Below are 55,850 nucleotides of genomic sequence, written 5' to 3' on the forward strand. Positions count from 1 at the left end.
CCCCTTTGGAAAATAGCCTCTTTCTCTCACATCTCCTGTTAAAATTAATTTAAAGTAGCAGTGAGCCTATCAGGCCAAGTTGTCCAGTTTCACATGAGAAATTTCTCATCGTTCCCCAGCACACAATCTTTCATGGCTTGTCTCCATGTCTGAATTAGACATGGCTCTGAGGTCACTGAACCTCAAATTGATGAAACCCCTTGAATTGGCTTGGACAAAGAGTCATCCTGTGTATTTGTTAAATAAAATTATCTAGTGTCTTTCAGATTCTTTTACAATGAACTAATTCCCTTGTTTCTTGGGAATTCTTTGATATTCCAAAAGCTTCTGGCACATTTTACATGAGACTTTTCTAGGTTCTTCTTCCTTAGAAACAGGAAGTTGACAAAAAGCTCCAAACATTTATTTTAGTTCCCAAAATTGGGATGGATGTCCAGAGGGTTCTAAAAATAGTAAACAGCCCTTCAACATTGAATTTTGTCTTTACCAAAATATTCAATCGATCTAAATTTAGTCTGAAATCTATCCAAGACCCACCTGGTTAGGTTTGGAGACATCTTGACACTCACTAATATTCTTGGGTCTGAAAATATTACACCCGGAAAATTGCTTTATTTCCATCCCGTGACAAAATAAATGGTTATAATAACAACAAACATCGTTGGCGAGGACAGCTTCTTTTCATTGAACCATTCATTCTATTCTCTCTTTCATAACAGGAATTGGTGTTTCTAATCTAGGGACCACATCTACCTTGTTGCCTGTTTCTTTTTTAATAATACACCAGGTGAAATCTTTATAAAATTAGTGTTTTAAAGTGAACTGTTTCAAAGTGAACAATACAGAGGCATTTGTTCTATTCACAGTGTTGTGCAACCAGCATCTCTATCTGGTTCCCAACATTTCCAGCATTCCAGAGGAAAACCCTGTGCACATTAAGCAATTTCTCCCCGTTCCCTCCTCCCCAACCCCCAGCCCCTGGCAACTACCCGCCTGTGTTCTGTCACTATGGATTTATCTATTTGGGATCTTTCATATAAATAAAACCGTACAATATGTAGATTTTTGTCTGGCCTCTTTCACTTAACATACTGGTTTGGAGGTTCATCCACAGTGTAGCGTATGAGAGTGCTTCATTCCTTTTTGTGGCTGGATAATTGTCTATTGTGTGTGCATATAACGATTTATTTATCCATTGATGGATATTTGGGCTATTATTACCTTTTAGCTATTATGAATAGTCCTGCTATAAACATGTTTGTACATGTACTTGGTCAAGTTCCTGTTTCAATTATTTGGAGTATAGACCTAAAAGTAAAAATTGCTGGGTCATATGGTAATTCTATGTTTAACTTTTTGAAGAACTGGTCAAACTGCCTTCCACAGTGGCTGTACCATTTTACATTCCTACTAGAAATGTATGAGGGTCCAATTTCTCCACATCCTTGCCAACACTTTTTTTTTTTTCCTTTAAAAAAATTATGGTTATATGAGGCACCTGGCTGGCTCAGTGGGTACAGCATGCAACTCCTGATCTCAGGGTTGTGGGTTCGAGCCCCACACTGGGTGTGGAGATTACTTAAAAATAAAATCTTCTAAAAATAATAAATAAAATTATTATTATAGCTATCCTAGTGTCATTGCCTGTTTTTTTTTAATAAAGTTTTATTGGAACATAGCCATGTCCATTCGTTTACATGTCTATGGTGCTATAATGGCAGAGACTGTGTAGACTATAAATCTGAGATATTTACCATGTGGCCCTTTAAGAAAAAGTTTGCTGGGGTACCTGCTTGGCTCAGTTGGTTAAGCGTCCGACTTCAGCTCAGGTCATGATCTCAGGTCGTGATCTTCATGAGTGCAAGCCCCACATCAAGATTTCTACTGTCAGCACAGAGCCCACTTCAGATCATCTTTCCCCACTCTCTCTCTGCCCCTCCCCCTCTCATTGCGCCCCCCCTTTTTCCCCTTCCCTTCCTCAAAATAAACTTAAAAAAAAATTGGCCCAACGCATTTAAGAAAAAAAAAAAAGGAAAAGGTCGCTGTACTCTATTTTGGAAGATTAGCCCTTTTTAATTTGTTATTTTACTTGACAGCTCCCCAAAATAAGACCAAATAATATTGTGAGCTTAAATGAATTATCTTATTTTTAGTCTTAAATTTCTTTATGTGTAAAAAGATACAGTAGGGCTTATCGATTTCTTTATGTGTAAAAAGATACAGTAGGGCTTTGGAACTTTATAATAATCTGAAAAACTATGATATTTCCAAGATGGCCAATTAGTTTGCAGTTTATACTTAATGTAGTCTGTAACTTCTTCGGCTTTTTCTGGCTTAAAGTAATGGATTCCTCCATAATTCTCTTTGATCTATTCATCATACAAGCATAGAACAGTAGCCAATTCCCAGCTCACGCTGTTCTTCCTCTGCACCAAGTTGCAATGATTTGGTAGGATTGTCTAGGAAGGTAAGAACAAAGGAGCAAGTGGGAATTCCTGGCTTCCCTAGAGAGGAGAAAAGAAACCCTGTCAAAACCAAATGGCATCATTAATGGTTCTTGAATACACAGCTGTGCCCAGTTTAAGACTAAGCAGACTTTCTGCTGCTCCTTAACCTGGGGTGGGGAACCAGGAAGGAAATGAAGAGAAAGAGATGGAGTGAGGGAGAGAGAGAGAGAACAGACTATTTCATGGTACGTCACTAGAGAAATGCTGACATTGGACAGCCTATCAGTAACCTGTTTATCCCCTTAGAAGGCTGTGAGGATGAGCCAGATACTTAGCAGGACCCTCGATCTGAATAGCTCTGCCAAGAGTTGGGTGTGGATGAGCCCCTAAAAATACTGTAGTCCAGCCCCTCACTTTGAGATGAAATGAAATGAAGCTGAAATGAAAGCCGAAAGGGGCTTTGAAATGAAGACAAGTGAGGTGCCTGGCCCATATTCACTGGGGGAATTGGCTGCAGATCATGAATAAGCCTGGATGCTCCCATCGGGGGAAAGGAGATACCAGCGCAGACAGCAAAGCAGATGTTTTGTAACTCATCGGATGAAATGTACATGTAGGGCAGTCAGGAAAGAAGGGGGATGTAAGTAAATGTCGCCTGCTGCGGTCAGGAAGGACACACCTGGTCCTTAGGGAGCTGGATGACATACCTGGGCATTTCTCAGCATCGTGTCTCAAAGATGGTTGGAATGGAGCCAGGCCATGAACAGAGAGCGCTGTGTTAGGCTTCACCCATCAACAAGCGGGGGTGTAATTGGTGAACAGACTATAAACACTGTGGAGAGGGCTCAGAGGGTGTGTGTCCATCCCTCCACACAAGGAACCCCGTGTTCTCCACCAAGCGCAGCCGGTGCCCCAGTTTGGCCTGGTCTGACTCAGTTGAACCAACTTCTGTCATCGGCAAGTCCTGTGCATGTATCCCCTGTGGTCCTGCCAGTGCCAGAGTCGAGGTGGCCGCTACTTGATATGAAGTCTTTTTATTATTGTGGAACACCTTCTAGTTCTGAAATTGCTCAAAGGTCATTTTCTCCCCAGCTCTACTGAAATATGATTGACAAGAATTGTATATACTTAGGTTGTATAACATGATTTTTTTTTAACTGTGTGTGATGTGGTTTAATAGGTGTGTCCATTGTGAAAGGATTATCACAGTGAAGTTACTGAGCACATCCACACCTCAAATAGTTACCCTTTTTTTTCCCCCCAAACTTCATTTTTTAAATCCAGGACCACCTGCTCCCTGAGTCTCCTTCTCGTTCCACCCTGCTTCCTCCCCACACTTTTACACAGGCTGTTTCCTCTGCTGGAAGGTACAGGTTCTAATTTCAGCCAACTTCTACAAATCTCTCAAGACTCAATTCGGATACCGCCTCCTCCAGGAAGTCTTCCCTGACCCCATCATTTTCCTATCTCGTTTTTACCATTGCATGGATCATACCCTAACATGCTTTCCCGTTTATCTGTCCTCCTTCTCAGTGAGTCTGCAAGTCTCTGGAGGACAGGTGCTGGCTCTTCTACTTCTGCCTGCCTTACATCTAGTTCCCTACCACTTGCAGCAGGCACTCAATGGCCAAAGGGATGAAGGGATGAATGATTCCAGCGGCCATCTCTCCCTCTGAGCACCCTCCCTGCTTAGGCTCTGAGACGGGCCTTCCCTTATGGGTGCTTTTGGGAAGAGAGCAGACTTTTGTCCCCATTACCCTGTTGGGTTGTGAGCCAAAGCTCACAATGTGTCCTAATGTGACCTTTCCTACCTCCATTAAATGGTCACCACCAGTGCAATCTCTCCACTAGAAACCTGAGTATGATTCTTGGCCTGAGTTTTCATACTCGCCTCAATAACTTCTCTTCAATTCTCCCTCTGTCACCCACAGCAGAGGAGACTGGGCCCTTAGAGACAAACTGGGGAGACAGCCTCCTGACTGCACCTCTTCCATAAATCTATCACCCACACTGCAGCATCTTGAACACAACTCCAGAGCCAATCCAGCCACACAGCTCCCCTCCTTAAAGTCTCCCTGGCTCCTGGGCCCTCGGGGTTGTCTGGACCCGAGTGGGGCACACAGGCCCTTCCACAGCTGCCGTCCTCCCCAGGCGCCCTATGCTATCTGCCCACCAGAAGTCCCCTGCTCCTTCCTGACCCTGGGCCTTGTATCTGTGGTTGTCTCTATTTTGCCCTTCCTTGAGTCCCTCAGACTTCTCCCCAGCTCAAAAATCGCCTTCTCTGTGGAGCTTTCTCTTGGAGACTGAGCCACCCCCCCTCTCCCTCCTACCTCCCACCAGTCTGGCCCCCCTGGGAGCACCTCCACGTGGCTGTATCCCAGTAGGATGGCCTTCTCCCCAGTTACATGTGAACTCCCCAAGGGAGGGCCTGTCTGCGCTTTTCTCACCTCCCTGACAGCTAACACACTGATTAGCAAGAGAATTGCCATTTACAAGAATGTCTAAGCCAACTGGGTCTTTTGGTCTTCATGAAGCAGGGAGGTTAAGGAGCAGAGGGGGCAGGATGTGCAGAGGGAGGGGCAGTCAGGCATGTGTTCTTGGCTGGGAGCCAAAGACAAACATACCCAATACCTGCCTTATACCAGCTGAGGGTCAGCTATGTATCTGCTAATTATGCATGCAAAACATCCTCATATCAGGCCCATCCAGTCCTGGCATTGGTCATGTTAGCCGAGAGGGCTGAGTGGGGTGAGCGGGAGGTTTGGATGATAGTAGCAGCTGGAGGGGAGGGGAGGGCAGCAGCTGGTGATGAAGGGGCACCCTGGCAGCACTTGGTGCTGGCCCTGCTCTGGTGCCCTGCAGCTGTCACCAAGCAGGAGACAACTGTCATTCTGGTGGATGTGTTAGTATCCCTTTCCTGGCTAACCTCTGGGGAGCATTATGGTGTAAAGGAAGGGACAGGATTCAGGACTGTGGAGACCTGGGCTCCAATCCCAGGTCAGCCACTGGTAGCTGTGTGATCTCAAGCAAGTTACTTTTTTTTTGTTTTAATATGAAATTTATTGTCAAATTGGTTTCCATACAACACCCAGTTCAAGCAAGTTACTTAACCTCTCTGATCTTCAGACTCCTCTTCTAAAAAATAGAAATTAAAAAAACAAAACAAAACACCTTACTTCTCAGGATTATTCATTCCTAGAGAAAATATTTTTTGAGTCCTCATGTGTATCATCTCTTATTTAGTGAATAGGAATACATAATTATTTAAATATTAGTTTCTTTCCTTTCTGCTATTTATTCCCTAGTCAAAGCCCACAATCCTTAGAGAAATCGCCTCCATTCTTTCTCTCCAGTGCACACAATATTTCCTCCAAGGTAAGATCATCTAATAGTAATAGTAACATTTAACATTTGTCAGGTACTTACTGCGTGCTGGGCACTATTTGACGTACTTTGATATATTTACTAATTTAATGCTCATAACACAGTGAGATTGGGGTTTTACAAGTAAGGGAAAGGAGGCATGGAGAGCTAAGGAATTTGTCAAGGTCACTCAGCTTTCAGATGATGAAGCTGGGATTTGAACCTGGGCACCCCAGTTCCAGCCCATAGTCTGAGCCAGTGTGTTAGAGATCACACAGTTCAGCCCCTCTGGATGATACCGTGTCTGCATAGCCGTCTCTCTCCCCAGTCCCTCCTCTTCTCTGCTCAGCTGAAGAAAGTGAAGGTCACTTTGATCTTTGTGCAGGATTTGGTGACATGCTTAAAGTTATACAACTACTTGTGTCATTTGTCCTGAGTCCCATTCCTGTGTCCTTCCCATGACATTAGGCAACACTACACAATCTATGTGAAGGCAAATGGCTGAAATTAATTACTGTTTTGAGGAAATCATTTATGACTTTATCCTGCTAGTTGTAACAATCATTCAAAGGTATCAGATCTGATGGTAAAAAAATATATGTATTTCCATCAGATACCATGATGTTTGTTTTCATTAAGACCAATCTGAAATGCATTCTTTGTTTTTGCTGGTGTTTCAGTTTCTATCCCCATAAATATTTGTGCTGTTGTCTTAGTTTCAGTTAGTTTTTGCTGTTTTCCTTGGACTGGGTTTTTCTGAAGGGATGGGGGTGCAGTATTTACAGTCATCTTCAAAACTTTGTATCCCCACAGCACGGTAGCCATAGCTCAGAGATGACATCGATGTACAGTCAAAACAAGCCTGGGGGGCTTCGTGAGCTCAGCAGTGCTGTGTCTCAGCAGCGGGGTGACCCTGAATCTCAAGACACCCGGAGGCAGCCTCACCAAGGAATACTGAAAACAAGCCCTCCGTGGAATCTTTGTGAACTTTGCTCCTGAGCTGCCTGAGGTCATCATAATCCAAAACCTAAGTCTAGGAGAGAATGCTTTCTTGTGTCAAAGGGGTCCACAACCCAGGAGATAAGAGGCGGTAGGCGGCATGGAGAAATTGGGGCATGTGTTTGCAGAGGGTGGTGTGGGCGATGAGACATTGTAGGAAGAAAACTACCTGCAGATAAAAGAATTTCCCAGCTCACTGTGTGAGTGGACAAATTCCCCTGAGTTTTGATTTCCTCATCTGTAAAATGGGAATAGTACTTGTCTTGCTTATTCCCCAGGGACCAAATGAGGAAATTAAGTAAATAAGATCAATTTGAAACCTGTAAAGTGCTCTAGAAATGTGATGAATTATATTATTGCTATTCTGTAATGTTTAGTTAAGGTTTTTTAAAAATATTTTTATTTATTTTTGAGACAGAGAGAGAAAGACAGAGCACGAGTGGGGGAGGGGTAGAAACAGACAGAGACACAGAATCCGAAGCAGGCTCTGTCAGCACAGAGCCTGATGGGGCTCGAACCCACGGACCATGAGATCATGACCTGAACCGAAGTCAGGCGCTTAACTGACTGAACCACCCAGGTGCCCCTCTGTAATGTTTATAACAAAAGAAGTGGAATTTCCCCCAGAACAACATATATAATATAAAACAGTGATTTCCACTAAAACGCACCAGAGAAGCAATGATACAATTCATTATGACAAAACATCTATTGCATTTTTAAACCCAGCAAAAGAGAGCTTTGCCAACATACTAACAAAACAACAAAACACGGCAAGCTAGCGCTTGTTTTGTCAGTATGTTTGCCATGGAACTTCCCATGGGCACCAGCCCTAAGTGTTGCAGACACACGGAGGAGGGTGAGGCCAGTGAAGTGTGCACCCTGGAAGAGCCAAGTTCTCTATGTCACAAGGGGGGACCAGGCATAGTCACTGGGGCTTTCACCCTAGGGTAAGGGGAGCTCAATGCCAAGGCAAATGTTAAAGCCTTCTATGGACTAAATTTTCTCCCCCAGATGTATATGTTGAAGACCCAACCTGCCATGTGGCAGTATTTGGAAATAAGGCCTTTGGGAGGTAATTAAGGTTAAATGAGGACATAGGGATGGAGTCCTAATCCACTAGGACTGGCGGCTTTATAAAAGGAGAGCGCTTCCTCTCCTGCCCCTCCCCCTCCCTCAGAGGAAAGGCCACTTGAGGACAAAGCAGCCATCTGCAAACAGGGAAGAGAGCTGTCACTAGAAACCGAACCCTGCTGGAACTTTGATCTGGACTTCCAGCCCCCAGAACTGTAAGAAAATAAATCTCACCCGGTCTGTGATGTTCTGTTATGGCAGCCCCAGAAGACTAAGGCACTGACAGTGTCTTCATTTTTGTTTTATAACTCAAAAGAAAATCAAGTTTTCTTTCAAATATATTAATCTCGGTGTGCCTGGGTGGCTCAGTTGGTTAAGTGTCCGACTCTTGATTCTGGCTTAGGTCACAATCTCATGGTCATGAGATTGAGCCCCGAGTTGGTCTTCACACTGAGCATGGAGCCTGCTTGGGATTCTTTCTCTCTCTCTCTCTCTCTCTCTCTCTCTCAGTCTCTCCCCTCCCCACCCCCACCACTCATACTATCTTTCCCTCTCAAAATAAACTTTAAAACATATATATATTAATCTCTGCAACTTCTACCTATACACCCAATAAAAACAAGAAAGTTACAATTCCAATGGAAAAGTCTTGGGGCACCAGGGTGTCTCAGTTGGCGAAGGCTCCAACTTCAGCTTAGGTCATGATCTCACAGTCCGTAGGTTTGAGGCCCGCGTTGGGCTCTATGCTCTGGATTCTGTGTCTCCCTCTCTCTCTGCCCCTCCCCCACTCGCACTTTGTCTCTGTCTCTCTCTCTGAAAAATAAAGTAAACATTAAAAAAATTAAAAAAAAAGAAAAGAAAAGAAAAGAAAAGTCTTACTGGGTACCCTTTCGTCTCAGGGAGGTCGCCTAGAGAAAAAGTGGATTTCATTGTAGTCTGTCTGCCCATTCTCCTCGGAATCAATCTGCTCTTTCAAAAGTTCACAAAATCAGGGGGCGCCTGGGTGGCTCACTCAGTTGGTTAAGTGTCTGACTTCTGCTCAGGTCATGATCTCACGGTTCTCAAGTTCGAGCCCTGCGTCAGGCTCTGTGCTGACAGCTCAGAGCCTGGAGCCTACTTCGGATTCTGTGTCTCCCTGTCTCTCTGCCTCTTCTCTGCTCATGCTGTCTGTCTGTCTCTCTCTATCTCTCAAAAACAAGTAAACATTTAAAAATTTTTAAAATAAAAGTTCACATAATCAGGAAATGCCAAGGTTGCAGAGGATCTCAAGTGTTACTGGTCGCGTCGTACACGAAAGTTTCCATTTTATTCCCAGAGTGAACAGACTGAAAACTCGCACATTGGATTTCGACCACTTCAGGTCATATCCTGGCTCTCTATCCCAGTCTTCTCATCTATAAATGGGAATAATAGAATAATAGTATCATCTACCTCGGGCCAGCTGTAGAGAAGAAATGAAATACGTAGCCCAGAGTAGTGTCCGGCACCCCATACGTGCCCAGTTAACGTTAACTACTACGATCAGTCTTAGAACAGTCAGACAGAGAATACGAAATACTCCGCAACGGAGCTAAGGCTACAGACCTCCCATTGGCGAGTCAGCGTGTCCTCTACGCCTGCCAATTAGTTATCTATGGATCTGTCAAGCCAATTAACTGAGTATCATAATAAGCGGAGGAAAATATTAGAAGGACAATAGAATTAATTAAATGAAATCCAATTCAGGAAATCCTTTCGCTCAAGACAAGTGAAGCCATTGTCTACATGACACAGAAAGGTACTCTTTGTACAGATGGCTCACTGCTCCACACGATGAGCCTGGCACCCCTGCTCGATTAGCGTGCAAAGGGATGTCAACAGAGAGGCTTACACAGCGCAGACCCCTTCCCAACATGGAGAATGGGTGGCCCTGGAGGACGCATAGGGCACCTTAAGTCATAGGACAAAAATACGGCCCAGCTTCCTGCAGCAAACATCTGCATGAATTTTTTTTTTTTTAATTTTTTTTTTTTTTTCAACGTTTATTTATTTTTGGGACAGAGAGAGACAGAGCATGAACGGGGGAGGGGCAGAGAGAGAGGGAGACACAGAATCGGAAACAGGCTCCAGGCTCTGAGCCATCAGCCCAGAGCCCGACGCGGGGCTCGAACTCACGGACCGCGAGATCGTGACCTGGCTGAAGTCGGACGCTTAACCAACTGCGCCACCCAGGCGCCCCTTAAGACAAAATTTAATACCTTGAAGAACTTTCAGGCATGCCATATTCTGTCTCTGGCTGTGCCTCCAGTTCCGCGGGGACTGCGAACTCTGCTCAGCCAGGGAGCTCTGGGGCAGGGGGAAGAGCCCCAGACTTGGATGAAGCTTCGTGCCTGCTACTTGTACCTGGGCTATCCCAGCAGCCTCCCAGCTGCTTTCTTCTTTCCCACAGAGTGATCTTTGTCACACTGGACAGGCTCAGCCCATCCTCCCTGAGGAAACACCGTCCACACCTCCCTCTGGCCAGTGGAATGAAGTCCGTGTTTGTTTAACTTGGCACAAGCCCTCACAGCCTAACTCCCCACAACCCTTAATTTAATTTAATTTAATTTAATTTAATTTAATTTAATTTAATTTAACTTTAAGCTTATTTATTTTGAGAGAGAGCAAGAGAGAGAATCCCAAGTAGGTTCCTCAGTGTCAGCACAGAGCCCAACGTGGGGCTCGAACTCACGAACCGTGAAATCCTGACCTGAGCCCGAAATCAAGAGTGGGATGCTTAACTAACTGAGCCACCCAGGCGCCCCTCCCCACAGCCTTTTAAGCCTTTGCTATCCCTTGCTGATATCCTGTGGCTGCCCTCACACCTCTCTCCCTCCACACCTCAGCCCCCTGTTCTCTATCAGTCTTTCCCTCTCCTTCCTGGGCTGTCCCACCGGCAAAACCTTGGCTGTCTGAGATTGCATTCGAAATCCCTCCAGTGGAAAGCTCTCCAGCCCCTTACCCCCAAAGGCCTGGTGCCCAGAACCCAAAGCTGAATACCATCAGCACTTCACTACCAGTATTCACTGGCTGTTCAAATTAGTATGTAACTGGTTGTCCGTAGGCGCTGACTACAATTTTGTTCCCATTCGCTTTTCTAGTTTGCAGAGAAAGTTTCCGGACGAAGTTCGAACTGCTCTTTTGAAATGAAATCTCAGCAGATTTCATCTCCAAACAGAATTAAAACAGGAAGTGAAATTCTAAAGCGTGCTCCACTGTGACAAAAGTTACATTATGAAACCCAAGTGTCCTCATCTGTTAGGTGGCTCCAGTGTCCTCAGGGGCAGAAGGACTTTCCGGGGCTCCCACAGTTGAGATTCCCCGGAAATTCACTGAAAGAGGTTCTCACTGCGTTTACTTCGCTCCAAAACGTGTGAGGGTTTTGAATGCCAAGAAAGCCCCTGTGACTCTAAGTCAGATCCTGGGAAGAAGGAGCTGCAGGGAGCCAGGCTGGAAGCCAGCAGCAGCTTAGAAGACACAAAAGTGTTTCCTTTATTTAACAAAAAAATAAATAAAAAACCTTTCGTGGAGGAAGTTTTGTGTCCCCAGGCAAGTTCCGACTTCACTAAGCCAGCTGAGCTAAGCTCTGCCAGCCTCTTCCAGAATGAGGGAGAAGAGAGGTGCCTGTGGTGCACACCAGGGCCGAGTGAACCAACAGTGAATTCTGCTCCTTTTATAAATAACAAACCAAGCGCTCCTCACTCTTATCCCAAAGAATCCATCAAAACCAACCTTGCTGTGAGGACATCACCAGTTCTCAAATGCCTCTGGTTTTGTCTGATCGTGTTCATGTCTTTATTTTCTTGTTGTTTTGTTCTTCCCACAATGGGAAGTAAACAAGCATCAATAAACAAATGAACAAAGAAAAAGAAAGCAACGGCCATGCTGGGAACACAGGCGTGTGCCCCAGCCGGCAAGCAGGGAAAGGCGGAGACTGACTGAGGGAGGATGCTTTCTTCCGAGTATGCTAATATTTTGTGCCGCCCCAATCTCCGCAACAGCCCCTTCATTTTATTGTTATTGTTTGTTTTGTCATCCATCCATTCATCTAACAATTATTGAGCTTTATTGCATTGAGAGTCACCCATTAACACAACATTAGTGGTTCTTAAACTGTCGTTCTTCAGTCACCCCGTGACTTACTAAAATGCAGACACGGGACCAGAATCCCTGACTTGTGTAGCAAGGGGTGGGGTGCTGGAAATTGCATTTCTTAAAAATTTCCAGGGGCTGCAAATGTTACTAACCCTAGGAGCACAGTCTGAGAAGCCCTGCATGAATACATTCGCCACCAAATCCCTAAAAGGCCCAGAACTTAGTTGATGCTCAGTAATTACCCACTAAACTGAATTGAAGCCACTTTGAAACAATCCTGGATTCTCTGACATAACAGACCGGTTTGTGCAAATACTTACACATTTTCCCTGCTGAGGCAGACACAACTGTGCAAGAACAACTTTACAGAGCACGGTGCCCTCATTTGTACACCAAATATTAGGTTGGGAACCGAGTAATTTGCAGCTGACTTAGTAGTGAGTTGACATGGTTGTAGACATCCTGGGAATTATTAAGAAAAACAGGAAAATTACTTTACCATTTTTAGCACCTGCCCCTGCAGGCCCTTCCTTCTTTTCCTTCACTCTTCCTCCTCATCCCCCTTCTCCATCCTCCCCACTTCCACCTTCCCCCCTCCTCACCTTCCCCTTTTCATCTTTCTCCCTTCTCTACCCTACCCTCTTCTCCACTCTCCCCCCTTCTGCATCCTGCTTCCTTTTCTCCACCCTCCTCCCCTTCTCCGTCTTCCCCCGTTCTCCATCCTCTCTCACTTTTCCACCCTGCCGCCTTCTCCACCCTCCCCCCTGCTCCTCCATCTCTACAAGGCTATCAGTGAATACTTGTACAAATACTTTGAGTTCTTTGGAAGAGAGAAACTGTATTGTTGCCAAATGAAATAAATAATTTCTCTCTGTTCTTCTTTAAGAAGGTACACAGGGCAATATTACCAACCAAAAAAAGAACCCCCAAAACATGTCTTCTTTATACTATCTTGTACCAAACTTTAGGGTAAACAGCCTCATTTTTTTTATGACCTTGAAGTCTGTAGTCAAAGGTGATTTGTGGATTGGGTGTACCAGTTGGCTATTTTATGTAATACCTTTAAATTTATAATGATGGCTTGTTTTTTATAGTGCCATATCAAATATCCTCCTGGGTTCTTGAGTTTCTCTCACTATTATCAAATTATTTTGTTGCTACTCACCAAGCGGCAAACCTGAAGAACCATAAATTGTGTGGGCTTATAATTCAGCTTTTGTCCCCTCTTGGCTATCTTGCAGAAAGAGAAAGTAACTTTATAATTCTTAAAATTTAAAAAATACGCATCAGCTAAAAAGTTATTTGTATCTCAGATTACCATTCCAGGTAAAAATTTAATGTGCATTTCAAATGCAGTGTGTCTTTCATCCATCAGTGTGGTTCTTTTTTTAGTGTTTTCATAACTTTTTAAAAAATGTTTTATTTATTTTTGAGAGAGAGACAGAAAGAGCACATGCACATGAGCAGGAGAAGGATAGGGAGAGGGGGACAGAGGATCCAAAGTGGGCTCTGTGTCGACAGCAGAGAGCCTGATGCAAAGCTCAAACCCACAAACTGTGAGATTACAATCTAAGCTGAAGTTGAATGTTTAACCGACTGAGCCACCCAGGCGCCCCTGTTTTGGTAACTTTTGCAAAGCTTTCTTTTTATTAATTTTTAGAAGATGAACACTATATATAAACATGTTGGGGGATGGGAGCTGTAAAAGCACCTAATGAAATGTCTAATAGCAAATTTTTATACCTCTGTATGAGAATCACAAATAACATTTTAAACTACAGGAGCTCTAAATTTTAACCTTATCTTTGGCTATGTATATAAGGAGAGGTTGACACTATAAATTGACCCTGTTCTGCCTCTCGTTAAACAGCACAAATAATCTAGGGGATGACCATCAACCCCTGAGAGGCTTAGTGGAAAAGATGCAGGCTTCCTCTGCTTCCCAATACATAAATAACATCTGAACCCAAATCAGAATGGCGCATATGAAAGCCACAGATGTTATCAGCTCTAGGGTCCCTACAGACTTGCATGATAGTGGTGAATGAGAGAAGATTCTAGAAAATTATACAATATCCCAAGCATCTCTGTTGTTTTTAAGGATAAATGCTAAAAGGAGATGATAGTTGTATAGATGATAGATATATAGCATCTATCATTTATTCAGCCCTTATCGAATGATAGGTGCTGGGCCAGTTGCTAAATCTTTTTTTTTTTAATGGACATATAATTCACATACCATAAAATTGACCCTCTAAAATTGTACAATTCAGTGGGCTTTAGTATATTCACAAGGTTGTGTGACCATCACCATTATCTAATTCCAGAATATTTTCATCACCCCCACTAGATAAAAGTATTATAAAGTCAATTTTCTGTGCAACAAGATAAAGATAATTTTGGTTTCTTAGCAGTGGTTTAAGAATTCCTTACAGGAAGAAGCTTGCTTTTGCTGAGAAGATGCTTTGATAAGGCCAAGCCCAGAGCAAGGGGAGTGTGACTGCATGGCAGAAGAAGGACTCACTTTGGCCTCCTGAGAGGAGGTTGCTGCAAGGGACCATACTGGAGGAGAGGTTTCATTTTATTCACTGATGTATCCCAAGTGTCTGGAACAGTGCCTGTCACATAGCATGTGCTCATTACATGTATGTTGACTGGTTTAATTCTGCTTTTATTAGATATCAGGCTCTATTTATATCCATATGTATGAAATCACATGTTATTTTATTTTATCTTGTTTTATTTTTAATATATATTTTTTAAGTAATCTCTACACCCAACGTGGGGCTTGAACTCACAACTCTAGATCAAGAGTCGCATCCTCCACCAACTGGGGCAGCCAGGTACCCCTAGATCACGTTTTCAAATCACCTTGTTCAAACCTTCGGAATCTTTGTTGATGTTTTGTCACCCGGATCTATCAGTTTCTGAAAGAATGACTTTTACATCTTCCATTCTGATCAAGGCATTTGTCAATTTCCCCATGTGATTCTGATCCTTTTTACTTCATCAATTTAAAGGCTGTGTTGCTAGGTACATCTGTCAGGATTCTACACTGCAAACAAAATTGACTTTGGCCCATTTAAGCAGAAAAAGTACCTCCCAGAATTATTGGAAAACCTAAAACAACTGGGCTCAGTGCTACCCAGCCAGGAGCTGCATGGCAAGCCACGGAAGAAGCCACATGAGGAAGTTGCAGATATCACGCTATCTCTGCAAAGCTACACATGCTGTTCCCCAATGCCTTGGGCAGCTCCCAGCAACTGGAATGTGAGCAGCAGAGCCAAAATGCTGCCACAGGAACTCAGTCTTGCTGGAGACCCCAGCCTGCTGGACAAATTCTGTAGTTTCTGCTCTCTTGTGTCACTAGCTCCTAAATGGAGGGAGGCAAATGTTTGTCCATCGGCAGAGCCTTGGTCTCATGACTTGCCTTGGAGGACAAGACACTGGCAAAATGACAGTAGGGTATTTTGAGCTTCTATAGGGGGAGGTAGAGAATCCTTCAAAATGAGAAGTGGGTGAGGATGCTTGGCAGGATAAATGTCTATTTCACATACATATGCATTCCTGGTTATTATATCTTCTTGATGTGTTTGGTCCTTGACTTACACATTTTGCTGTGGGATCCTGAGCTGTGTTTTCTCATGTGCCCTGCAGGGCTAATATTGGTCAGGGTAAAGATTAGAGCTGGCCTTCACAGAATTGGACAGGAATTCCTATCCTGAAGTCTTTCTCTCCCCCACCTGGATCCCCACTACATCTTGCTTTGTTTCAAGCCCAGTATGGCAGGAGGAAAGGCTTTCCTTTAGGGAAGAAGGAAACCTGCTTTTTTCTCTTCCTTCTAGACTTCCCACACCTGGCTGCTGGCAGGCAAATCCAGTCCACCTCCTAGAGGACAAACACTCCTGACAAAGATTGTGCCAGCTCTTGCTAGAGTCAGTGTTCCTAAAAGGGAAGGAATCTACCTAGAGTTCACTCCCTGGGTTCCTTAGGAGCCAAAACTTGGCCTGGGGGGAGCGGGAAGTCCATTTCTGAGAGAAATGAACAGAAAAGGGGAAAGGGGACTTTGGTTTAGCTTTGGGGCTGAAATCTACTTATACCAAGTATAATCCAGGTACATAGACAAAAAACTATCACCTACTTAAGACATATAACAATTTAGAGGAAAATGCAGCAAACACTGTATATCCAGTTTCTGAAGCCTGAGAAATAAAGCAGTCACAACAGAGATCCTTTGTAGCCCTCCTGGATTCCACCTGCATCCTACCCCAGAAGTTACTACTATATTACACACATTTTTTTTTATCATTTCCATATGTGTTTTGGTATGGACAATAACATACATATGCATTGTTCTGCAACATGTTCTTCCACCCAATGTTATGTTTGGGGGATTTATCCATGTTCACACATGTAGCTCTGATTCTTTCATTTTAATGGCTATATAGCACTCCATTGTATAGACATATCACAATTTTTAAAATTCTGTTGATGGCCACTTCAATGGTTTCTAATATTTTGCTATTATAGGCCATGCTGTCAAAAGAGTCTTGTTGTTTTTTTTTTAATTTATTTATTTGTTTTGAGAGACAGAGAAAGAGAGAGAGAGTACGAACAAGTGGGAGAGGGGCAGAGAGAGAGAATCCCAATCAGGCTCAGCGCTGTCAGCACAGAGCCTGATGTGGGGCTCGAACTGTGAGATCGTGACCAGAGCTGAAATCAAGAGTCAGACGTTTAACCAACTGAGCCACCCAGGTGCCCCAAAATGTTTCTATTTCCTTGCGCACATGTAGAAGAAAATCCCAGGAAATAAATTACTTGGTTTGAGGACATACACATCTTTAATTTTACTAGCAATAACCCAGTTGCTTTCGTGGTTGTACCAATTCACACTTTCATGGTATTTTTTTTCCATGGCACTGTGTGGTCCCTAACATTTGTAATTGTCAGTCTGCTTTATTTTGTTCCAATCTAGCAAATGTGAAGTGTTATGTCACTGTGGTTTAATTTGCATTTTTCTCACTACTGGTGAGGTTGAGCATATTTGTCACTCTGTTTCTCTTTGTTTCTCTTTCCTGAATTGCCTGTTCATAACATTTGCCCATTTTCTACTGGTATTTTTACGTTTTTTCATTGATTTGTAGAAATTCTTTATATATTTTGGAGAATCTTTTGTTAATTATACGCATCACAAAAAGCTTCTCTTACTCTGGCTTATGTTTTCACTTAATTTATAATGTCTTTTGATAGACCAAAGTTTGTTTTTTTTTTTAAATATAGTCAAATATTTAGGACATTTGGAATAAACATGAAGGATTGCTGGGTGTTCTCCAGAGAAAATTATGCATTGTTTAGAGCACATTTTTCCAGGTTATTGGATTTTAGCTGCTCACTGTTTTGAGCTATTTTACAAATTTTATATTGCAAATACTGATAGCTATGTAAAATAATTCTTGTCTCTGGACATGAAAATAAAATTCTGTCTGGTGGCAGTTTGACTCAGTCTGCCCATACTCCTTAATCCCCTTCCCCAAACCTGCCTGTGGAAATTTATTTCAACATGCCTTTATTCCCTATAAATTTGTGGTTCTCTGCTTTCTCATTTTAACAGTTGTAATGTCTGCCTGGTTCCCTCATTAATAATGAAGTAAATAAAATCTTTTTTTTAAGGTTTTATTCTTTTCAAACAACCTCTCCACCCAACATGGGGCTCAAACTCACAACCTGGAGATCAAGAGTTACATGCTCCACCGACTGAGCCAGCCAGGCTCACTGTAAATAAAATCTTTAATATGTGTTAATTTTATGTCTATATGATTTTACCTTTTCTGAAAATTTCCTTTAACAAACATATTAATCTTTTCCTTTGCTTTGTGTTTTTGAGTCTTAAGAAATTACTCCCTCACCCAGGCTTATAAAGATATTCTCACCTATACTCTTTAGGCTATTAAAGTTTTACTCTTGTGGCACCAGGGTGGCTCAGTCAGTTAAACTCTGACCTTGGCTCAGGTCATGATCTCACAGTTGGTGGGTTTGAGCCCCACGTCGGACTCTATGCTGACAGCTTGGAGCCTGGAGCCTGCTTCAGATTCTGTGTCTCCCTCTCTCTACCCCTCCCCTGCTCATGCTGTCTCTCAAAAATAAATAAACATTAAAGTTTTATTCTTCATGTTTATGCTCTCTGCAAAAGTTTTTTGCTTATGATGTAGGATGGTGATATGATTAATTCTTTTTCCCTATGGAGAGCCAATTTTCCCAGCACCATTTACTAAACTGTCCACCTTTCCCCCACTAATTGGTAATTCTATCTCGTTTGTGTATAAAGACTCCTTTATGCATAAGTCTGTTTTGGGGTCCCTGTTCTGTTCTTGTAGTGTGCTTTTTCCATTTCTGCACCAGTGTCACACTTCCATAATTCCTGCAATATTGTAAGAAGTCCTAATATCTCCTGCCATTTTCTTTGTGTTTAAAATTACCATGGTTGGGGTACCTGGGTGGATCAGTCAGTTGAGCGTTGACTCTTGATTTTGACTCAGTTCATGATCTCACCGTTTGTGAGTTAAAGTCCACGTTGGGCTCTATGTTGACAGCGTGGAGACTGCTTGGGATTCTTTCTCTCTCTCCCTCTCTCTGCCTCTCCCCCATGTTCTCTCTCCCTCTCTAAATAAATAGATAGAGAGATAGATAGATCTAAATAAAATAAAATGAAATAAAATTACTGTGGTTGCTATTAGCTCTTTACTTATCTGTATTAATTTTAGAATCAGCTTACAGAGATCCACAAAATATCAATCAGGATTTTTCATCTAAATTCTATTGGATTGGGGCACCTGGGTGGCTCAGTTGGTTAAGTGTCCCCTTCTTGATTTCAGCTCAGGTCGTGATCTCATGGCTCATGAGTTCGAGCCCCAAGCTGGGCTCCGTGCTGGTAATGCAGAACCTGCTTGGGATTTTCTCTGCCCCGACTCCATTCACACTTGCACATGCATGCACTCTCTCTCTCAAAATAAATAAACAAATAACTTTTAAAATTTTTAAATTCTATTGGATTCACAGATTACTTTAGAGAGAATTGACTCTTTAGGATTTTATGTCTTCCCAACCACAAATACAATATATGTTTTCCATTTGCTTAGATTTCTTAAAATATTTTTTTCATAGAGTTTTATAGTTTTCTCCATGCCAAGGCATTTTTTTTTCCTTCTCCCTAAGTCTTATACATCATTTGTTAGTTTAACTCCTAGATAAGTTGCGGTTTTGTTGCTGTTATAAATGGTATTTTTCAGGATGTTTATTACCGGCATATAGTAATGCAATTGATTTTTGATATTATGTCCAGCAACCCACATATGTTCCTAAAGTTAGAATGTTAATGTGTGATGTCTCCACCAATTCTTAGTCCTCCTTGGACACAAGGAATTCATTTCAGTTTTCAAACCTTCCTATGGAAGATTTTTCAACTGAGTACTTTGCAGAGTGTCAAGCACATTGCAGACACATTCAATAAATTTTTGTTAAATAAATAATGGCCAAAAGAAGGCAATTTCATTTGAAGGATTGTGCATTTCTCTATGATCTGAAAATTCCATATTCAGCTATGTCAGCATTAAGAACATGATAAATGCATCCCCTCCCTTCCGATTTTATATAGGTAAAATCTGTCTGAAATAAACACTGAGAGCAAGCCTGAAAGAAGGAGGGAGGAATGGAATATCACAAATTGATATCTAGGGGGAGGTGAGGAGAGGGTACTGTTGCTAAACAACCGACTTCATTCCTAGCAGGTGCTGACCCAGTTCTATGAGGGTCTCTTTCCCTCCCTCCTCTTCCTCATCCCCTCCTCTTCCCACCTGATAGAGTCAAGAACATTGCAGATTGAGATTTATTTTCCCTTTTGGAGGAGGCGTGTTGGCATTAAGTTCAGGTTGTGATGTAGTGTTTGTTCTGTGATCGCAGAGTTGGATCGTTGAGATCTGAAAGGAAGCCTAGAGATACAGTGGCCCTGTCTCTGAAACAAATTGTCCCCTGATGAGAAACTCCTAACAGAATGCTGAATCAGATGGAGACTTCAGGGTAGGAATGATGGGCTCTGCTATGGTATTTGAAATGATTGTGGAATAGCTACATGCATACTAAGGAATATGGGACTGGAGGCAGCTGAACTGTCTGAAGCAGAGACCTACACTGACAGATCATCAGTCCAGTGTTAGGGGAGGTTGAAGTCAGGGCAGTAGACAAATCATCGCAGAGGGTTTGTAGTGTGAGAAGAGAAGAGACTGGGCATGGAGCTCCCAGTACACCACCTCTCAGAAGAAGGAAGGCATTGCCAGAGGAAGAGATGCCTGTCAAGAATGCCTACAAGGAGGAGCTGGAGGGTTAGGAGGTGAAGGAGGGGAAGTGGGGACAGAAACCATGCAATGTTTTTAAGAGGAAGTGGGAAAGGAGCAGATGCCAAGGAGAAGTCAAGGAAGATCAGCAGAGAGTGGACTTAGTCCAAGGTGGCCACAAGTGACCATGGTGGGTGGATGAGTTTTTTGCTTGTGCTCCTTGCCCTTGAAATGATGAGACCCTGGTCTGGCTAGGTTGGCCAAGCCCCTTACCTTCTACAGGTCTCTGTTTGCTCATCTATCAATTTGACATCATAACAACTTCCTTGAGGACTGTTCTAAGGATTACCAAAAAGATACTCAGTGTCTTGGTGATGTCTCTGCCCTTCACTCCTTCTATCTTTCTCCTGTCTCACCCAAATCTCACCCTTGGAGCCCATCTGACAGCTTCATGCCTCCCATTTCATCTGAGCCTCTCTCTGCAAATTCCTTTGTGCTTAAGTTTTCTATGCAAACCTTATTCTGATGCATGGTGGAGAAGGCTGCACCCTTCCCCCACCCTGTACTCCCCAACCTTCCTGCAGAAACATGATCCCACCCCACCCCAAACCTCAGTTATCCCTTCTGACCCACTTGTTTTCTCTGGAAGTTGAGGGAACAAATGAGGCAAGTGTCTCCTTGGAGATACACTGTCCCTTGAGTGATTCTAAATGGAGATGTTCAATTGACCCTTCTGTTTTCTCCACCAAAAAGATGTATGGTTGCTAGGAAACCAACAATAGGTATTAAACACACCTGGCAGGAAAATGTTCCTAACCTGAAGAGGAATTATATTCAGAAGAATTTTTAGCTGCTGTTTCATTATCATCTTTCAGAAATTTAATTTGACAAATCTATATTGAACTTGTACATGCAAGGAACTCGCAAAGCAGAGATGTGATCATGTCATTCCTCAACTCAAAAGAATTCCATGCCCTTCTGTTCATAAAAGGAAGTCAAAACTGCTTATCTGACCTACAAAGCCAGCCTTGCCTACCACACTGCCTACCCCAGCCTCACTTGGCCACTGCTCACTTTCTCCATTCTACTTTTTGGATCTTCCTGAAATCTCATCCTGCTCTTGCCTCCACAATGACTCACCATTCTTCAAAACCTTGCTTAAAAGATACTACTAAGTCTAGACAGAATGAATTCCCTGTTCCTGTTCACTGATAATTTCAGGCATGCATGCATTCATTCAAGTAAGATTTTTCTAGGGCGCCTGCGTGGCTTAGTCGCTTAAGCATCTGACTCTTGATTTGAGCTCAGGTCATGATCTCATGGTTCGTGGGTACAAGCCCCACATCAGGCCTGTGCTGACTATGCAAGCCTGCTTGGGATTCTCTGTCTCTCTCTCTCTCTCTGCACCTCCCCCACTCATGCTCTCTCTCTCTCTCTCTCTCTCTCTCTCTCAAAATAAATAAATAAGCCTTTCAAAAAAAGATTTTTCTCTACTACGTACTGAGCACACCTTATTTGCCTTCTTTCTTTATAGGGCTCAGTCAGTAACTGTTCTATTCTTGCCTCTATCATAAGGATTCCCCATTGGTGACAAAACTATAGCAACTGGTAATTCTTTGATTTCACAAATTATGGTCCTGACTTAATAAATACAGAGTTGAGAATTTTAAAATTTAAAAAGCAGCTAGTAATTATCTCAAAGTGGCTTTTTAAAAATTAAATACGCTCTGTTGCCCAATCATGCTTAGCACAGCCATGGGAGACATTATCCTGTATTGAGGCTTTGTTCAGTTTTTATTAAATTTGGATGTTCTCAGAAGGCTTCTACTCAAGAGAACAGGTATTGTTTGAAGCTCCATAGCTCATTCCTAAAGAAATAAATGGACTCTCCCTATGATACATAAACAATTCACCAGTTATCAGCCACCAAACCCAGATTGTTAAGATAGCCAACTTTTGTTTTTCTTTCAACACATGCTTAAAATTCTCTCTAAATCTCTTTGCCTAAAGAAACCCCACTTCATGCAGCCCCTGCATTTCACCTGATGCCATTGTGACAAAATATCTGATGGTGCAGTGGGTCTCTGAAATTGTCTTTACTTTGCTTCCCTTATGTATGTTCCCTTGAACTGGGTGCCTTTCCCAACACGATCCTAAATTACAACCAGTTGTATTGCCAGAGTCTAGTGTGAAAAGCAGAAGGCAGTTTGAGTATTTCGGAGGGAATTTAATAGAAGGAATTCAATATATAATTGATGAAAGAGTGGAGGAGCCAAAAAGAGATTAGCAACAGCTGGAAGCTACCAAGGCTGAGAGGGCAGAGTGTTCATGGAAGCCAGGATTCGGCATCACCTGGCAGAAGCTGATACCAAAGAGGAGAAAAAGCTAGAACCAAAGACACCACCCAGGGAAGAGAGAGAGGGAGGAAAGCATCATGGCTTCTCCCTTTCTCCCCACTCCAGTCTTCCAGGAGCTTCCAATGGCTAAATAGAAGCTACATCAAGGCCAGAGGGCAAGGACCTGAGAAATGTTGTTCCCTGAAATAGCAGATAAAGAGAGGCAGAACAGAAGCAGCGGGGGAGGCAGGGAAGGGGTCCGACAGCAAACAGCAACACAATCAGCAATGCTTAACCGACTGAGCCACCCAGGCACCCGTAAAAATCCTCTTCTAAGGGAGAAAATAATATCTCTGCATTATAATCATGTCCCATATTTACATTTTAAGTGATTTTCAGGAGTTTATCTCCAATTAATAAATGTCTTTCTTTTCCACACTTAACATTCAAATACCTACTCGTAAAAATGCATCTTCCTCCTATTTTTGCCAAATGTATTCCCTAGAGGTTTTTCTCGGTTTGGTTCTATGTTTAGCAGAACTTTCAAGTAGCACATTGAGAGCTTTAGGCAAATTTAAATAATCTCCTTTAAATTAGAAGGAAAGTCTCAGCTCACTGCAGGATCCCTTGAGCTGGGCTGAGCCCCACTCATCTGAAAGCCATTTGCCCAAAACATTCAGCAAGTACTCCTGGGAAATTCTGTACATGCTGGCAAGATCAGAACCATGTAGTGCAAGTAGGAATCTGCTAAAAAGCACCTAGAATAAGGGGAAACAACATAGGAAGATCATATTTCTATTCACAAGTAAATAGGACTATTAAAACCGCGTATTTACTATTGGAAACTATAGTCTTCAGAAACTCTTGTCCACATTTAAACCACAATATTTAACCCTTCTATTATTTTCCTCCATCTTTTTTATTATTAAAATAATAAATATTCATTATAGAATGTTTAGAAAATAAGAGAAAGTATAATAGTTAAAATTTTTGAAACTTCATAACTTCAAAATCCAAAGTTAAACTCTGTTAACATTTGAATCGTGTGTGTGTGTGTGTGTGTGTGTGTGTGTGTGTGTTTGTGTGTAAAACAACCTATGGACATACCACACAAACAGTTACATGTCCTGATTTTTATCATTTACCATTTTATTTTGAGGACTTTCTCTGTAATTTTTCTCACTAAAAAATCATTTTAATTGGCTCATAATATTCCATCTTATGACTGTACTATAATTTAAGGTATTTCCCTTTTGTTAGACATTTAGGAACCACATTGCCACTTATGCCTTGACAAGCCACTATGAAAAGACTGGTTTTTAGTCTATAAAAAGGAAGTAACATCATCTTAAAAGAAGCTGGCATTTCCTCTTCTCAGGCTCTGATTATCAGTCTTAGCTTTGGTTTCACATTAACTGCTTTCAAAGGCTTCTCTTTCTGTTATATTGAAGAGTAGGAGTGAGAAAAGAGGCCACCGCCTAGAGGAACTTGGACCCAAGGGGTAGCCATGGATAATTATTCAAGTGACAATTTTGAAGAAGATAAGCCTTGCTCTTGTTTATAAATTGCAAGTCACGGGGCACCTGGGTGGGTCAGTTGGTTGAGTGTCCAACTCTTGATTTCCAAGTTATGATCCCAAGGTCATGGGATCGAGTTCCATGTCGGATTCTTGGGATTCTCTCTCCCTCTCTGTCTTCCTCTCTCTCCACCCCTACCCTGCTCATGCTCTCTCTCTCAAAATAAATAACTTAAAAAACAGATTGTCTCTCTCTCTCTGCCCCTCTCCAGGGCTTGCACTCCCTCTCTCTCAAATAATAAATACATAAATACATACATACATACATACATACATAAATTGCTGTAGGAGTGTATATATATATTTATTGGCACCTGGGTGGCTCATTCGGTTAAGTGTTGGACTCCTGATTTTAGCCTAGGTCATGATCTCACAGTTTGTGAAATCAAGCCCTGCATCAGGCTCAGTGTGTTAACAGCACAGAGCCTGCTTGGGATTCTCTCTGTCTCTCTCTGCTCCTTCCCTGCTCATGTTGCATTCTTTCTCTCTCTCTCTCAAAATAAATAAAAAAAATTTTTTAAATAAATATGTGTATTTAGATTCTTAGAACCTCTGTTAAGTGAGTGATAAATTATGAATGTAAGAGAAAGTTATGGTGAAGCATTTGATTGGACTTATTTGGAGAGTACATTGGGTTTTCTTGTCCCTTTTGTATTTTTTTTAGCAAACAATAATGATTTTGGGTGAGATTGGTCTGAGTAGACTTTATAGCACTTAAAGGAGGAGTAAATGAGATGATGCATAAAGAATTCAGCTCAATGACTGACTCACTGAAAATACTTCCCAGATGTCAAATGCCATTAGTATCATCATCAGTATCTTCATTTGAATAGAAATTCATAGCTTACAAGAACTTTCACATACATGTATACTTTTAGTTGTCACAGCAACTTGGGAAAATAGGCAAGGATGAGGATCCTTCTGGTCTCCAGGTGCTTCCACACTGTAGCTCATGATGATGGCTTACTCATTCGCTGATGGCATTTTTCTGGACTGAATAATGAGAAAATGTGATTTTGGCAAAAGCAGACAGACTGAGTGGACAAGGTTGGCAAAATACTGTCTATTCTAGCAGAGACAGAGACTCCTGACTCCTTGCTAATGAACTGTTTGATTTTAGGCAAGTTACTTAAATCCCTCTCAGTGTTTAGCCAATGCCAATAAAAATGATAGTAATAATACCACTGTACCCTTTGACCTAGGGTTAATGTTAAGCACAAAGGAAGATAAAGCAGTCAAAATTATGTCTTTTTAGGAGTGGAACTTAGAGAAGTATTTTGACAAGACTATTCTAAACAATAGTGCACTCACAAATTCAATATAATAATCTAAGTGTTCTTATAGAGTGTTCGATATGAGCATTTAACATCCCTTTCCTTCTTCTATTTTTTTAAAAGTAGGCTCACACCCAGCGCCCAATGCAGGGGCTTGAACTCACGACCCTGAGATCAAGACTGAGCTGAGATCAAGATTCGGATGCTTAACCAACTGAGCCAATCAGGTAACCCAACATCCCCTTCCTTCTGCTCGATCTGCTTGCAGTCCCAGTATATAGTAATCCTTTAAACTGTTAACACAGATCTTTTTAGCACCCATCTAGAGGCAAGAAGTTGGAGGGGAGCTACATCTGTGGGAAAAAATCCAAGGGGATAGCCACGATTCAGTGAAAGACTGTCTGAAAAGTTGCATTCTAGGTCAAGATAATGACTCCCCACATAAACTGAAGAGTCCAGGGGCTTCAGTGTTAATGGTTTGGCACTTAACATTGCTACAGATTAAGGTTCATCAATTTGTGTTCAAAGAGCTGCCCCCAAAGTCAGCAAGGTTAATCAATTCTAACCACTAAGGAATCAAATAGCCAGCAAATGCATCCCACAAGGGTGTAAAGGAAGAAAGCTGCACACACTAATTGTCCTAATTATTTAAGAACCAGTCATGACAAAGAACCAATCATCCCTATATTCTGTTGAATATTAGCACTCAACCATTAATGGACTCGACTTATATTCTCTTCAGTTTTAAACTATTTTATTTATTTATTTTTTTTTTAATTTTTTTTTTTTCAACGTTTATTTATTTTTGGGACAGAGAGAGACAGAGCATGAACGGGGGAGGGGCAGACAGAGAGGGAGACACAGAATCGGAAACAGGCTCCAGGCTCTGAGCCATCAGCCCAGAGCCTGACGCGGGGCTCGAACTCACGGATCGCGAGATCGTGACCTGGCTGAAGTCGGACGCTTAACCGACTGCGCCACCCAGGCGCCCCTAAACTATTTTATAAACACAACTGAAAAGCAACCTTTTTGCTTTCATTAAATGCTTGGATGAGAATTGAAATGTGAGTACATCAGAAGGACACACATTTTCCAAATTAGCAGGACAGGTAAGGAAAAAAACAGGAGGGCTGGTTAAATCATGGACTCAAAGTTCCCAACCTGGTCGAGAGCTTTCCAGGAAATACAAGGAGAGGCAGAAATAGAAGTGATATTTGGATGGTGTTAAACTACATTTTGCTTTACCCAAGAGAAGATGTGGATGTCAGTTGGCTAATACAGATCACCACACTAGCACAGATAAAACATACAGCAGTAAGACTTGTCATGATCTCACAGTTCATGGGTTTGAGCCCCACGTTGGGCTCTATGCTGACAGCTCAGAGCCTGGAGCCTGCTTCGGATTCTGTGTCTCCCTCTCTCCCTGCCCCTCCCCTGCTCACAGTCTGTCTGTCTCTCTCTCTCTCTCTCTCTCTCTCTCTCAAAAATAAACATTAAAAAAAAAAAAGACTTGTATGATACAAACAGCTGCTAAAAACAGAGCATGTGACAAAGTCTTGACTTGTCCTGGCATTGTCTCAGGAAATAGAGGAAGCAAGCAAGTAGGAATAGTTACAACACAAGATTTATGTTTGGTGAAGCAGAAGGAATGTGGAGGTGATATAGAAGGGTGGGGTCCTGGAGAATTAAGCAAATGTTTCCACCTTAATCCTTGTTGGCTTAAAAAAAAATAAAGATACCATAAAGTTTATCAAATAGTTACATACCATGAATGATGTCTGTGATTTGCTTCAAAATTACCTAATGGCAGTGGGGGGGAGTAGGTGGAGAATCGTAGGTGGCTGTATAGAAAAAAACAGGAATGTCTATGAGGTCATAATTGTTAAAACGAGGTGATGGATCCATGGGGGTTCCTTATACTACGCTATTTGTGTGTGTTCCACATTTCCCATAATAATAAGTAAAACAAAAGAAAACAAAATAAAATAATGTATGACTCATTCCAAGGCTAAAAAAAAAAAAAAACTTTAAAAGGAAGAATGACTTTAAAATATGACAAGCCTTCAAAAAAGAAACAGTGTATTGACAGAGGCACAAACAATCCCATTTAGGGAGAAAATGTGTGTTTCTGAAAGATCTAAAGGCAGATCTCAAGCAGTGTGACTCAACAAGGAGCCACTTGGAAATTTGGGGGGACATTTTTGCTTATTGTAAATCCCTGGTAGTGCTGGTTCTCAGCGATGGAGGCCAGGATGTTCAAACTCTTTCAGTCCAAGGACCACAGACCTGCTCTCTCAATGCCAGCAGTGCCCCCATTGAACAGCAGTGATGTGAGGAGACCAAAGTGCCAAAGTGGCCACTGAGGCACTCTTCTATTAATCTGATGTTAAAGTCACATGGTCCATGAATAGGAAGGGTAAATGGTAAAGGCTGAATAATAAAGACCCACATGGAATTGCGAGAAGTGGGTCAGGAAAGCCAAAGGTTAAATGGTTAGAGGCTTGATGAGATTCAAGAGTCAACACCATATTCAGGTATAATAAGAATATAACAGGGGAGCCTGGGTGGCTCAGTTGGTGGAGCATCTGACTTCGGCTCAAGTCATGATCTCACAGCTCACAAGTTCGAGCCCCCCATCGGGCTCATGGCTAACAGCGCAGAGCCTGCTTTGGCTCTTCTGTCCCCCTCTCTCTGCTCCTGCCCTGCTTGCACTCTCTCTCAAAAATAAATAAATGTTAGGGGCGCCTGGGTGGCGCAGTCGGTTAAGCGTCCGACTTCAGCCAGGTCACGATCTCGCGGTCCGTGAGTTCGAGCCCCGCGTCAGGCTCTGGGCTGATGGCTCAGAGCCTGGAGCCTGTTTCCGATTCTGTGTCTCCCTCTCTCTCTCTCTGCCCCTCCCCCGTTCATGCTCTGTCTCTCTCTGTCCCTAAAATAAATAAACGTTGAAAAAAAAAAATTTAAAAATAAATAAATAAATGTTAAAAAAAATTTTTTTAAAGAATCTAACATTTGCAGGTTTTAGAAAGAGGGGAGAATTTCCTCTAATCTAGAAAAGTTAGCACAAACATGGTTAAAGAGAGTTGGAGAGCAAAATGATAAGAGGATAAATAGTGAGAAAGCACTGCCAGGAACTTACGCTCATCCCCAACACGCCTGCAGGAGGTCACTTACCCTGCGACTCAACACTCGCCTCAGGCTCTGGAATCATCCTGTCCTCATTAAGGAAAAGTCTAATAAACCATAGGCCAGTGGCTGCATCCATCAGTGGTCGAGCAAGGCTGACTGCTGGAAAAAGCATGCCTGGTCTGGCCGTGCACACTATTGATCAGGTCCTAACTTCAAGGAGTTCCTAGTCTGGCTTAGCGAAACAAGACACATTGAAAGAATAATTCTGAACATCAAAAGATACCCTAACATTAAGTCCTAAATGAACTGCACAAACGGTTAATAGCATAAGTGAAAGAAAGTCGAAGAATGTGGATCAGATCAGCAGGGGGTGCTTCGTGGAACCAAGGGATGGAACCCTGATGTTAAAAGAGGGCCAGGTTTGGGGGTGTCTGGGTGGCTCAGTCATTTAAGCAGCTGGCTCTTGATTTCGGCTCAGATCACGATCTCACGGTTCCTGAGTTCAAGCCCTGCATCAGGCTCTGTACTGCTGGCATGGAGCCTGCCTGGGATTCTCTGTCTCCCTCTCTCTCTGCCCCTCCTGCATTCTTGCATGCTCTCTCTCTCTCTCTCTCTCTCTCTCTCTCTCTCTCTCAAAAATAAATAATAATGAAAAAAAGAGGGGCAGATTTTGAGTAACTGTAGAAAGAAAAGAGAGGACGCATTTGTGGAAAGTACAGTATTTGGGGGGGGAGGAAAGAAAAAGAACAAAGGCCTCATCCGTTGGCCATGTCTTGGTTTAGGACGTCAACTCAAACGCCTCTCCTGGCTGGCAGGTGGCCTTCCTATTGAGGTAGTCCTGGGCCCTCACCTTCCATGGCACACCTGTCACCAACTCACTGCTGCTGGGGCCCTCAGGCCTCTTTGTGCTCTGGCCTCCCATCTCTCACCTCTCTTGGCCAAACGCCCCAACGCCTTGGCCTCATACAGGGAAGTGTCACTGGCCACCCTTGGACAAACAGCCCAGATACATTCCCAAGAAAGGGAATGAGCACAGTGTCTCACTATGAACCAAATTCATGGCCTCTGGGTGCTTTCATGTAATCAAATCCAAGGGAGAAGTTTGCGTGCAAATGTTCTCTTTTTCTCTCTAGGGATAGATTCCTTTTTATTTACTCACGTTTTGATTTTCTGAAAATGGGTACCAAACCTGACAGAGGGATTCATTTAAATGTATCGTGAATGATGGGCTGGGATGCTTTCAAATACTATTTACTGAAATGCTGGTAACTGAATCAGTAGCAGTATGGTATCCGGAACCAGCTTAAAAAGCTTTGATCCACCAAACTCTCCACCAAGAGTTGATAAATCTGTAAAGAGCTATGAGACAAACTGTGGCCAAAATAAACCTGCTGTGTAATTCACGTATATGTTGGGGTGCTACTACTCATGGTAGCCTAGAATAAATCATCGGGGGGGACTGAGTGGCTCAGTCAGTTAAGCGTTCGACTCTTGATTTTGGCTCAGGTCATGATCCCGTTGTTCAGAAGTTCGAGTCCCACACTGGGCTCTGCGTTAACAGTGCAGAACCTGTTTGGGATTCTGTCTCCCTCTGTCTCTGCACACACTACCCACCCCTGCCCTGCTGCCCCTGCCACTGCTCTCTATGTCTCTCTCAAAATACATAAAAATAAAATAAAACAAAGCAAATCATGTTCCTTCTCGATATGATTGCTTTTTAAGTTTATTTATGTTAAGAGAGAGTGGGCGAGCAAGGGAGGGGCAGAGAGAGAGGGAGACAGAGAATCCCAAGCAGGCCTGCGCTGATGGCGGATCCCCAACACAGGGATGGAATCCACTAACTACGAGATCATGACTTGAGCCGAAATCAAGAGCTGGCCACTTAACCACTGACTGAGCCCCCCCGGGGTGCCCCTTCTCAATGTGATTTTCAAAAACTGTTTATCATACATCTTATGTAACTTAATTAAGTTTCTGACATCCACAGCCTTGTAATTAAGGAAAGATATTTTTTCTTCTAAAAATTAGAAACAGTACTTCCTAGTAAAATGCCCAATAGACACAAATAGGTTGGGGTTGGCTATATAATAAAACGTATCAAGGGGCATCTGGCTGGCTTAGTCCGAAGAGCATGTGACTCTTGATCTTAGGATCATGGGTTTGAGTCCCAAGTTGGGTGTAGAGATTACTTAATAAATAAAACTTTTTAAAAATGCTTTAAAATATAGTTCCCTTGGAGGCAGATGAGGTGAGGGCCAGCAGAACGCTGTGTTTCTCTTTATTTGCTGGCTTTGCCAACACTGTGTTTGGGTTCTTGGTTGGTGCTTATCTGAAATCATGTTGACACAGGCATGAATGTTCTGAATTTTTGAAGTGTGTGTGTGTGTGTGTGTGAGAGAGAGAGAGAGAGAGAGAGAAAGAGAGAGAGAGTATGTGGCTGTTGTTGCTTTTGGTATGCTTGCTGGAGCACATTTCTCTTAATGAAGAGCTTTTGAGAAGCTGTAAACATTTCACAACATACAGACATTTGATAACAACAGCCTGTGCTCCGTGGGAAACACTGGAGCCTCAAAGCAGTTGATATTGTTCACATACTACTGTTTGGCATAAAACACTCGGGCACGAGGGACTACTATGAAGTTTCTGTGAAGACAGTTTTCTAGACAGTTTCTAGGAAGACCATAGCTTGGACACATCACTTTAGTGTATTGGTAACTGGGTTTTTAGAAAGACTGTACTCAGCTCTCTATTCTGAACTTTCAATCTTATTCTGTTCCACATTTTAATAGATTCAAAATTGCTAATACTAATATAAATTGGTGAAGGGATTTCTTCTGAACACTAAACTGGAAAGAGTACTTTTATCTTCCACAGAGCCTGAATAGGACGTGAGATAATGCCTCTAGCACAGTGCATTGTGCATGAAGTGTTTTCCAAGGAGTCGCTCAGATGTGTCTTGATGGATCGTTAGCAAAAAGCTGATCAAAGACAAATATTAAAATGAACTATGAAGTTCAAGCTTATTCAAACCCCAAGCATGTGGCATGTTACTCATTGAAAGCAAGGGTGCTTCTGCCTAAAAATCTTATTTTGGTTTCTTAAAATTCTTGGGCTATGTTTAGAGAATGTGTTACAGATTCATCTTTGTAAAGTGGACACACTTAGATTCTAAGAAACAAATTGTAAGCACAATGTTAATTTTACATAGCGTGAGGTATGTGAAGCGCTTTGAACGTTATGCACATATCATTAATTTATGGCATTGCCTCTGCTGGCCCTGTCTCCCGTGCTGGCTGCAGAAAGCAGGTCAACAGGCCAGGACAGATGTGCAGCCTCCCTGGGCCAGGCTGAGAAAACATTCCTTAAGTGTGTTGTCTCTGGCCCAGCTGTTTGTCCAGCGGCACTAATATAGCCAACAGGTCACTTCTGGATCTCAGCCTGCTGAGTCCTTCCCACTGCGGATGGGCCAGGCACAATACCGCAAATATCAGCTACCTGATACTCAACACTGTGTCTCAGGTAGCTTTCATTTGTCTTAACCAAACAAAACAATACCCCCAAAAACCAAATGAACAAATAATTTTTTTAATGTTTGTTAATTTTTAAGAGAGAGAGAGAAAGTGAGAGAGAGAGAGAAAGTGATAGAGAGAGAGAGAGAGAGAGTGCAAATGGGGGAGGATCACAGAGGGACACACAGAATCCAAAGCAAGCTCCAGGCTCTGAGCTGTCAGCACAGAGCCTGACGCAGGGCTCGAACTCATGAACCGTGAAGTTATGACCTGAGCCAAAGTTGGAGGCTTAACCGGCTGAGCCACCTAGGCACCCGAACAAATAAGTTTTTTAAGTTTATTTATTTTGAGAGAGAGAGAGAGGCAGAGAGAGAGAGAGAATCCCAAGCAGGCTCTGACCGTGAGATCATGACCTGAGCTGAAATCAAGAGTCAGATGTTTAACCGACTGAGCCACCCAGGCACCCCTAAACAAATAGTTTTATCAAAAAGGCTGCTTAAAACTGTTTTTTAAACAGCTTGTCCAAGAGCGAAAGAAGAACAGAAATACAGCCAAAAGTGTATTAAATGTTCCTCTTCCGTTCCATTCTCACCCTTAGTGCTAATTTTTTCGGTGTTGTGGAATTCTCAGTCCTTAAAAAAGGACACTTGTAACACGTTTTCACTCACACCACTTCTTACACCAGGTGAGGGGTTTTTTTACCTCCACATCAACTGATTCTCCAACTCTCTGGACACTGACTGGGTGTCATACAGTTCAATTCAGTTCTGACACTCACCACCCAGAATTGGTACAGAGCCCACCGCTTTAAGGGCTCAAACCCACAAGACTGTCACCCATTCAGATGCCAGCCACAAGTCCCAGTTTACCGCTGATACTTCTGACCAGTTGGTTATAAACTCAAGGTTCTCACAATCCCCTCCTCAGGTTTGAAAATTTGCCAGAACTGTTCCCAGAACCCAGGAAAACACTTTACCTGCTATTTCTGATTTATTATAAAGGATTCAACTCAGGAACAGCTAAATGGAAGAGACACACAGGGAAAGGCATAGTGGAGGGACGTGGGCCTTCAGTGCTCTCTCTGAAGTCACTCTCCCAGCTCCCCATGTTCACCAGCCCAGCAGCTCTCCAAACCCAGTGTTTAGGGGGGTTTATGGAGCTGTCATTGCACAGGCAGGCATGATCAATTAAGCCATTGGTCACTGGTGGTTGGACTCAATCTCTAGTCCTTCTCCCTCCCAAGAGATCCAACTCTCTAATCATGGCTTGATCTATCTGGAGATTAGCCCCCATCTTGCAGTTACCTAGGGGCCAGCCACGAGTAGCCTAATTAGAGCAAAAGAAGCTCCTATTATCCAGGATATTACAAAGGATTTAGGAGATCTGTGTCAGAAACAGGTGACAAAGACCAAGTATATATTTTTATTGTAATCACACGAGGTTTGTTACTTTTATTGATTCGGTATGGAAGGAAACAAACCCCATAACTCCCTTCTTTTTGCTTCAATGCCTCTAATTTCACCTGAGAAGCTTGCCAGCAGATGACAGCATTCACAGCCATGAGAAATGGCTTTGTTTTAGGTAGTATTGCTTTCTAGAAGCCTCCTTCAGCTTACCTTCCCTTCTGGCTCTTGTGAGTCAATTATCTATTGATTGGTCAGTGTGCTAAAAACAGATCAGGGGGACCTGGGTGGCTCAGTCAGTTAAGTGCCTGACTCTTGATCTCAGCTCAGGTCATGACTTCATGTTTCCTGTGCTGGAGCCTCGTGTCGAGCTCTGTGTTGGCAGCCCAGAACCTGCTTGGGATCCTGTCTCTCCCTCTCTCTGCCCCTCCCTCTCTTACTTTCTCTCTTTCTCTCTTTCAAAAGAAAGTGGAGTTCTGACTCCGATGGGCCCAGCAAAATCAGAAAGACCTACCCAAGAGGGAGCAAGGGGGAGAAGACCCTATTACCCTTGAACTCTTCCTCTTTCTTTCTTTCTTTCTTTCTTTCTTTCTTTCTTTCTTTCTTTCTTTTAAGATTTTAATGTTTATTTATTTTTGAGGGGGAGAGGAGGGGCAGAGAGAGAGGGAGACACCGAATCTGAACCAGTCTCCAGGCTCTGAGCTGTCAGCACAGAGCCTGATGTGGGGCTCAAACCCACGACCCATGAGATCATGACCTGAGCTGAAGTCGCACACTCAGCTGACTGAGCCACCCAGACACCCCTCCCTCAAACTGTTTCTATAGAAACCCTAAAGTCTCCTTCCTTCCTGCTCTTGCTGTCCTCCACTCCACACTCCCCAAAATGTCTCATAGATTCTCATCTAAAGTGGTTGTCATTGAATTTCTTAAAACAGTCACTTTGAGAAGACTATGATCGTATATTTACAAATACATTTTGGGATACCCTTTTCTCAGAGTCTTTGAAATACTTCCATCTGCCAGAGCTTTTGACTCTTCCAGGTGTATAACAACTTGAGGTTTTTTTTAAATGTTTATTAATTTATTTGAAAGAGAGAGAGAGCACACGTGTGCACGAGTTGGGGAGGGGCAGAGAGAGAGGGAGATAGAGAATCCTAAGCAGCCTCAGAGCTGTCAGCACAGAGTTAAATGTGGGGCTTGAACTCAGGAACTGTGAGAGCATGATCTGAGCCAAAATCAAGACTCAGATGCTTAACCGACTGAGCCACCCAGGGGCCACTCAGCAACCTGAGTTTTAAGCTTTGGTTATAGGTCCCCTCCTGAAGCATCCATGAGAAGTGGTAGGAGGAACCAGAAGCTAAAGTCCCTGGAACAGATGAGGGCTTTGAACCCCAGCAGGCCTGGGAAACACTCCAAGAGCAGATGTCACAGTTATTCCCCTCAAGACCTCCAAGAAAGCACCATGAGAAATACAGGAACTGTGCAGCCAGTGCGGGCCTCACACTGCTAAAGGGGGAGCCACTCACAGGAAAGAGTGAACGACCCCCGTCCCTCCACCCTCCCCAGCTCTGTGCAGAGCAGGCCTCTGAGGACAAGAATGGTGACATTCTCCTGAGGCACACACCACAGGGAGCTTCCTGGGAGAAGGGCTATTTCCTGTCCGAGGCCTGGACACCACCCTGAGAGGATGTGGCTATCCATACATATGACGTAATTCTGTTCCTCATCCACCCAAAGCTGTCCCTGAGGGCCTCCCTTTGTACTTTGGGAACGGCCCAAACTTTGGGATGAGGAATTTTGAAGATTGGTTCCACTACGCTGGTGAGTGATGTACCCTAAGTCTCATCTGTTGCAGGAATAAACTGTGCCTAAATCTTAGCTTTCACACCCATCGGGGAGAATTCCACCTTTCCTGGTATATTCTGGGCCTTTTGCTGCAGGGTTAGGGTAAGGGAGGAAAAGAAGAAGGGCCAAGGTAGGCTGATTTGACTTCTACAGAGAAGAACAGAGAGCAACTATAGGATGAAGGAAAAATCCATTGGGAAAGAATGAGAAAAAGGAGGGAGAGAAACACCAGAGTAGGCTGAGATGGGGGAAATCTGGGGCACGTGTGGAGGAAAAGAAGGACGGAGATTCAGGGGACAGCTGAGGACAGGCAGGACATGTGAACCATGTTTAGAGAGAGAAAGAGAGCTGGGAGCCTTTGTATGGTTATTTAATTGTCCTTTAGCATTTCTAGAGATAATTCCATTAAACGTACAAATAGTTGGATCAGATAGGTTGTTGAAAACCATTGCCTTCATCAGCTTGTCCGAGAGTAAAATAAGAACAGAAACACACAGAAGCCTATTAAGTAAATGTCCCCTCCTTGGCTCTGTGCTCACCGCCAGCTATAAACTCCAGCAGGTCAAGGGCTTGAACAAGCCACAATAGCCCTGGTCCCTAGCAAGCATGGTTGCTGGCACAGGGAAGCCACCAATCAGATGTGTCACTGAATTCATTGTTTTCTGTGGCCCTTCCAAGTTTCAAATCTGAAGAAGGTTGAGAGACAATTACAGCCTCCTTTACCTTTGCTGTCCTGGGCCAGGGGTCCCATGAGGTGTGATGTGGAGACAGCCGTTCTCTGGGAACCTCTGGGATGAGCCATAAACTTTCTAGAAGCATCTGTGCAAAGCTCATTTATGTCATTCAAAACTTGTTGAATCAAAAAGAAACCTCATAAAGGGGTGCCTGGGTGGTTCAGTCAGTTAAGCGTCCGATTTCGGCTCAGGTCATGATCTCGTGGTTCATAGGTTTGAGCCTCCATCGGGCTCCATGCTGACAGCTCAGAGCCTGGAGCCTGCTTCCGATTCTGTGTCTCCCTTTCTCCATGCCCCTCTCCTGCTTGTGCTCTGACTCTCTCTCTCTTTCAAAAATAAATAAACATTAAAAAAATTTTTTTAAAGAAATCTCATAAAAAGCTAAACCACCAGTGTGTTTTAAGCCATTTCCTCTACTTCTGATAGCAATAATAAAATGGGGTGCCTGGGTGACTCCGTTGGATAAGCGTGCCACTCTTGGTTTCAGCTCAGGTCATGATCTCATGTGATTTTGAGATTGAGCCCCGAGTCAGGTTCCAAGTTGACAGCAGTTGGGATTCTCTCTCCCTCTCTCTCTCTGCCCCTCCCTCAATCACTCACATGCTTTCTCTCTCTCTTTTTCAAGATAGATGGATAAACATTTTTTAAAAATACTAAAAATTAAAAAGCAATAAAATGGAAAAAAATACTTCTCAGGCAAAGGAAATGTTTTTGCTTATATCTACGGGCAGGTGAGTATTCTCCATTGTGAACTGACAGGTTTTTAATATTTGATGCAGGCATCTGAACAAATGTATTTTTAAAAACTTTCTCCCTTTTTTTGTTCCGTTATATTCACTGGTTTTAGTGGTCCTCAAAGTGGCATGGGATAGTTTTATGTAGAATTATATTTGGAAATAGAGTCAGAGGAATTTATGAAGGCTAAACCATTGGTTTATGTTACTTTTTAGTTTTAGGGACTATTCCCATCAGATTTCTTTGTGTGATTTTTGTGTACCCTCATAAAACCGGGAGCTAAATAAAGGGGAAAATAAGGCAACTTTGTTTCCCTCTTCTGCTCCAATGCTCACACCCATCTCATTTTTACTTTGCTGCAGAAATGTAATTTGCTTAACCTCCACCCCCACGCTCAGTGCAAGAACTAATTATATCATCCCCTTATTTCTGCAGGGAGGAAATAAAGCAAATAAAGGGAATCACTTTTGGGTGAAACCAAAATGCTCCCGTGGAGTGGCGTTTCAATTCCGAAACCCCTCACTCACAGATCTTTCTGCATGATGGAGACTGAAGGACAGAGAACCTCAACCACATTCTCCAACCCTGGGGAATGCTAAGCACCTATTCCCACAGTCTTCAAGATTTACTGCAGAACCAGCAGCAAGTGCAAACATTCACCCAAATTCCTCCCACCCCAACTCGACCCTCGGGAGAGAACAGGCTGTTGTTAACGTGTGCCCGTGGGGCCTAGAGATGTTTTCAAGGGAAACAGCTAGAACTCGCATTCCCATCTAGATTTCAGGGGCGACTTCCACACCACTTACAAGAACTAATGGTATTTTTTTCCCCTGAATAGAAAAGAATGTTCGTGTAGAAAGTTTAAAAACACAAAAAAGAGATCTGAAAAAAGAAAATCTCAGAATCCTAAAATTTTTGGTGGTGAATCCTCCTAGGCTGCTTTTATGCATGTTTATGTTTATGGAATATATATGTAATGAAAAATAAAATGACTCTACATTTGCTAGATAAACTTTTTTTTTTTTTAGTTTATATATTTATTTTGAGAGAGAATGAGAGAGAGAGGGAAAGCAGGGGAGAAGCAGAGAGAGTTGGAGACAGAGGATCCGAAGCAGGACAGAGGATCTCTGACAGCAATGAGCCCAATGTAGGGCCCGAACCCTCGAGCCAGAGATCATGACCTGAGCCGAAGTCAGACGCTGAACTGACTGAGCCACACAGGCGCCCCTAAATTGATTTTTTAAATTAACTATAGAACATGGATATGTTCCCACTTTATTCAATACTATCTCATATCAGCATTTGAAATGGCGATTTGAAATGGTTACATGAAAGGAGTACTATGATTTATTTAACCAATTTAAATTAATCCCCATTGCTGGACATTAATCCCAATTTTCTGCTATTAAAATTAATTCTTCTGAGGCATTTTTGTATAAACCTCAGCAATATGTCCTTTGGCATAATTTAGGGGATGTTGAAATTCCAGGTCGCAGAACACGCCCATTTTAAAGGTTTTGGACATACAACTTTATTTATTTAAAAAAATTTTTTTTAATGTTTGTTTATTTTTGAGAGAGAGAGAGAGTGGGGGAGGGGCAGAGAGCAAGGGAAACAGAATCCAAAGCAGGCTCCAGGCTCTGAGCTGTCGGCACAGAGCCTGATGCGGGGCTCAAACTCACATGAGATCAAACTCACATGAGATCATGACCTGAGCCAAAGTCGGATGTATAACCGACCTAGCCACCCAGGCACCCCACTGACATGCAGTTTAAACATCAATTTTCAGTCTTCCTAGTCTTGCCAACATTGCAAGTTATTTTAATAAAAATACTTTGCCAATTTGATAAAAGAAAAACGTGACTTCACTGTGTTTTTACTATGAATTTACATGATTATTAATGACATTGAAGGGCTTTTTTCACTGTGTTTATTAACCATTTACATTTTTATTTTTGTTTTGACTATTTATATGCTTTCTTTAGGGTTTTTTTTTGCAATACTTGTCTTTTTATTACTGATATAGAAGACCTTTTCAAATATTAAGGATAGTAACCCCCCCCCTTTTTTTCTATTTTAGAGAGAGAGGGCACAAGAGGTGGGGAGAGGGGCAGAGGGAGAGAGAGAGAGAGAGAGAGAGAGACAGAGAGAGAGAGAGAGAATCTTAAGCAGGCTCCAAGCTCAGCCAGGAGCCTGATGCAGGGCTCAATCTCACAACCCTGGGATCATGACCTGAGCCAATATCAAGGCTAGGACGCTCAATTAACTGAGCCACCCAGGTGCCCCAGTAACCCTTTGTTAACATATTGGCAAGTTTTCCCTGGCTTGCTGTTTGCCCTAATTGTATTTGTGATTTTTTTTTTTTAATGTACAGAAGTGTTTTGTTTTCATGTTTTATGCAGTAGAAACTATATTAATCTTCCCTTTTGTTTTCTGACTTTGGTTGTATAGGCTTAAAACGCTTTCTCTAAGTCCCACAGACTTTTGTCAATAAATCATAGCCATGTGCTACTGTCTTAATAGCTCTTCCATTATTGTGAAGGCCAGGACCAGCTCTTTTTCTTACTTCCCCCTTAAGTGTCCTGTGTTTAGTCGATTACAATCCATTCACTAAAAACATGTTTTAACTGAGCACCCACTGCATTCCAAATGTAAATGAATTAGACACCTATACGCAACTGCTTCTTTGTGAATTTTCCCAGCAAATAACTGAATAATTAGCACATGTGACAAGTACAGAGACCAGGGCAGGAAGGGAACTGGAGGAATTTTTAAAACTCCCTGACCCTTGAAAATTTTTTTTTAAATTTTTTTTTTTTTACGTTTATTTATTTTTGAGACAGAGAGAGACAGAGCATGAATGGGGGAGGGTCAGAGAGAGGGAGACACAGAATCTGAAGTAGGCTCCAGGCTCTGAGCTGTCAGCACAGAGCCCAACACAGGGCTCACACTCACAAACTGTGAGATCATGACCTGAGCTGAAGTCAATCACCTAACCAACTGAGCCACCCAGGCGCCCCTCAACTTTTTTTTTTAATGTTTATTTATTTTTGAGAGAGAGAGAGAGTGGGGGAGAAGCAGAGAGAGAGGGAGACACAGAATCCGAAGCAGGCTCCAGGCTCTGAGCTGTCAGCACAGAGCCAAACACAGGGCTTGAACCCACGAGTGAGTGGTGAGATCATGACCTGAACCCAAGTCAGATGCTTAACTGACTGAGCCACCCAGGCACCCTTGGAGAGGCAAGATTTATAAGAGACAAGTGAGTAACTGTAGTACAAGGGAGAAAGTAGAAGTAGCCTGTGAGATGGGTAAAAACTCTCATTGCTCACATGATGGGGATCAGGGAGGGCCTGTAGAGAAAATGGCATCTGAAGTGAGCTTTACGGGTAGAAATGAAGGAGAGAACACTCTTCCTCCTGCCCTTAAAGAGAAGAAGAAACAGGCGCGGTTGACCCAATCTCTCCCTGTAGTACTATAAAAAAAGGGTTTCCAACCCACAATGCCCAGAGGAGGGGCTCAGTGAAGAGAGTTGGCATGTCTTTATACTGCCTTTTGCATTTACAATTTGCTTCTGGTATTTTTGAGGGGGGGGGGGTGTAGACAATTTTCTTTGTTACATAGTTAAATCTTTTCAAATGGTGTGGCAGACTGTACTTTCCAAAGATGGCTGCGCTAATATATATCCCATCTCACATGCTCTGCTTAGAAGGTGACTGTAACAGGCTTCATTGAGAGGTGGAGTCTCTTTTCCCTGCCATTGAACCTGGGTGGATCTCCATAATTGCCTCAACCAGTAGAATGTGGCAGAAGTGCTGTGGCATGACATCCAAGGCTAAGGCCTAAAAAGCACTCCTGGCTGGCTCTCCTTCTCTCTCTTGGGACACTTGCACTCTGAACACAGCCACCATATTGTGAGAAAGTCCAGGCCACACAGATTCCTGGTCAATAGCGCCAACCAGATTCCTGGTCAACAGCCAGACAAGTGAACAAGGAAGAGTTGGAGCTTATGATGTCATTTACATCTGAGATGATTATTGTGGCTTCTGGAGACTTGACTGGGGGGAAAGGGACAACAGATCAGGTGTGGAGGTAGGAAGAACAATAGGTTAAAGGCTTTAGCCATAACCCAGGACAGAGATGATGTGGTTTGGGTTAGGGTTATAGCAGTGAAATAGTTAAGAAGTAGTCTTATTTGGGAAATGCTTTGAATGTAGGTAGAGCTTATGGGATTTGCTGATGGACTGGATGGGAGTTGGAAGGGAAAGAGAGGAGTCACTGATGATATCTAGATTGTTAGCCTGAGAAGTTAGATATTGGGTCAGTGATGGTGTGTCATTTATTGAGATGAAAACACCTAAGGAAAGAGTAGCTTTTCAAGGCAAGATAAGTCATTAATTTGATCCTGGGAATGTTCTATGAGAAGTCTGTTAGATATCCAAGTGGAAAAGTGAAATAAATAGTGGGAAATGAGTCTAGAGCCTTGAGAGGCCTTAGATGGAGATACAAACATGGGAGTCATGGCATATAGATGGTGTTCCAGATACAATAGCTGTGTAATAAATGACCTCAAAACTTAGCTTAAAACAGCTATTTCATTTGCCCACCAATCTATGGGTTAAGAATTTAGGGCAGGGCTGGGGCGCCTGGGTGGCTTAGCCAGTTAAGTGACTGACCATCAGTTTCAGCTCAGGTCGTGATCTCACAGTTCATGAGATCAAGTCCCACATAGGGCTCCATGCTGACTGCACAGAGCCTACTTGGGATTTGCTCTATCTCTCTCTCTCTCTCTCTCTCTCTCTCTCTGCCTCTCCCTCCTCTCAAAATAAATAAAGAAACTTAAAAAAAAAATTTAAGGCAGGGCACAACAGGAATGTTTAGTCTCTATGCCACAATGGGGTCTCAGCTTGGAAGACTTTAAGGCTGGAGGCAACACGTAAGGTGGGTTTGGAATCACATGGAAGCATCTTTTTTCACAAATCTGCCAATTCAGGCTGGCTAGTTATTGGGACCTGAGCAGAGGTGGTCAACTGGACTACTCATAGTGGCTTCTCTATGTGGCTTGGGCTTCCTTACAGCATGGAAGCCTTGGGATGGCTGGACTATGTACATGGCAGCTCAGGGTTCCATAAGTGAGTGTACCAATGAACAAGGCAGAAGCTGCATCACCTTACCTAACTTAGCCTTGAAAGCTATGCAGCACCCTTTCCACTCCATTCTACGGGCTACAAGACAGTCAGTCACAGCCTGTCTAGATTCAAAGTAGCTGGCGAGGTGGGTAGATATAGATCTCTTCTCTTGATGGAGGACTGTGAAGATTACATTATAGAAGAGCATGTAGGATGGAAATGTTTTTGTGGACAATCCTGGGAAATACAACTTACTACAGATGGTAATTGTTTAGGGCTTTGCAATTTGATGAGATCACTTAAGAAGCAAATGTAGACCAAAGAAGTCCAGGACTGAGCCCTGGGCACCCAACATTTAGAGAATGGGAGGAAGAGGAGCCAGTGGGTAGAAGGAAGCTTAGAGCAAAAGTCATTTTTTGCAGCAACTGCTCCTCCTTCCTTATGAAATTCCTTAGGAAGTGGGGTCAGGGCAAGTTCTTGCATTGGCCAGCAGTTGCTACATGGGGCCAGAAACAGCCCTCCCCAGTGGGCACTGCCTAGGGGCTCAGCTGAGCCCAACTCCTCAGCCCCACCAAGGTGATCAGTCAGTACCGCTGGTTCCTGCAATTTCTCAGTCTTCCAAAACACACGCAAGGAGGGGAGGGTAGTGTCCATAGACCCTTCCTGTGGAGATGCGGTTGCCCATGTCCAGAGAAACGCTTCTTTTAGAAAACCATTTTTGACCCTTCTTCAAGAGCTAAAGAAGCCTCCATTTCGCTCAACTTCAAAGAAAACTTAACATCCAAACAGTAGCATCTGGATTTAGATTTAACTTGACTTCAGTTTCCTTTAAAAGTATTTGGCGAATGTTGTCTCAAGTCTTGGAGAATTTCCTCAACCAAGAGAGTCCAAAGGTAATGATGCTTTCACCTCCAGGAAACTCAACCGCCAGAAGTTCCCTAAATGGCAGGTCCCAGGGAACAACACAAAATAATTAAGTGCCTCTTCTCAAAGACCCTGCCATAATAGTTAAAATAAACAGTCTGTGTGTTAGAGTTGGAAGTTCTGTTATTATATAGCTGTCTTGCTGAAATGGGTTCAAACGTCTACAGAGTTACAAAGAATGAGGCGCGTGCTGCTCCTTTAATGTTGTTCTTGCTCATGCAAATGACGCCCTATTACACCCAGCAATGCTTAACTACTAGGTTAAAAACAACCACATAGCAATTTGGACCACTCCAGGGGGTGGAGTAGGTACCCTCACTGCTTTGTGGTTTTATGCAATTCGTATACTGTATACAAGAAGACTTGACCTGGGGCAGGCAGTAAGAAACGTGTAATTAGAAACACTTCCCAAGGAAATTACGATGACAAGTCAAGGCTTGAGGATTTCCGCAGGAGCCTGGAGCCGCAGATATTCATTATAGGTACTTGGAAGGCACAGCCGCCAGGCTGAAAACCGTGTCTAATTGCTGTGCGGCTGGATGCAGGCACCGAGGACCGCCCAGGGCCGCCCAGAGCCAGAAATGGTGTCTATGGCAACACAACGCTCCATTTTTAAACTTTTCACTGCATAAAAAGAAATTGCTTACATTTTCCTTATTCTCTTTTTCTTCCTACCAATTTCAGAGTTTGTACCAGCGGTGAATCCCCTCTAGGTCTAGCATTTCCTGGTAACTAATGACTTTCTGGGTGAAACGCTTTTGGCTTTACCTCCAACCAGCCATTAATTACGGCCCCAGGAAGCATTTTCCAATCAAATTATTGTTTAACCAAAAATAAAAGAAAATGGACTTTTACTGCTGTCAACAACAATGATCAACTCTCCCTCTGAGTCTAAATGGGAATCGTGGCAGTTTTAAATTTAGGAAGTGTCCCTCTGGGGGCCAGTTAAGAAAGGCTTTCTCTAGATACAGCAAAGTTGCTCTGGGTGCCCTTGAGGACCTTTGGCTGTGGCCCCAGAGGATGCTGACCCACAGGCAGGAAGGATCAGGAAAGTTACACATGCACACCACCCCACCACCCCTGCTCCTGGGTCCCCAGTCATTCTTTGTCAGTGTCCTTCTAACCTTGCTGTTAAGGCAAATGCCCTAAATGCTTCTATGGGAGTGTCTGAGAGGGAGGATTGCTTCCATGAGCAGTGGATATGTAAAATCTGCACGCAGAGGACACCTGGATGGCTCAGTCAGTTAAGTGTCTGACTCTTGATTTCGGTTCAGCTCGGGATGTCATGATTTGTGAGTTCAAGCCCCACATCGCACTCTGTGCTGGTAGTGCAGAGCCTGCTTGGGGTTCTCTCTCTCCTCCCTCTGTCTCTGCCTCTCTCCCACTGGGTCTCTCTGTCTCTCTCAAAATAAATCAGCTTAAAAAAAATCGGCACGCATGATAATAGTCACACCTCTTGAGTACCGACAACATGCCAGGCAGGTGCTGTGCCCCATGGTTTACACACACCATCTGGAGTGAGCTCCATCAGGCCCCAAAGGGAGAGTACAGTCATTATTCCTGTTTCACAGATGGGGAAACTGAGATTTGGAGAGGGTAACTTGGCCAAGATCCACCATATCCTGGTGAGTAGCAGAACCAGAACTTGATTCCCAGTCTTTCCATCATAGCCTTAGCTTTTTACTTGTTTTCTTAATTTTGTTATCTATGTTTCCTCTAATTTATTATTATCTACATTATATGTGTGGCAAAATACACATCGCATAAAATTTACCATCTTAAGATTTTTATTTAAAATTTTTGCTTGATGTTTACTTATTTTTGAGAGAGAGAGTGCAAGTGGGAGAGGGGCAGAGAGAGAGAGAGACAGAGGATCCGAAGTGGGCTCTCTGCTGTCAGCATGGAGCCTGATGCGGGGCTCAAACCCATGAACCATGAGATCATGTCCTGAGACAAAGTCAGTCGCTTAACCGACTGAGCCACCCAGGGCCACCCATCTTAAGCATTTTAAAGTGTGCATGAAGTACACTCGGTGGCATGAAGTACATTCGCTTTGTTGTGTGGCCATCACTGCCGTCCATCTTCTGAGCTCTTTTCCATCATGCAGAGCTGAAACTCTGTCCCCGTGAAACAACAGCTCCCCATTCCCTCTTCCCCCACATCAGCCCCTGGCAACCACCATTCCAATTTCTGTCTCTCTGAATTTCACCACTCTAGGTAGTGGGTTTTTGCGGTATTTTCTAAACTGATTCTTTCACTTAGCATACTGTCCTTAAGGTCCATCCACATTGTAGCGTGCATCAGAATTTCCTTTTCTAAGGCTGAATAATATTCCGTTCTCTATAGACAACATGTTTGTTTGTCATTTACCCATGGGGGGACCCCTAGGTTGCTTCTTTTGGCTGTTGTGGCTGTTGTGAATAATGCTGCTGTGGTTAACTCTTAACCACTAAGACACATTGAGACTTTGAGTGACTCTTAAAGGGGGGCACACGACCCACGGACTGCCTGACACCACTAACCTGCAGACCAGCCGAGTACCATGCAGTCGGCCCATCAGCCCATTCCAGAAGGCGCCACCTTGCTGGCAGGGGAAAAAGGTGGCTGAGGCCAGAACATCCTCCGGGTTAGCCAACTGGAGCTCCACAGCACCACACTGGCACACCCGATGAGGAACTTTGGTGTTCACTTCCAGTCTGTTTCCCTGAGACTTACATTCTGGGGAAGACAAGGGCTTTCCAATCCTAACTTCTCAGTCCAAACTTGACTGCAGGATTCTCCAGCTGGACCAGAGCCTGTTCTGGGACACCACGGGCTCATCTGCCAGCCCCTTGCTGGCTTCTTCCAGCAACCCCCAGTGGGGTTGAGTGGTGGGCAGTGTTCCCCTCCCAGGGGGCACTGCCACAGGGGCCTTGTGGGAATGTGAGGGGCATTCCTGGTGGTCATATGGTCTGGTTTGGGTGCACTACTGATATTTAATCTGTGGGGCCAGGGACACAAGCCTCCTTGCCATGTGTGAGGCAGTGGCCCACAACAAAAAACTGTTTTGCATCCTGAATCACTTTCAAACATCTCATTAAAATGTATCTTGTAAGTGAAAACCTCATTATAATTATCTGAGCCTAAAACCTAATTATGTTTTACAAATGAACACACAGACATTTTGCCTGGTTTTTACATGCACCAGATTTTCCAGGAATGCAACTATTGAGTACATTGAGGGAGACTGTGTTTATTATACTTGGAACTTTACTTAGAATTGTTCACCATTTTGTAAAATCATGGCAATGCCATTCCTAGTATTTGAGTTTTAAAAAAGCATATACAACCTTATCAGTTACATTAAAAAAATTTTTTTAACATTTATTTATTTTTGAGAGACAGAGAGAGGCAGAGCATGAGTGGGGAGGGGCGCGCACACACACACACACACACACACACACACACACACACAGAATCTGAAACAGGCTCCAGGCTCCAAACTATCAGCACAGAGCCCAATGCGAGGCTGGAACCCACAAACGAGGAGATCATGACCCGAGCTAAAGTTGAAAGCTTAACCAACTGAGCCACCCAGGCACCCCTGTTGGGTTTTGTTTGTTTGTTTGTTTGTTTGTTTGTTTGTTTTAAGAGACACCGGGAGAGAGAGGGAGGAGAGAGAGAATCCTAAGCAGAGTCCGCACTATCAGCACAGAGCCCGACACGGGGCTCACACTCACAAACCATGAGATCATGACCTGAGCCCAAATCAAGAGTCAGACGCTTAAGCGACTGAGCCACCCAGGCTCCCCTATCACATACATTTGAATTGCCACATTCAGGAGAGTCTACCTTTAGGGGCAAGCATCCAACTCAGTTTTTAGGTCTTCCAGTGTAGTCCTGCCCTAGCATTTACATATTGAAATATACATTGTGTTGTTAACATTTTCTAGTCTTTTATTTCTTCTTTATTTTACATTCAAGGCCATTACATCACTTTTACTTTTAAACATTATATGAGTCGGTGGATTATATTAGACCACAACTCTTTGTCCAAAACTCCTGGGGCCAGATATGTTTCAGAATTTTCCAGATTTTGGAAAAGTAGTGTGGTGCACATACGATGTATTATATAACCCCTCAGCGAGGTCTGGAACAGCATCCTCTAATCAAGCACACTAATATTTCTCCAGCAAAATATATAAATAGACATTTAGCGTGGGATGAATAAAGTCTATACGAAGCTTCAGATGAGCTGAGGGCAGGTTTTGCTGACAAAATAAAAAAAAACTGCTTTGGATTTTCAACACTTTTTGGATTCTGGATAAGAGATTACAGGCTTCTATTACAAGTGGCTCTCACTTCGGCCATAAGGAAGGGGAATCATGAGGCGGAGGTGCTGGATCTGATAGGCTGAGACGACAGCTCCACCCACCACTCAAAGTCCGTTTCCTGGGGTTGGGGGTCTCCACCCTACCCCTGAGCTTCTCCCCTTCCCAAACCTCCTCTACGTTCAAGTGAATGTGGCCTGATTATTTTCTTTCCTGTCAGTTCCTGGACCTTTGTAAAATAACTTTGTCGGGTAACCGCCACCCCAGGTGATGCCCGAGGTGCCTGGCCACATCTGATTACTGCTCCCAGCGGGGCAGGTGGGAGTCCTGTGTGTTCAGCTCTGCTGGACTTCCCAGCCAGCCTCCCCCACTTCCACTGTCATCCCAAAGGTAAGCTGTCCTCCGTGCCCGAAATGCCTGCTTTATCCCCCTTGCCTGCTGGGTGAGGATTCCTTTTTAAGCCGATTCATGGGACTTCCCCAAAGCCTCCCAAGGGCGTCTGTCCCTCCCTCAGGTGAGATCATGTAACTCTTGGTACGTTCATTCATTGCATCAACAGTGTCGACTATGTGCCAGGCACTGGGCTGGGCTGAAGAATGTGGGCCCTGTAGAACCTTAGATTTCACAGGATAACGTGTCCCAGGGCCCTGCTTAGGGCGTAAGACACTCATCAGCCTTCTGTTCTTGCCAAGGGAGCGGAGGTCCCGTTCGGTGCTGCCCCAGCAGGAGCAGTTCCGTTCCCACAGAGACAGGAACTCACACTTGTGGCACAGCTACTTTTGTGCCAGATGCTCCACAAAGTTCTCTTCTCTTCAGAAAGGGGACGCTTGCTGGTGTGTGCCCAGGGGACAGAGTCCCAGGGTAAATGTGCTGTCTTTCTAGAATGCTAATTTCACTCAAAGATTTGAGAGGGAAAGTTAATTAGTGTAAGGTAAGTAATTTAAGACATTTTTACATTAAATCAGTCGAGACATTATGGAGCAGGATGCTAAATTAACACATTTTTTCCCCTCAATGTATTATTTGAAGAGGTAATACATGCATGAAACACAATCTGAAAAGTATAAAAAAGAGTTTAGAATGAAAATGTAGCCCTCTGTTCTCCAACCACCTGGCTTTATTCCCAGGAGGCAACCAGTATTCCCAGATTCCTGGGAATCCTCCAAGAGATAATCTAAACATAGTACAAGTAAATACCTATGTATATGGTTGTTTTTTTGTTTTGTTTTGTTTTGTAAAAAATGATAGCATAAAATACACACTGCTCTGCAGTGTGCTTTTTTTCAGATAACACTACATCTTGGAGAGCTTCTCATAATATGTTCATCAAGAATTATGTCATTATTGTAACAGCTGCACAATATCTCATTGTATGGATGTGCCAGAATTTGTAAACCAGCCCTATGATGGTTATTTCCAATATTTTCCTATTATAAACAACACTACAACAAATATGACCGTGAATATTCTTCATTTGTACCTGTGTTAGTGTATCTGTAGGAAGAATTCCTAGACGTGGATCACAGGGTATGCTGTAGGGTCCAGTAGCCCTCGGAAGAGCTCTTCCTGGGGCGCCTGGGTGGCTCAGTCAGTTAAGCGTCTGACTTTGGCTCAGGTCATGATCTCATGGTCCACGAGCCCGAGCTCCGTGTTGGTCTCTGTGCTGACAGCTCAGAGCCTGGAGCCTGCTTCAGATTCTGTGTCTCCTTTTTTCTACTCCTCCCCTGCTCACACCTCTGTCTGTCTCTCTTTCTCTTTCTCTCTCAATCAAAAGTAAATAAACATTAAAAAAAAAAAGAAGAGTCTTCCAATGTACACTATATCAGAGCATCTGTTTCCTCCTCCCTTAGCCAATACAATAGACAATGATGTGTTCTCAAGCTTTCTGACCTTGGCCAATCTGATATGTAAAAACATGTATCTTGGTAGAATTTTTTTTTTTTAAGTTTATTTATTTTGAGAGAGCGAGAGAGAGAGAAAGCACTTGAGTGTGCTTGCTAGTCTGAACAGGGTAGGGGCAGAGAGAGAGGGAAAGAGAGGATCCCAAGCAGGGTATGTGCTCTCAGTGTAGAGCCCACCAAGAGGCTCAATCTCATGATCCACGAGATCGTGACTTGAATAGAACCAAGAGTCAGACGCCTAACCGACTGAGCCACCCAGACACCCCTCTCGTTAGAATTTTTACTTGCTTTTCTAAAATTATGGAGACGTTTGAGTATCTATCTTTTTAAGTAATCTCTGTGCCCAATGTGACACTCGAACTCACAACCCTGAGATCAAGAGTTGCATACTCCACCATCCGAGCCAGCCAGGCACTCCTCTTTTTTTCTTAATAGTTGAGACTCATTTGTATTTCTCTTTTTAAAAAGATTTTATTGGGGCGCCTGGGTGGCGCAGTTGGTTAAGCATCCGACTTCAGCCAGGTCACGATCTCGCGGTCCGTGGGTTCGAGCCCCGCGTCAGGCTCTGGGCTGATGGCTCGGAGCCTGGAGCCTGTTTCCGATTCTGTGTCTCCCTCTCTCTCTGCCCCTCCCCCATTCATGCTCTGTCTCTCTCTGTCCCAAAAATAAACGTTGAAAAAAAATTAAAAAAAAAAAAAAAAAAAAAAGAAAGAAATAAAAAGATTTTATTTCAGGGTCACCTGGGTGGCTTGATCAGTTAAGTGTCTGACTTGATCTCGCCGTTTGTGAGTTTGAGCCCTGCATCGGGCTCTGTGCTGACAGCTCAGAGCCTGGAGCCTGCTTCAGAATCTGTGTCTCCCTCTCTCTCTGCTCCTCCCCTGCTCTCCCTCTCTCTCTCTCAAAAATAAACACAAAAAAAATTTAATGAAAGATTTTATTTCATTTATTTCATTTTTTTTAGTTTTTTGGTAATCTTTACACCCAGTGTGGGACTCAAACTCATGATCCTGAGATTAAGAGTTACACATTCCACCGAAAGAACCAGCCAGGTACCCCAAGACCCATTTGTATTTCTTATTCTGGGAACTGTTTTTGTTGTTGTTGTTGTTGTTTCATATCATTTGCCCATTTTTCCATTGGATTGTTGGCTTTTTTCTTATCAATATTTAGGAAAGGTAACTTGTGATTTGAATTACAAATATTTCCCTCCAGTATGTCTGTCTTTTGATTTAGTTTGTCTTTTGGTCCCCTCTTCCCATATAGTCAATTATAATTTTATTTTTTGGTAGAATTTACCTTTGCATTTACAGCTTCTTGTTGTTGTTGTTTTTTTTCTTTTTTTTTTTTTTAATTTTTTTTTTCAACGTTTATTCATTTTTGGGACAGAGAGAGACAGAGCATGAACGGGGGAGGGGCAGAGAGAGAGGGAGACACAGAATCGGAAACAGGCTCCAGGCTCTGAGCCATCAGCCCAGAGCCCGACGCGGGGCTCGAACTCACGGACCGCGAGATGGTGACCTGGCTGAAGTTGGACGCTTAACCGACTGTGCCACCCAGGCGCCCCTTCTTGTTGTTGTTTTTAATGTTTATTTATTTTTGAAGGAGAGAGAGAGAGAGAGAGACAGAGCATGGGTGGGGGAGGGGCAGAGAGAGAGGGAGACACAGAATCCGAAGCAGGCTCCAGGCTCTTAGCTGTCAGAACAGAGCCTGATGCGGGGCTTGAACCCATGAACTGTGAGATCATGACCTGAGCCGAAGTTGGACCCTTATCCAACTGAGTCACCCAGGCGCCCCTATAACTTCTGGGTTTTATTCCATTCTTAAAGAGGCTTCTCCCCTAACTGAGGTGATTAAAAAAAACTCTCTCATTAATTCATGCCGCCAAAAATGTACTGAGGTCTGACTCTGCCGAGCACTGCTCTAGGTACTAGAGTCACAATGCTCAACTAAACAAACCATCAGTACATGTTCTGAGTTCTTTTGCTAAGGCGTTTAGTACTTTCCCTAAGTACTTTCATGGTTTCACATTTGCAATGAAATCTTTCTTCTGTTGGGAATTTAATTTGGTATAAACTGTGAGGGATCTTTTTTTTCCTTCCCAACCAGCAACTGTGTTGTCTCAATATCATTGCCTAAATAATTTCTTTCCTTTACTGATTTGAGATGTCAGTTCTATCATATGCTAAATTACCATAGCTCATGCATTTTTAAACCAAAAAGAGGACCTCAAAGAAATGTCCTGCTTCAAGCTTCACCAACGGGCCCCTCTTTTTTTATTTTTCTTAATGTTTGAGACTCATTTAGGACCTCTCTCTTCTGTCTGTAGGAGCACTTGGTGGGAAGTTTGAGTATCACTGACATTTTTTAAAGTCTTCTTTGATCTTCAAATAAGAACCTCCAAGATAGATAGTGTATCTCCATTTTCCAAGCAAGAAAATTAAGCCTAGAGAAATTAAGAAAGTGCCCCAATAGGTTAGACCCCTACTGTTTTATCTTCCCCTCGCTTCCCTTCTGGGAATTGGCTGCCCACCCCCCACCCCCCCACCATCCATCGCCTCCAACAGCCGACACCTGTTGGCCAAGCTCAGGGGGCCAGGGCCTGCTCCCACAAGCTTTGCCGATCAGTCTTTCTTCATATACTTGAAATGGAAACCTAGAGGGGCCAGGCTCTGTGAGTTATACAGGGGGGTATCTACGATAGGCCGCATTTCTTGCCCATGGAGAGAAGCAGAGGACCCTAATCTGTAGAAGGAGATGGAGCCTGAATCAGGCTCCCTAGAAGGTTGGGCAAGAAAGGGCGAGTGCCCAAGCATTCATGCCCACGGTTCTCTGTGCACCTGGCTGGGCTTTAGCTGCTTCCCTGTTGTGTTCCTCCAGACTCTTCCCAAGATTTTTAGAATACATTCTCCTTAAGCTGCTTTGACAAGGGATCCCAGGAAATGGCTGAACCTGGTCTGATCCCAGAAGGGTTTCTTTTTCAAGCATCAACCGGAGCACATCCCAAACAGGGGCCAGAATGCTGTTTCGGCTTCGAGTTGTGTCTCACAGGGCAAATGGAGTGTGTGATTATGGCCAGCGCAAGGGCTCCAGCGGCCAGCGTTCTCAGCCAGGCACCCTGTGAGCCCATCTGTAACCACGTTGAAGACTGTGCCAGTGCAAACCTAAAGCCTACTTCTTTTTCAGGGTGATAAAGACCAATAAAGTTGTGATTTAGAAAAATATCTTCTTAGCTTTTCCATTAGGCCACTGTGTGGTGTAGGACAGGAACTCATGCCGAAATTTAGCCAGCATTTTACGCTCTCATGTATTCTCTTCTCCCTAGAGTAGTCTTGGTTCTTTCAGGAATTACAGCTGCCCCCCCCCCCCCTCCTCCACCCGGCCGTTGGAAATCTGGAAGCCAGTTTCTCCTTAATGTCTCTTGCATTTGACCCTTCTTTTCCATTCCCTCTGCCAATTCCAAGTTTTACTGCCTGTTGTAACAGAGTCCTAACGTTATTGCCACTGTGCCTTTGCATGACCCCAAATGTCCCATCTCACTTGTATACTGCAGTCCAAGTTCAAATATCACCTTCTCTGTGGGGCCTCTTTGACCCCTGGGATTCTTCTGTCCCCTGCTGACGCAGGCCTCCACCCTAAGATGTTACAGAAGGAACTATCCAGGGATCAGCTGTGTGACCAGAGGCACGTCACCATGCTTAACTTTTTTGAGCCTATTTCTTCATCCAACAGACAGGATAAATAGCAGGGGTGTGGTGAGAATTTGATAAACTAGTATGTAGAAATGACCATTTCAGGGCTTGCACATAAAAGGGAACCCACCTTTGTTCCCTTTGCTCTGCTTCCCAGTTTTTTCAGCAAGTTGTCAACTCTTTGAGGCCTCTGCTCTTACCTTACTCCGAGTACCTAGCAGAGAGCAGGACATAGAGCAGGAGCCCAATGCATGCTGAATGGACACACATGTAAATGGAAGAATGAATAGAAAACCCTCTCCGTTCCTTCACACTCTCTGTTCAACCCCATATGCACGTTTGCCAAATTAATCCTCCATCAATTTGGCTTTCAACATACAATGTTACTTCTTGTTTAAAAATCCTCTATGGTTCTCTACTACCTATGGATTAAAATTCCTTATTTCATGCATTTATTTATTTAAAGATTTTATTTTTTATTTTTATTACTTTTTGAGGGGGAGGGGAGAGGAAGATAGAGAATCTCAAGCAGGCTCCACACCCAGCACGGAGTCCAACGAGGGGCTCAATCTCATGACCCTGGGATCACCACTGAGCCAAAATCAAGAGTCAGATGCTCAACCAACTGAGCCACCCAGATGCCCCTAAGATTTTATTCATAAGTAACCTCTACACCCAACATGGGGTTCAAATTCACAACCCCAAAGTCGAGAGTCACATGCTCTACCCACCGAACCAGCCAGGCGCCTTCAGATTTCTTATTTCAGATGTGGGGGTTCTCATGACCTGGCCTTGTATACTGGTTTCAACCTCATATCCCATTATTCACCACCACAGCTCTTTTAAAGTAGCTGTTCTGGAAGGTCCACTCATTGGCAGCCGCTTCCAAAAAGCGTTTCCTCTCTGATCCTTCATTCACACTTGGTCCCCTCACCAAAAGGCATTTCCTTCTCTCTGACTAACCACGTCCTACCCTAGCTTTAGAGAAAGCTAGATGTCACCAAATATCCCTAAAGAAACTGAAAAAAGTCCCCAGTAATTCCACCATTTGTTTGGGCACATTTTATTCCAGAACTTATTTCCATGCATTGAAAAATATTTTTTTTTTTTTGTTAATTGAGAATAAGCAGTTCCTATAATGACCACATGCTTATTTATACTTAGATAAGCAAAAAGAAGCAAATAAAAATCATCATAATCCTGCTAGCCAGTGATTTAACTTCTGGTCACAATGTAGCCTTTAGACACGTCTTAGTATTTAAAACAACAATCCCATTCATTGAGGTTCAATTGAGATATTGTGATCTATCTGGTTTCTATTCTGCTTTATTTGGTTAGCATTGTTTCAAAAAACATTTTTCATGTCATTAAGAAAGCTTAGTAAAGATAATTTTTTCAAAAATAGAAGCACAATATCCCATTGTTTGAGTAAACCATAATTTACTTAGTATTTCCAATGTTCACATTGAGGGTTTCTTTTTTCAAGTTTTCTTCACTTAAAATAATGCTGCAATGAATATTTTTGTGCATAAATCTTTGACCTTGTTTCTCAATAGCTTCTTAGGATTATTACAATAACTACATTTCTAGGACGCCTGGCTGGCTCAGTCAGTAGGGCATGCAACTCTTCATCTCAGGGTCTTGAGTTAAAGCCCCATGTTGGGCATGGAGCCTACTTAAAAAAAAATAAAAAATAAGGGCGCCTGGGTAGCTTAGTCAGTTAAGCATCCAACTCTTGATCTCGGCTTAGGTCATGATCTCACAGTTTGTGAGTTCCAGCCCTGCATCAGGCTCTGTGCTGACAGCGTGGATCCTGCTTGGGATCTCTGTCTCCCTCCCTCTCTTCTTCTCTCTCTCTCAAATAAATAAATAAACATTAAAAAAAAAAACAGCTACATTTCTGGAGTTTACTATGTACCAAGCATTTACTGAATTGTTAGCATATTGAATATTGTAGATATTCCCATTTCACAGATGACAATGTTGAAGCACAAATCAATTACATGCTCTCTATGCTCAAAGCCATGATAGTAGGGCGAAAATTTAACCTAGGCAGTATGACTCCAAAGATCATGCTTTCAATCATGAACTTTTAAAAATTCTTCATACATATTGTTGCCAGACTTTTCAGAAAGGTTGTTCCAATTGATGCGACCAGCAGTATGGGTACCCATCACTCTCAATCATCCCTCTTCCAAGTGATTGCCAGGTATTTGCATCGTGTGCCATGTGCTGTTGCTTCATGATGTTTGCCCATTTAACAGTCAAGGTTACTGTGCCAGTTCGTCCAGCTGAACTTCCCAGTGGCAGGCAAAGTGACCCCCTGTCCCCCAGAATCTGGCCACATCCATCCCACTGTGATGTGAGAATGGCCTGAACAAATGCGAACACTAAAAAATAATGCTTTTATGCCTGGAGACGTAGAGCCCCATAGGCCCACCTGTTTGTTTGGAGTGGACAGGAGCCTTCCTCTGGCAGCCCGTGCATGCAGACCATATGTCAGTTGCATGTTCTGCCCCTGTGATTGCATGAGAAGTGCTTTCTTCTTTGTCCTTGGGCTGGCTATACATGCATACTGGTATAATAAAAAATTTATTCTTTTCAGAAAATAAAGCTAAGCGTTTGCTATGATTTAAGTATAAAGGTAATACTACAAAGAAAATTCAGTGTGTTTCTGTAAAATGCTAATACTATAAAAACTCCACAGTTGGATGATGGGTGGCATGATGAGCAAGAACAATACCCTTTTGGAAGACTGAGGACATCTCACGGGAAGCATCTGAAATGTATTTTCCTAACACAGTCTGATGCTAGGTTTCTACCATGTCCTCCTCTGCCCACTAGCTCAACAGTGTGCTTCTCTGGGGTTCCTTGCATCATGACAACAGCCAGCACTCAACAATCACCCACTATGGGCTGGACACTTGGGAAGTGTTTTACACACGCTCTGATTCCAATCTGCACAATAACCATGGAAGGCAGACAGGATGTGCTTCAGCCTTGAGACGGAGAAGTTGAGGCTCAGGCGTCACAGAGTTA

At 43.2% G+C, this 55,850-nt stretch overlaps 1 long non-coding RNA gene across 1 annotated transcript; it reads right to left on the bottom strand.

The window, feature by feature from the left end:
* Nucleotides 1–1,987: 1,987 nt before the first annotated feature.
* Nucleotides 1,988–28,047, bottom strand: LOC123587852. Its single transcript, XR_006707563.1, has 4 exons — nucleotides 27,276–28,047; nucleotides 13,162–13,226; nucleotides 12,317–12,458; nucleotides 1,988–2,504 (listed from the first exon to the last, which is right to left on the bottom strand). It is a non-coding gene; the product is annotated as an uncharacterized LOC123587852 (long non-coding RNA).
* Nucleotides 28,048–55,850: the final 27,803 nt, after the last annotated feature.

This window comes from Leopardus geoffroyi, chromosome D3, assembly GCF_018350155.1.
Source record: "Leopardus geoffroyi isolate Oge1 chromosome D3, O.geoffroyi_Oge1_pat1.0, whole genome shotgun sequence".
NCBI classification, from domain to species: Eukaryota; Metazoa; Chordata; class Mammalia; order Carnivora; family Felidae; genus Leopardus; species Leopardus geoffroyi.